General features: G+C 43.9%; 1 protein-coding gene across 1 annotated transcript; it reads right to left on the reverse strand.

Moving 5' to 3' along the window:
- Positions 1–1672: 1672 nt before the first annotated feature.
- DGL1 (dolichyl-diphosphooligosaccharide-protein glycosyltransferase 48kDa subunit family protein) lies at positions 1673–59283 on the reverse strand. Its single transcript, XM_086787931.1, has 14 exons — positions 59049–59283; positions 58851–58961; positions 58260–58396; positions 58035–58160; positions 45871–45924; positions 45665–45778; positions 45341–45396; positions 45193–45234; positions 44987–45062; positions 44796–44867; positions 37670–37795; positions 37475–37579; positions 2151–2234; positions 1673–2062 (listed from the first exon to the last, which is right to left on the reverse strand). The coding sequence occupies exons 1-14, from the start codon at positions 59206–59208 to the stop codon at positions 2015–2017; spliced, it is 1311 nt and encodes a 436-aa protein (XP_086644057.1). The 5' UTR covers positions 59209–59283; the 3' UTR covers positions 1673–2014.
- Between the last annotated feature and the right edge of the window lie 12806 nt (positions 59284–72089).

Genomic DNA, 72089 nt, shown 5'->3' on the forward strand with positions numbered 1-72089 from the left:
TGGTGATAAAGATTGTGTACGCTTCCATTCAATGATCAGTGTTTGTGTGGATATCTGCTCCCATGATTTGTAATCAACTACCCTTCAATCAAAACTCCCACATGAATTTGAAGGACCACCCGCTCAGCTTAAGTTGTGGCTTCCATCTTGATGTGCCCAATTCTCTCTCTTACAACTACCTTGAGCTTATTATCTCTGTCTCCGGACTTGGCTTGTTCATATATGGATAAGAGAAGGATTAACATGAGGGAGGGGTGTCGGTTGGCTACAAGGAGACTCAACATTAGCAATCCTATGTCAACTCTCCTCGTAGACAACCAACATATAAACTCCCATGTATGTGCATGTGTGCGTGCGCATGTGCATGCCACATGCATGCTTAGTGTGTGATGTGCATGATAAAGACGGACGACATGCCATCATCATGTGTCCCATCATACTATAAGGCTAAAGCAAGATTACATAATTGTAGAGCTATCTATGGCATAGTTTCAAAAGCAGATGCCCAATTACAGAGTTTAAAACGTTGTCTTCTCACTCAATTTACATTGCGGACTACCTAAACACATCGCATCGTGGGCCATCAGAACACATCCATTTTGTGCATCCATCGCATTTGATGGGGAAAGGGAATGTCAGATGTCTTCCAAGCTGGGTCTGTTGAGATTTTCCATGGGCCAAAGAAATGACAACATAAAAATGCCTTTGGTAATATTGATGTGATACTATGGTATGAGATCTCTACCAATCAGGATTTCAGATTTTGCAAAGGAAACCAATCCACGCATATAAGAACGAGAAAATCAATCACTTTTTAATTGCATTTTTTCACAAAATTATTTGAATATGTCACACTTACAAATCAGGCAACTGTTGCACCCATTTATGTTCATATACGAATTCGAATGACATCTTAAAAAATTCCCTTCCGACACAAAAATGAAACATGGATTCGTGAATTGTCTTCCTAATAACCAGATTAAGTAAAAATACAAACGACAAATCAGTACTGCTCAATCTTACAGCTATCCCAATACATGGACTAGAATTATCTAGTTAGAACCATGCAAAGGCTTGCAGCTACAGATATTACTCAACAAAACACAGGCCTCCATAAAACAAAAGATCTGTTTAGGAATGCAAGTATTGCTTACAATTGATGTTGCCTATTCTCGGACACAACAAACCGGAGCAAAGTTCTGTTTTATGATTTGTAGCATTAGCAATCAATCGTAAAAGATTACTTCGAGCAACCTAATATAACCAACTAGCAGCAGATGGCCATGTCATGGCATCAGATACGAAATGCTTACATAGGTCACACAAGCCACAGTCAACATTTGCATGCAAAGCATTCCCCAAAACACAACGTGCCTGTTGTTTGATCATAATATTTACTCTTACTTCCACACGTGCCACCCTTCTCGGTAAAGCTTTCCTCAAGCTCTTAACATGTAATGGCAAGGCATGTCTTCTTGTGATCCAAAGTTTCAGAGGTGAAGGGTAGACTCAACCGTTATAGATGGCTACCACTAGAAAGCATACACACAGAGGGTAGCTGGTATGCAATTATGGCAATTGCACCCTCTGAGTGTGTGCATTCTCTTAGTGCGAGTCTTCAAATGAAAGATAAAAACTACAGTTCACATCCACAAATTCTAGCAAGACGTGATCCATCAATTGTGTGTGTTCTGGTTGCAACCTTAAAACAGTTGTTGTACATCCAGTCAAAGCTTTTCATTAGGCAGACTACCTTTACATGGCAGCCTGCCAATTTCTGTTGCATCATAGAGCCCCAATAATTTTCTTGGGTGTAGTGATGTTACTAAACAACTATTTCACTCGAAAAATTTGACCTGATTTTTAAGGGAAAAAAACATTTAAGTTGCAGAATTGCTTTGACAGTCTCTTGTAAAGTGTTCCAGCAGTGGGGACATGACGGATTGGGCAGTTCCACTCTTGAGTGACTGTCGCCAAAGACACCTCAGCACAATTGACTAGACCGCAATGATGATCACTTGTGATAAAGAAACAGGACTCCAAAAACAAAGAAACCAAACATCTGCAAGCAAAAGACCAAGTAAGAAACACTCTGAATTGAAAAAAAACTGGCGTTCAACCATGTTGACAAAAAAGACGATGGACCATACCATTGAAAAGCATGCACTATAGTATGGGTATGCTGCCCGGATGAACCTCTCATATTCGTCGTGCCTGAAAGGTCGCACAGGAATCTGCAGTAAAGAAAACCGTTTCCCAATCAGCAAAGAGTTGGTGTAACATGAGTTTCCACAGTTCAACATGCAACTATGCTTTTTCAAGAGACACTCCCTATGCCTACGAACCTCATGCACATAAGCAGGCCACACATCTCTGGTCCTCATACACAATGACTCTCCGTAAAGAACCGAACCCCTTCCTAAACAAACAATGATAGCGCCCTTGAATCTCATGTTCTGCTGAATAATGGGGTGAAGCATGCTCGAACAATGGGGTAAAACATGCTCCTCTATGTCCACCTACTGTGTACTGATATCCCAAGCTCTCTTCAGAATCATTCCCTTGTGAGATCCACCTCTCAGCCTGTCTCTATGTAACTATTTGGCCCTCCTAGTTCTATTTCACATGATGGAACCCTTGCCCGGACAACAGACGGGTGGAAGAAGACATGGGGACAAGGACCATAAAGTTTGCTCAAGAAAAAGCATCAGTCTTGGTCAAAAAGCAAAGAAAGGCAAAAAGGCAAACTGCGTTGACTGCAAGCCAGGAACATTTCTGGCAAGAGGAGCCGAATGAAAAAGCAAAAAGCCGCAAAAGCGGGTCTAGGGCCAAAAAGCAAGGCCCGAAGTTAGAAAAGCAAAGCTAATCCCGCCCCGTATATGTGGTGAGTTTGTATCTAGCCCTTCGTGGTTGTATCTAGCCCTTTCTGGCTGTTTTTCATTGACTAATAGAAGGATATTTTTCCCGGGGAAAAAAAAAAGGGAAAGCTAAGGAACTGTGACAAAAGTTGAGTAATATTTTATTAAAAAACAAAAAAGGGAATGCAAAGAGTAAAAGGCAAAAGCAAAAGCATGGATAAGCTTTTGGCAAAAAGCAGGGCCCTCTTCAAGTAAAAAAAGGCTTGTACTTGTCTTGGAGCATCGGGAGCAAGATCATTGAGGAGCTCAAAGATCATCTACTTCATCATCATCATCAAGATCGTGGGAGAGTGCGAGAACATCATCATCATCAAGTATATTTTGAACGAGGAGTTTCTTCTACCACCGCCAGCCACTTATCATCTGTGCACTGCTTGTGAGCTGCTGCAGCCCCCTGTCACTATCATACCTGCTGTTGGAGTCCTGTACCGCTTACTGTTGGAGCTGTACGCAACAGCCTAGCTCCACCAAAACCTTAGCCACCTGATCCGCCAACTCATTGATGTATTGATCCTCACCAACATGCCCATGGATTGTTCCTGAATAAATTCCTAAAAAGGGGCAAGGCAAGTTCCATGCTCAATGTGGTGTACTGTGCAAAGTTCCCTAATCCCTTCTCTCTCTCCCTCCTCTCTATATCTTTATCTCTTGGATACGTGGTTGCGTCTGTCACAGCACGGCACGGCACGCCCCGCTGGGCTTACAGTGGTATCGAAACAAGATTTCTCTTGAAGAAATCTTTCTTGGGGTGACAGAGCCATGTCAAGAGCAAAGGGAGACCAAGGACCTAATGAAGTGAACAACTATGAGGCCGATCCATGACTTCAAGATGGGAACCTAGGCCATCGATCAATTACTCATGAAACCATGGCCATATCATCAAAAGAGTACTATGACTTTCAACAATTCAGAGGACTTCTTAGAGACAGAATTCCTTTTTTGGAGAAGGGAGGTTACAGGACCAAAGAAGGACTCAAATGTCTGAAGATTTCATCAAAGCTGGAGCCACCAAAGCCGAAGGAGATGAAGCTCATTTCTCGTGGAGGAAACCAGGGAGGCCATTCCTAGGCCTGCTATCTTAGTACAAGCCTCTTCAGGTCAAGCAAGAAGACAAGGAGACCAAAAGATCATCAGATTAACATGATGCCACAAAATTCATCAAGTTGTTTGCAATGGATGCTAGACCATTGCAAGTTTTGACAAAGAAAGTCGTGGGATCTTTGTGGATTAAAGTTGAAACAGAATTCTTTAAGGTATTGAAACTTTATGCTAGCAAAGGACCAATGTTGGTTATTCTAGATCTTTCTGTAGTTGAGCATGATGAAGATTGCATTAGAAGCAGTCTTGAACCAAGAAGGCCATACTGTGGCCTATGAACGTCAAAGACAAGAAGGTAGTAGATGCATTATCTTGGAGACCCCTGAGCCATTTCTATGGGTTACCATATGGATTTCACTTTGATGAGGAATCTTTATGCTACCAAAGAGGATTTCAAAGATGTTTTGGAACAGATTGCAAAATGAAGATTTGCCGACTTTTTATGTCATCAAAAAGGGGGTTATCTTATGATGCAAACCCGTCTATGTGAGACAGGATTTTGATGCCAAAAATGACTACAACTCAAGTTTGGGAGTATCTGCTGGCCTAGCAGAAAGGACATTAAGCTATATATTCTAGAATGTTAGGTCTGTCACAGAAGGTCAAGTTCGATCAGCAAAAGCTAACAAGATTATTGCACCCATTGACTGTTCTATGGGAGAGTATTGCTATGGATTTGATCTTTGGATTACCAAAGTCAGCGAATGATGATATATGGACCTTTTCAGGTTACCAAAAAGATCAACCATGTATATTATCGGTTGAACCTTTCAGATCAATAGAGGATACATAATGCCTTCCATGACAGTTTATTGAAACCATTTACAGGGTTACCCCAAGAGGAGCCTGTATTGGAGCATCCACCGGGGGTGGAAGAGCCAGAACAGCTTGAGTTTCATTCTATGAGAATTATTCGCTACGGGATGCGAAATGGATGTCAAAGGAGTACTTCAAGGACTATTCAGATATACTTCGAGCTTATGAGGAAGTGGTTGGTGCAGATATATTTCTAAGTATACAGGCATAGACGTCTTGTGACCTCTTCATTGTATAATTGGATTGGAATTGATCATTATTCTGCTTATAAAATGGTTACATGGACATGCTCTAGTTTGGGTGGCAACGATGTCCGACAGCCCAAGGAGCAAGACTTGTATTTGGGTAGCGACGATGCCATCCAATTGTACCTCTAGCCCTCTTCATTGTATAATTGGACTGGAATTGATCATTATTCTGCTTATAAAATGGTTACATGGACATGCTCTAGTTTGGGTGGCAACGATGTCCGATAGCCCAAGGAGCAAGATTTGTATTTGGGTAGCGACGATGCCACATGACTCATTGGATGGCAACGATGCCAAATATCTTGGACTTCACAGTCGGGTGGTCATTGTGACCAAATGGCCCAGATGACTGTATTGGATTTCTCATTCCGGCGGTAATTGCGACCAAATCGCCTAGATAATTGTATTGGATTTCACAGTTAAGCGATCATTGCGACCAGATGGCCCAGATGATTGTATTGGATTTCATAGTTGGGCGATCAATGCAACCAAATGGCCCAGATGACTATTGATGAACTCTCGCACGGTCCTAGTGACCAGATGGCCTTGAGAATAATCTAAGTGTAGGCATATGCTCACTTATGGTAGTGCTATGTGTGAACAGGGCTTAACCAAGGGCACTTTTTCCCATGTGGTTTTTCCCCTTGGACATCAAGTGTGAAAGGACACTCTTAACATATAATATTTTGTACTTCTATATTATATGGATGTGGCACACATGCAAGGGTTGACTTGCATTTTGTGGATACCACACTTTTGGCTCTCTCTCTCTCTCTCTCTCTCTCTCTCTCTCTCTCTCTCTCTCTCTCTCATTTCTGTGTGTGAGCTTCTCTACCCTGCACCTGACCCTAATGTGCAGGTTTGTGTGTGTGAGTGTGTGAGTCCAACACCCAACATTTGGTATCAGAGCTGGGAGCTGGCCCTAGAGTGGTGGCTGTGCAGAATCTGCAGAAAAAATTGCAAAATTCCGTCGACTGCGAATTTCCGTTCGACAGGTCTGTCGCTGCTCCACCGTCCGGCCGCCAGAAACGGGCGGCACTAGTGGGGAGCCCACCACCACCGCCCAGCTCGTGGGCGGCGCCGCCACCTACAGCCGCGGTTCTTCCGTCAACGCCCGCCGTTCTTCCGTCCGCGCCCCAGCCGGCTGCCCAGACCCGCCGACGCTTACCAACATTCCGTTCCAGCACACCACCGTCGACGTTCCGTTCCAGCCGTCTGCTCCGGCTCGACCCCGTCGACGTTCCGTTCCGGCCGACCACGTCCGGTGTCTCCGTTCAGGCCGTCGCCGTTCGCCGACTCGCTCGCCCGCCGTTCCGAAGTTCCGTTTGCTACGCCCGCCGTTTCGAAGTTCCGTTCGCTAGAGCCAGCGACCTGCCTGCAGCTCCAATGCTCTCTGGCTGGTCCGACACCAGCGACTTCGACTGCTCCACGCCCACGCTCTGCAGGCCTCCTCGACACCTGCAGCTACGCGTACCCTGTTCCACCTGGCTGCCAGCTACCCGGTTCACGCACTCGCCTGCAGCTAGTTGAGTCTCCATCTGCAACGACTCTCGACATTTGCAGCTTTGAGTCTTCCTCATCGTTGAGTCTCCAGCTCTGCTGGCTCCCCCTACTCAACTGTCTGCTCCAAGCCTGCTGCCCTTGTCTGAAGGTATTTCTCTGTCAAAATTTTTTATCAAACCCAAATACAAAATCTGCAGCCATTGCAGTGCAGGTCATATGCCGATTTTGCAGACAATGAATGCTGTGCAAGTCAGATTGAAAGGAAAATTGCAGATGAAATTTGGGGGTTTTTGAAATTGAGGTCAAAATCAGCAAATTGAACCTCTCTAATTTGCAAAAATTTGGGGGTTTTCAAAATTGAGGTCAAAATTGGCAAATTGAACCTCTTTCACTTGCAAAAATTTGGGGTTTTTGTGAAAATTGGCCAATTAGATGCACATTGAAGCGATTGGAGTGCATAAAAATTGGGGATATTCTGATTGGAGCATGTAATTGGGCATTACAGCTGCGATTTGTCACGTATGTATACACATTGGGTGTAATTGGACAATTTGGTGCAGGTTTACACTTGCTTTGGTTTGCAGGCATACATTTGCACAGGACATTTGGTTGCCTGGCAGTGCACATTGGTGCTTGGTTTGCTTGCAGATATATTTTGTTGACATGGCACAAAATGCTACAGATGTATTTGGTGTGCTCACCCAGGAGGACAAGCTGGATGGATCTAACTACTCCCTCTGGAGTTTTATGATCCGTAATTTGCTGGTAGCCAAAGGGCTTTGGGGCATCGTGTGTGGTGATGACACACGCCCACTTACCATACAGCCAGCCACGCCTCAAAGGGGAGGTGCTCAAAGAGCTCCTGATGTAGATCCTGCTCCCACACAAGAGCAGAAGAGATGGGACTCTAGAGATGCACAGGCCATGTCATTGATAGCCCTTTCAGTGAAAAGGACTATTATTCCGCACATTCGTTCGTGCAAGACATCGAAGCTTGCATGGGACACATTGGAAGCAATGTATCAGGTACGCAACGAGGCAAGAGTTACCTACTTGAAGAGGCAATTGGATCTTCTTTCTATGGATGAGGGTGACTCCATGGCAGATCATCTCACCAAAGTGAAAGATTTGCAGGAACAATTGCTCAACATTGATGAGGTTATCCCAGACAGACAGATGGTCACCAACACTCTTCATTCTTTACCGCCTTCCTACTTGGGCTTTCACCCCTCTCTCAACCTCTCGATCAGAGGAGGTGGTGATCCCGTCACTTTTGAAGAGCTCGTGGGTTTACTCTTGCAGGAAGAGCAAACAAGAGCAAACATATCGAGCAACCGTGGTGGAGAAAAGGCATTTACAGCCAAGGATAAGGGTAAAGCAAAGAGCTTTAAGCATGGGGGACAACAGTCTAGCAAGGCTGGTCATGGACAGCCCTCTTCTAGTGGTGAAACTTCGAGCCACATCACTTCATGCAAAGATGTATTTCAGCACTTGGTTTATGCTTCAAATGGCCGCACTATATCTGTACAGATCATACCACATATCCAATAAAGGGAATTGGTAATGTCATACTTATTGCAGCCAATGGTGCCAATATATGTATGAAAAATGTATTGTATGTTCCAGGGATAAAGAAAAATCTGCTCTCCGTCTCAGCCATAAACGACCAAGGTTTAAAGGTTGAATTTGAAGATGGGAAGTGTTTGGTAAAAGACCCATCAAAGGGTTATGAAATAGTCACTTCTGGAACACGATACAAAGGCTTGTATAAGCTGGACAGCTATGACAAGCGCACTTATGATGCAAATACAGTGGCTGTCCACACTCCTGCTATGCATGATGCAGAGCTATGGCATGCTCGTTTTGGGCATGTAAATTTTCAGAGTTTGATGCTTTTGCAGAAGCATCATATGGTTGATAATATGCCGCCTCTTGAGTCTCCGCCAAGACATGTATGTGAGGGGTGTATTTTGGGAAAGATGCAACGGAAACCATTCCCCAAAGATGGAGCTGTTAGAGCTGAAAGTAAATTATAGCTCATACATAGTGATGTATGTGGCCCAATGCGGACACCATCCATAGGGGGGCATCTTTACTTTGTCACATTCATTGATGACTACTCCAGGTTTGCTTCGGCTTACCCTTTGAAAGCAAAAGAAGATGTGTTTACATGCTTTCGACACTTTGTAGCAATGGCTGAAAATATGTGTGCATGTAAAGTCCAAACACTCCGCTCAGATAGAGGTGGAGAATACATGTCAAATGCATTCAAGGATTATATGCTACAAAAGGGCATCAAACACCAATGTACTGTGCCTTATACACCGCAGCAGAATGGTGTAGCTGAGAGGAAAAAAAGATCTCTCATGGAGATGGCAAGATGCATGGTGAAAGCACAAAAGTTGCCTCACAAATTTTGGATGGAAGCTATAATGTGTGCAACTCGTGTGTTGAACAGGTGTCCAACAAAAGCTTTGAAAACCATAACACCATTTGAGGCTTGGTATAGCCGAAAGCCTACAGTGGATTATATGCGTACATTTGGGTGTTTGGCATATGCACATGTGCCAGAACAACTCCGAACAAAGCTTGATGACAAAGCAATTAAATGCATTTTTGTGGGCTACAGCAATGAGAGCAAAGGATACCGTCTTTATAATCCAACTACACGAAGGATTTTTGTGAGTAGAGATGTGGTATTTGCTGAAAATTCAGAACAGCCCATGGTCAGCTTGTATAAAAGCAATGATACAAGCATACAGGACATGTTTGATGGACTTTTACCCATTGCAATTAGGAGGGATTCAGATCAGCCAGCCCCTACACAAGAGAATCCACGTGTAGAACATGTGGACCAGCCAGCCATTCAGCCCCCTTCTGTGGAAGAAGTGGAAGATCTTGTCAGGGAAGAGCAAACAGCCATACACACAGCCAAGTCAGTGCCAAGATGGTTGCTGAAAACTTTGCAAGAAAGCAAACTTGCAGCTCCACTCACAGGTAGAACAAGGGCTAGTTCCAGCCGTGCTTTGAATGTACATCGTGGGGAGTCTGCATTCGCAATGGGTGGTCTCTTTGATTCAGAAGAGCCTTCTTCTTATGAAGAAGCACATGAGAATGAGCATTGGTTGCAAGCTATGCAAGCTGAAATTTCTTCTATCATGAAGAATAATACATGGGATCTTGTGGAATTGCCTAAAGGCAAGCATGTAATTGGAACAAAGTGGGTGTACAAAGTCAAAAGAAAGTCTGATGGTACTATTGACAGGTACAAAGCAAGACTTGTGGGTAAAGGCTACTCCCAAAAAAAGGGAATAGATTATGAAGAGACTTTTGCTCCTACTTCGAGAATGACCACAATAAGATCTGTGATTGCATTGGCTGCCCATAAAGGATGGAAAGTGCATCAATTGGATATCAAAACTGCATTCTTAAATGGGGATTTACAGGAGGAAGTATATGTAAATCAGCCCATTGGTTTTGTAGTTCCTGGTGAGGAACATAAAGTATGCAGGTTGCACAAAGCATTGTATGGGTTAAAGCAAGCTCCAAGAGCTTGGTATGATAAGATACATGCTCATCTAACCAGCCAAGGTTATGAGAATAGTCCAGCTGAAAGCACATTGTATGTGAAGAAAACCGATGCCGATATTCTCATAGTCATCTTGTATGTAGATGACGTGCTCATTACAGGTACTAGCAAAGCACAAATTTCAGATTTCAAATCTGATTTGAAAGCTGAATTTGATATGTCAGATTTGGGGCCTTTACACTACTATCTCGGCATCCGGTTTATGCATACAGATGATGGCATTGTTATGCAGCAAACTAAGTACATAAAAAGTTTGCTAAAAAGGTTTCACATGGATGAATGTAATCCCATTTCTACTCCGGTAGAACCAGGTGTACGGCTTACTATGCATGATATTGGAGAGCCTTTTGAGGCCAGCATTTACAACCAGGCAATGGGATGCCTCATTTACTTGTGTAACACCAGGCCAGACATATCTTTTGGGTTGTCTTTGTTGAGCAAATTCATGCACAGCCCAGGCACAAAGCATTGGCAAGCAGTCAAACGCATTTTTCGTTATCTTAAGGGTACCTTGGATCTTGGTTTGTTCTATCCCAGGGGGGACAGCTTGCAGCTTTATGCATACAGTGATTCAGATTGGGCTGGTGATTATGATACCAGGCAATCCACCAGTGGGAATTGTTTTTTTCTTGGCAGCTCATGCATATCTTGGTTGAGTAAAAAGCAACCCACTGTTGCTACATCTACTTGTGAGGCTGAGTACAGGGCAGTCTTTACAGCTACAGTAGATTGTGTATGGTTGAGGAGACTATTGGCTGATCTTCGTCAGTGTCAGCAGACACCCACCACCATTCTCACTGATAGCCAGAGTGCTATGGCCGTGGCACGAAATCCAGTATTTCATGCACGTACCAAGCACATAGAGATTCATTATCACTATGTCAAAGAGAGGCTACATGCAGGGGAGATCAGTTTATCTTATTGCCCTACACAGGATAATGTTGCAGATCTATTCACAAAGGCTTTACCTCGAGAAAAGTTTGAAGCTTTTCGCAAAGCTTTGGGCTTACTCTCATACAGAGAGTGATCTGCTACCTTGTACAGGTTCACACTTCCACTACAGGGGGGATTTGTAGGCATATGCTCACTTATGGTAGTGCTATGTGTGAACTGGGCTTAACCAAGGGCACTTTTTCCCATGTGGTTTTTCCCCTTGGACATCAAGTGTGAAAGGACACTCTAACATATAATATTTTGTACTTCTATATTATATGGATGTGGCACACATGCAAGGGTTGACTTGCATTTTGTGGATACCACACTTTTGGCTCTCTCTCTCTCTCTCTCTCTCTCTCTCTCTCTCTCTCTCTCTCTCTCTCTCTCTCTCTCATTTCTGTGTGTGAGCTTCTCTACCCTGCACCTAACCCTAATGTGCAGGTTTGTGTGTGTGAGTGTGTTAGTCCAACACCCAACACTAAGTGGTTTCCCTCGGGAGCCAAATAGCTGAGCACGGTTTTCGATGAAACCAGACAAGACAATCCATGAACAGGAGGATAATTGCTTGTGCACTGCGTACTAATGTATGTTTGAATTTCTTTGAATTTGTGTTGTTTTTTATGCTTGGATTTATGGCATGTGATAGTCCACTGGGCTCCAAACTACCCAATAGACACGAATAATGCATACTTGTTTGTTGATTAGCTTGTGTCTAGTTTTTGCAACAGGTAAGTATTCATTTATTTTATCTAAAACATGTGACAGACCCTCGAGAAGTACCATCAAATACAAAGCTATTGGTTAAAGAAAAGGCATAGGCCAGATGAGCAGATGACACCACAAATATGGAGAAAGACCAAATGCACAAGCTCACTCCACATGGCTAGTACTGGAAGTTGGAACATATCACAACTTGGAACACTTGCAATCTGCAATTGAGGACAATTGTGATGTAAGAGGGAGGAAATGCAACTATTTGGCCCTCCTAGCTCTATTTCACATGATGAACCCTTGCTTGGACACCAGACATGTGAAAGAAGGCATGGAGATAGGGACCGTAAAGTTTGCTCAAGAAAAAGCATCAAGCTTGGTCAAAAAGCAAAGAAAAGCAAAGAAAAGCAAAAAGTCAAACTAGGTTGACTACGAGCTAGGCAAGAGGAGACTGAGCCAAACGAAAAAGCAAAAAGCCGCTTTTTCAAAAAGCAAGTCTAGGGCCAAAAAGCAAGGCCCTAGAGTTAGAAAAGCAAAGCTAAAGAACTATGACAAAAGTTGAGTAATATTTTATTAAAAAGCAAAAAAGGGAAAACCAAAGAGTAAAAGGAAAAAGCAAAAGCATGGATAAGCTTTTGGCAAAAAGCAGGGCCCCCTTTAAGTATTAAAAGGCCCTTGTACCTCTCTTGTAGCATTGGGAGCAAGATCATTGAAGGAGCTTGAAGATCATCATCTACTTCATTATCATCATCAAGATCGTGGGAGAGTGCGAAACATCATCATCATCACGTATATTTTGAACGAGGAGTTTCTTCTACCGCCGCCAGCCACTTATCATCAGTGCACCGCTTGTGAGATGCTGCAGCCCCCTGTCACTATCATATCTGCTGTTGGAGTCCTATGCCGCTTACTGTTGGAGCTGTGCGCAATAGCCTGCCTCCGCCAAAACCTCAGCAACTTGATCCACCTCTACCTACTGCTTAGCCAGAGCAGCCAGCGGCTTCAACCATCGCCTACACCAGGCTCCAGCTTCAGCCAGCGCTGCCAGCTTCGGCCGCCTTCTGCGTAGAACCTCCAGCACTCTGTACACCTACCTCCAGCGCCATTTTACAAGACTGAACTGCCGCCTAGGCTGCTGCTGCTGCCACCTGACTATTGCCAAACGCTGCCTCTGTGCTGTTTACGCCATCTGAAACAGAGAAGCAGCCGCTGACTGAACCACCTGCTGCCACCTAAAGCTCTGTTTGTACCTTCTGAACAGTATTGCCATCTGTTGCTGGATCACATGTGCGCCCGTATGCCACTTGCCACCTACCTGCTATATTGTTGAGGAATCTCCACTTGGCCGCTATCATTGGATATCTGTGCCATTCAACTACGTGGAAACAACCCTGGATAATACACCGTTGTTCAAGCCTACTTGTAGGATTGCCTCTATTCCAGTTTAGGCAACAGAATCCATAGTCGGTCAGCATATACTCCTCCATCTACACACATCTCCTGTGTACTTTGTGTACAAGCTTGGAGTTTCTTGGATCTGGTACTAGCCCGGGGAGAGATTCTTGTGGGTCATCCCCGTGGTGTGCTCGGCATCAGAGATCTTGTGCCTCGACATCGACTCCAACTTGGGTTTCTACATCAACATATTTGTTTGCTTTTGTACTCATTGATATATTTATCATGTCCAGCGTGCCCATGGATTGTTCCTGAATAAATTCGTGAAAGGGGCCAAGGCATGTTCCCCGCTCAGTGTGTTGTACTGTGCAAAGTTCCCTAATCCCTTCTCTCTCTCCCCCCTCTCTCTATATCTTTATCTCTTGGATACGTGGTTGAGTCTGTCACGGCACACCCCGTTGAACAAAATGACCACGGCTAGTGTGAAGACCATAACCTTGGTTTTGCCAAGGGTAACAGCCTCTATCATGGCAGAACTCATGTCAGGAGGGAAAGATCCAAGGGCGAGTATGGACTGATTGGGGTGGATTTAGCAGCCCAATAGCTGCCTAAAAGTGCCCAAGGAAATGCACCAATGGATGGGACACAAGTTGAACACGATACATTTTTCTCAATTTATACCTCGATCTATTACTCCCCAAGCAATTGGAGTCAGGTGTAAACTAGCATTTGCTGAGCCCGATCCTCTTCGATGCAAGCAGAGCATCAAGTACCTCCAGAAGGCTGTTTTCCTCAGCATTTCTCAGAGGACAGCAAAACCAGCACTTGGTCATGCATTGTGGCCTTCTGCACAACTTGCATGGTACAAATCTGCATTTGGATTGGTGATATCACTAAATATATTCTTGATTTGGAAATATTTAGTACTGTAGGTCTACATAGTCTTCTCTTTTGTGAGTTTGTCAAGTTTAATTGGCATAATTTTTCTAAGAATTACTCCATTCAGCTTCTGCAATCATGTTACATTTACCAAGGTTAACTGTAAGGTCTTTGTCACGGAAAAACTTATGTGAGGCATCTAAATGGTGTTGCAACCCCTCTTGAGAGAGTAACAAGAGTACCACATCATCTGCATAAAAAGGGTAGAGATCACTGTCTCTACTAATGTACATCCAACCCCTCCAAAATCAACAAAATCAGTCAATTCATCCATGTGAAGTCCAAAGAGTGTAGGGATCCCCGTTTCACTCAGATAGTGAAATGAAGCTTCTCTAAGAGCCCCTCCAGTGTGCAGACTTTACAAGTTAACTATTCAATCTCCTCTAAGAGCCCCTCAAGCATGCGGACATTACAAGTGACTTGCTCATATAGTGCCATAGTGACCCATATAACTAGCTCTTCCACATCTAGCTGCCTCGATCTCATGATCAATTGAGTTCATGGGACTATGTCAACAGCTTTATAAAAATCCACAATGCAACAACATAAAATCTTCCCTTCGTGCTTGGCTTCCTGACCTGTTTGCAAGCAAGCCTTCTCGGTGAGCCTAGAAAGATCACTGATATTCATCCCTTGGGGCGTAGATACTACCACGTAGAGTTTGATTCGCCTACAACATCAAAAAAAGTCATGTAGCTGAGTCCCCTCGCATTGCCTATGGCCTAAGCCTCATTTGCGAGGTGGCAACATGGCTAAAACCCAGCATCCGACCCTCTGTCTGGCGTCTCTGGCTTTCCCGTGACAATTTGCTTTCTTGGTCTCAAGAAGGAACACCTTCCTCTCCTCCCGGTGATAGGTGGTGTTATTGGGATAGTGATGGAATCCCTCCAATAGCCACTTCCATTGTGTCAAAGATAAGGCTTTTAAGCCTATATGTCACATGTGCCCTACACTACGGTGCTATGTGACACACTGGCTCAGCATTCAAAGTAAAATATTATACAGCATTAATACCCTTTTTAGAAATATTTGTCATATGCCATGGCCCCATTGTAAGCCCCAATCCCAGACATGTCAGGCACGAGCTATGTGGGTCAATCTCCCGGCCTTAGGTGTTATGGTCAATCCCTAAACCCACTTGGAGAACAATACAGTGCGATTGTTCAACATATAATCGTACAATCGCTAGGCCGCGGCACTAGGCGAGACATTATCACACAATACAGGCAATATTGGCACGACGTCGTGCGGCACAACCTCGGCGCTTCAACCTATCTATGAGGGATCGACCTATGCGAGACATTATGGGATGAGTCTATCTCAGCTGCTTCCCATAGCCTACCATTTTTACAGTTCCACACTTTTATCAGATATGCCTTTTTCTGGCAGTTGTATCAAGCCACTAGTTCCTCTTTGGCCACATGTTATAGCTAGTTGTTTTTCAGTTTATGCTGTTCGTTTTCTACTCGGGACATTTAGTTTCCTTGAGTTTTAGATGTACTGGTACTTTTGTCTCAAAGGCCACTTTGTCTTATAGACGTTAATATATCTTTCTCTCTCTTCTCTCTCTCTCTCTCTCTCTCTCTCTCAGAGCTCTTTTTGAGCAAGGACAACTCAGAAGCTTGGCACATTCTTGAAGAAAAAAGAGCACCTCCACCTATCACAGATCCTAGCCTTTGGTAAGCCTATGCACAACAGTTGTATGATGTGTCAAACCAACCTATACCACAAATGTCACGCATCCCTCGGCCTATATCATCTTATCTCTTTGATTCCCCCAATGTCACTAGGGCTCTTAAAAAGCTGCATAATGGGACAGCAAAAGATCATGAGGATCTACGCGCTGAATATTTTGCCCATAGGCACCACGTATTGGCTCCCATTCTTGCCAATCTTTTTAACAGAGCACTCTCTGAAGGCTTCCCACCCTCCTGGACTACCAACACCATTGTCCCCATCCACAAAGCAAGAGACCCCACGGACCCAAGTACTACAGGACTATCATGATTGGTCACACAATGGCCAAAATCTATGGACTAGTACTGGAGGACATGATGAGCTCTATGGCAGAGAGGATGGGAAACATAGCATCAAGCCAAGCAGGCTTCAGGAGAAACTTCTCAACGCTGGACCATATCTTTACTTTACGAGCAATCATAGAGGAGGCGAGGTCCTCAAAGAGACATGTGTATTGCTGCTTTGTGGATTTCCGCAAAGCCCTTGACTCCGTCTCTTGATCCCGTCTCATAGGACGCTTGCAGAAGCTCTAGTTCTCACATGAGATGATATGGGGTGTGATGGCACTATATGAGGCAGTACACGGCCGAGTACGTGCACCTGGTGGGACCTCGGGAGGGTTAAGCAAGGCTGCCCACTCTCACCTACATTCTTTGGCCTATACATTGATGAGATTGCAGTATTTGTGGATAGTTTCGGAGGTAGAGGTTCACCATTGGCTCAGACAGTAGTGCCCATATTGCTGTATGTTGACAACATTGTCTTGATCTCTGATTCAGCAGAGGGTTTATAGAAACATTTAAATGCATTGGACAGATTTTGCGGGGAGAGAGACCTTACGGTCAATTTGGGCAAAATCAAGGTTATGGTCTTCAACACATCTTCTGCAGTCGCCTCACAATTTTCTTTCATATACAGAGATGCCCCAGTGGAGATTGTGCAGAAGTATGTATACCTAGTAGTCACTGTTACGACCCTGTGTTTTTCTCTAGACAGAAAGCAGGTGGGCACGGGCACGGGATGGATAGTGTGAATGGCATCCGTTTGGATTTGAAACGGAAACCCATATGTGGCCAGCCCAAGTGTCAAAGGGACAAAAAGGGACTTTAAAGTTTGTAAGGTTTTAAAACCTTGGATGAGTAAAAAATAATAATAAGTTTTCTTTGGAGGATGTGCTTTTGCTATTGCTTTTAGTTTTTGTAGAAAAGCAAACTGAATCGCATCCTTGATACAAAGCGAAGGGTGGTAGAGTCGAGGTGGTGGTGTTTGGCACGCTTCTCCTTGGATAGCAGCTTGCCAGAGAGCACAAGCGACACCCAGGGCTGCAGCAAATATGTGTGGTCTTGGAGGGGCTGAACAACACATGGACTCTTGCTAGAGTCGAGCTGGAGTTACATGGTTCCCTTTTCTGGTCGGGCTACTTACGCTGGATTGCAGGCGGACTGTGGGAGAGGCAGAAGCGCACAGGTGGTGCACAGAGATGCAGGCAGAGTTTCGCTCTCTCTCCTCCTCGCTTGGCACACAAGCAGGTTGGCCTACAAGCGACACACAGAACTGCAGCGCAGGGTTTAACCTCTCTTTCTTGGTGAAAAGCCAGGCGGGCACAGGAGGGCTGAACTGCAGGCACACGAGGAAGCGCTGGAACATACACAGGCGCAGTAGATTATCTTGGACAGGCTTGCTTTTTGGGAGGGAAGGTGGTTGCAAGGCTGTATGCTGCGCATGTGCAAACTAGGTTGCAGGAGGCGTTTCTCACGCCCTCTCTCCCTTGGAAGGATGTGGGCTGCAGGAAGTGCACATGGGCTGAGAGCCGAGAAGTTTCTCTCTCTCCCTCTCTCTCTCTCTCTCTCTCTCTCTCTCTCTCTCTCTCTCTCATCGTGGATTGCAGGCCCTGGTGCGTGGATATTGTTCTCTCTCTCTCTCTCCCCCTCACTCAGCTCTTCTTCTTCTCGGTTCGTGGGCTGATCTACCTGGTCTCTTGTGAGAGAGAGACGTGACAGCCTTAGTATGGAAGAAAGAAAGCAGTATGACTCGACAGTTGGATTGTTCTTTGGGGCTGATCAAAGATCGTTCAACTTGGAAGTGCCATCACAGTTGAAGAGATTTGGATACAGAGACCCAGCTACATATACACGGGATGATGTTCATGGAAGAGATGTGTTCCTCTTCGATTTGAACTTATGTGTATTCAGGGGTTGCTTGACACGTCTTCTATCTCTCTCTCTGGGTTATGGAAAAGCACAGGGTATTGCTATGGAAATCAACCCTAGTTTTGGCACCATGATTAGATGGTGTATCTGTGGCTTTCTCATGGAAACAGGATATTGATTTTTCGAGAGGAAACAGGACTTTGGTATTGAGGAAAAAGGCCTACGGTTTATGGGATACAGGTCTTTGGTTTATCAGATACAGGTCTTTGGTTTCATGTGGAAAGCATGTCTTTGGATTCGTGTGAACAGGTTGTAGTCTTCTCGAGGTTACATGCAAGCTGTGACTATAGGGAAGGACATATGGTTTGGTACAGGCCTGCTGCTGTTTGGGAAAGGGTTTGAGGGATCCATGGTAGAGATGGAGAAGACCTTTTCAAGCAGGGAGGTGTTGTACAGGTGTGCCTTCTCCATGGTATGCTGCGCTGTAATAACGAGAGTGCTCTTTTGGAAGTCCTAGGTGAAACTATTGGAAGTCGTGGGTGAAACTATAAGGGATCCTATTGGTGGAGGATTCTACAAGTTGTACTTTGTACTCAAATTTGATCAAGTAAAGAAATATCGCAAGGGACGCCACTACGTTTTGGGGCCAATTGGTGTCCTTGTATTGTTTGCGGGAGCACTCTAGCTCCCCCTATTTGTTTTCTTTTTCCAGGTCCTCAAGGGTGTTGAGGTGTTTTGTGTGCGAGTGTTTGTTTCACCGCCCGTCAAATTTCTGAAGGCCGGTTTCATGGTTCCATTGCGGGGATATCGTCGACTTTCTCAAGGAGGCAAGCCCGTGGTTGTCACATCGAAAGCTTCAACATGTGGAAAGTGAAAAGAAAGTGCAAGAGGTAGTGCAAGATTGTGTCTTTGCCTATATGAGGTGAAGAGCAAAAGCTAAAGATGAAGCTCAAGAGAAAAGACAATGAAGCTCAAAAGAAAAGACAACAAGGACCAGAAGTAGTCAGCCAAGAACAAGAAGCAATTGAAGTGTTATGGTGCAAAAGATGGGTTGAAGGCTATGGCTTTCGACACTTTGTCACCGGTGGTATCTTCACAGAAGCTTCATGGGTCCGGAAAGCAGCTTCTTTCTATGTTTAGCAGTGGTGATCTACTATGCTTCATTGGGACTTGTGCTTACCACTTGGGTGGAGTGCAAGCAGGTTTTGGGTGCCTGAAGATGTATCAGATGAGGCTCAGTCGGAAGTGGAGGAACTTGATGAGGTTCTTATTCCCGAGCAGATACAGGCACACAAGGAAAGAAAGGTACAAGGTAAAGTTTCCCGTCGCTATCTTGTGAAGTTCAAGAACTATTCACTGATGGATATGAAGTGGATGGAGGAGGGTGACTTAGCAGATTCACCTAAGGTATTGCAGCTTTATCTTGATGCCTTTGAGTTGGAGCCGACTCTTGCTACGGCTCATTCAGGTTCAGCAGAGCAGGGGTCTGGAGCATTACCTGATGCTCAAGAGGGGGGTAGCACCTCCGCTCCCTTGTTACAAACACGCTCAGTTGTTATCTAGAAGTCGCTTGGTGACATCTTTGTATTCACCCAAAGGTACTGGAGGCTGACAGTACATCTGCTTATGGGACTTCTATGATATTGTGTACTAGTCACATGAGATGGTAAAGTTGGGTATGGTTCACAGCCGGCCGCACCATGAACTAGAATTGCAACTATGGATGGTTTTTGCCTTTGGAACTAAGGTATGACTGAGGAAGATTGGGACATTGATCTTTGTCGTATGGTTCTGGCTGTTCTTGACCAAGGTGTTGGTCAATTGGATATTGAGATGATGCTATTTGTGGAGTTGGTCTCCTTTGGAATGGCATGGTTTGGTTGAGCTCAAAGTCTGCAGCAACCTGAGCTAACACTTCGAGACTCTATGAAGGGCTAAGTCTTGCGAGCAGTCCTAGAGTTGGTTTGGTTCATGAATATATGGATCAAACTCTATTTGTGCATGTATGCATACACTTTTTGAGGTATTATTGTATTATGGTGCCATTGGATCCTGGTACCCTTGAGAATACATGGGTAATACTCTGGATTGAGTGGTGTGATGCATGTATATTGGTATGATACATCAAGTACTTTATCATGTTCATGGATGCACATGGATGCATCACTGAGTGTGACTCTTGCGGGATGGCCATGAGACATATGTGGGAAGTACTTTATCATGTTCATGGATGCATCACTGAGTGTGACTCTTGCGGGATGGCCATGAGACATATGTTCATGGATGCATCACTGAGTGTGACTCTTGTGGGATGGCTATGAGACATATGTGGGAAGTACTTAGTGGATGTATTGTTTGGATGCATTAAGTGCTTTCATATGCTCATGTTGTACCATCACTCGTGGGTCTTGCGGAATGCCCATGGGTGTAAGGCTTGCGAGCAGCCCTGAGACTGTTATTTTTGGAGTAGGTAGAGCATATTGTTTGCAAATGTATATATGTGTCATGCATATGTGTGTCATATATAGAATGATGCATGGTTTTATTTTTGGCTAACACAAGTTACGTGTTTCCACTTGGTTTTAGACTTTTGATGCACGTTCTGAAAGAACAAGCAAGAGTTGTTTGTCACTCTGATGTGACAGTGTGGCTATTTTGTCCAAGATGATTGTTTCATCACCCATATGCACTGGAGGGGCATTGCTTTTGTCATATGGGGAATCTTTGCTCTTACGATGCCTTACTGTGTTATAGAAGTGCAAACGAGGACGCTTGCTATTTTTCAAGAGGGGGGTATGTTACGACCCTGTGTTTTTCTCTGGACAGAAAGCAGGTGAGCACGGGCACGGGCACAGGATGGACAGTGTGAATGGCATCCGTTTGGATTTGAAAAGGAAACCCATATGTGGCCAGCCCAAGTGTGAAAGGGACAAAAAGGGATTTTAAAGTTTATAATGTTTTAAAACCTTGGATGATTAAAAAATAATAATAAGTTTTCTTTGGAGGATGTGCTTTTGCTATTGCTTTTAGTTTTTGGAGAAAAGCGAACTGAAATGCATCCTCGATATAAAGCGAAGGGTGGTGGAGTCGAGGTGGTGGTGTGTGGCGCGCTTCTCCTTGGATAGCAGCTTGCCAGAGAGCACAAGCGACACCCAGGGCTGCAGCAAATACGTGTGGTCTTGGAGGGGCTGAACAGCACATGGACTCTTGCTGTAAAGGCCGGTTTCAGTCACTTTTACAGGCCCTTTGTTCTGCATGACCACAACTGCCACCGACCAACTTGCGAGGGGGCATGCCTCCCTAGCCCATATGGAGAGACAATATTTCCAAGCACATTTCCAAGAACCTCACACTAAGTGCTAGCTCTTTGATACTAGTACGACCAGCGGCTATGTATGGTGCAGCCTTTTGGGGGCCAGGCCTACTACCTAGGGAAGGATCACTGGAGAAGCATATAGAGGCTACAAGTGATGATGATGTCACACATGATAAAGAGTAAAACATATGTACCACATGACATTCTACATGCAGAGTTTGAGGTGGCCCCACCAGTTACAGATGCCCTTTTTCAGACTATCACTTATATTCAACATATATACACGCTTGACAGAGATCGCATCTCACCACTAGCACTAGAGTCCTCTCTGCAATTATAAAGCAAGAGGGAGAGGGAGCGCTTGAGATGGGCTGGACTGCCCTCCTCCTCAGCGACACCGCTGCCACCATTACCAACACATGCATGGTACTCTAAGGGGTAGTTGAGTGGTTTCATGCACATGGCATACAGATAGACCGTCTTTCCCCGTTTCAGTATAGCCTGGATTCCCCCTACCTTGATCTCTCACAACAGGAGATCAACCGGATCATCCGGTTAGATCTACTCAGGCTCCACATACACCAAACATGGGTGTCTCCGTCAGAGACTGGTAAGAAGTGTGAGTACTACAGAGATCACTTCTTGAGACTCTCCGAGGATGGATTCTTTGAGATCCCGAGATACATACAGATACACATGTCACATGCTATGCATATCACGATCGGCCAACTCAAGGTATCCTCCCACCGCCTCAAAGTAGAGTCTCGCACATGAGGAGAGGACACTTCTCACACTACACAGGATCATCTGTTGATCACATGTACTGTCAGATGTTTTCATTTTACTTTTCCTTTCAGTTTTCCATGGCTCAGTATATCCATGGTACCATTGTATTACTTTTGGTCTCATAGGCCCTTGGGGTCTTCTGTAGACGTTAATATAACTTTCTCTCTCTCTCTCTCTCTCTCTCTCTCTCTCTCTCTCTCTCCATCCACACTCCATGGTTATCCATAGCTCATCCCTTTGTTGTGCAAACCCTAAATCTATAAATGGTATCAAAGCATCCTTAGGGTTCCCTGACTTTTAGGGTTTCAACATGTCACCCATTAGTGACCCCACCTTATGATTCTGCTCCGCCATGGAGGGTAAAAGCGGCAATAGTTATTTCGAGGTTTTTGCCTAAAACAGAAAGAATGTTGTTTTCTTTTTAAAGGAAACCTTCTATAATATGGTACTACACCACATCAACGCCCACTTATGCCAATTGTTCCTAGACGTCGGACGTCACCACTCACACCCGTTCACAGCTGCTTCCGCCACTCTGAGCCACCGTCTCCATCGCTACCCTCGCCTACCTGCCACCCGCCTCTCACACCTGTGCCCTGCCGTCGTCTGCCACCTGTCGCTTGCAAATCTGCCGATGCCTCTGCCCGACCGCCCGTCGTTATTAACGCACCGCCAACCTGCATCGCCTGCCGCTGGCCACAACGCCACCACTACAGCGGACTATACTTGCAAATATCCACGTCAACAAAAATTAGTATTTTGCAAAAATGAGGTGAAAATCGTCTAATTACAGTATTTTGTGGGTTTTCAAAAAATGAGGCAAAAATGGCCAAAAGAAGCTCTTGCACTCAACAAAATTTGGGGCTTTTTTGCAAAATCAGCCCTTTGCATCAACATGGATGCTCAACAAAGCATCAAAGCCATGGACAAATTCAATAGGACAAATGTCCCTACTTGGCAGACAAAGATGCGCTTTCTTTTGATGAGAGAAGGTATCTAGAATGTGGTTGACGGAACTGAAAAAATACCAGTAGCAGAATAGAGCATCGAAAACAATCGGAGGTGGGAAGATAAGAACGACAAAGCTATGCATCATTGGCTTAGGGCTTGCAGATTATCTCATCCATCATGTGGACTTCAACAAATCTGGAGATATGGGTAAGGTGGTAATTTTATTTGGAAATAAGATTAATAATTCTAAGGTATGTCTCAAGCAGAAATTCTTTAATGCGCAACTAATCGAGAACAATACCTTGGGGGAACATCCTAGCAACATAGGCTCCATCCTTCATCAACTTGCTAGCCTCAAAGCAAATGTTGATATGGAAGTAGTGCTTCTATCCAGCATAGAAGGGGTTTCAAAATACTCCAAAACCCTGATTGTATTGAGGCTGGCTCAAGAAATGTCATATAGCCGTCCTTATACATGAAGACCGCCACCTCACAGAACAAGAAAAAGATGTATTCTAGCCAGAGAATGCCATGTTCACAAATCGGAAAAGGCAAGGGAAAACATGGAGGTGCAACTTCTACAAGAAGCTCAGACACGTAGAGGACCGATGCTTCAGAAGGATGGCCAAAGAACAAAAAAAGGCTCATGCCAACCTTGTCCAAGAAGAAGAAAATGAAGACATGGCAGAAGCATCCACAGCAACAGAAGACAAAGCATTCACAACAATGGATAATCTCTCCCTCAATGAAGAAGATTATGATTGGGCCTTCTGAGATGTTCTATGTGTGTGAGTCAAGGATTCTCTGCCCAGATAGTCCCCTAAAATATGATAAATAATCCTTGTTTGTATGATGTAAGCCTTGTTTCTATAAAAAGCTCCATTTTTTCACAAATCCCTACTTAGAGCCAAGGGGGGCTCTGTCTTTGGGTAGATTGATGAAGGCATAGTCATGTGTGGTCAAGCTCTTCTATCAACCTAATGAGAGGGTTTTACGTGTTGGCACGCTGTGTTCTCTTGTGTCACTTGCTGCAGTTTAGAGCCCAAATCACCATGGCTATTGAAGGTCTTCTCAAGCATCTCCACCTTCGGTCCGAAGGAGGATTTGTTGGGATTTGGAGCCTCTTGTGTGTCTATGAGTGTGAACAATCCCTATCGGAGACCTAGTGCCAAGGGGACTCATTAACCGGTTTGACGCTTTGGTAACATTCAGCCAAGTTTTGCAAAAATGAGGTGAAAATCGTCTAATTACAGTATTTTGTGGGTTTTCAAAAAATGAGGCAAAAATGGCCAAAAGAAGCTCTTGCACTCAACAAAATTTGGGGCTTTTTTGCAAAATCAGCCCTTTGCATCAACATGGATGCTCAACAAAGCATCAAAGCCATGGACAAATTCAATAGGACAAATGTCCCTACTTGGCAGACAAAGATGCGCTTTCTTTTGATGAGAGAAGGTATCTAGAATGTGGTTGACGGAACTGAAAAAATACCAGTAGCAGAATAGAGCATCGAAAACAATCGGAGGTGGGAAGATAAGAACGACAAAGCTATGCATCATTGGCTTAGGGCTTGCAGATTATCTCATCCATCATGTGGACTTCAACAAATCTGGAGATATGGGTAAGGTGGTAATTTTATTTGGAAATAAGATTAATAATTCTAAGGTATGTCTCAAGCAGAAATTCTTTAATGCGCAACTAATTGAGAACAATACCTTGGGGGAACATCCTAGCAACATAGGCTCCATCCTTCATCAACTTGCTAGCCTCAAAGCAAATGTTGATATGGAAGTAGTGCTTCTATCCAGCATAGAAGGGGTTTCAAAATACTCCAAAACCCTGATTGTATTGAGGCTGGCTCAAGAAATGTCATATAGCCGTCCTTATACATGAAGACCGCCACCTCACAGAACAAGAAAAAGATGTATTCTAGCCAGAGAATGCCATGTTCACAAATCGGAAAAGGCAAGGGAAAACATGGAGGTGCAACTTCTACAAGAAGCTTAGACACGTAGAGGACCGATGCTTCAGAAGGATGGCCAAAGAACAAAAAAAGGCTCATGCCAACCTTGTCCAAGAAGAAGAAAATGAAGACATGGCAGAAGCATCCACAGCAACAGAAGACAAAGCATTCACAACAATGGATAATCTCTCCCTCAATGAAGAAGATTATGATTGGGCCTTCTGAGATGTTCTATGTGTGTGAGTCAAGGATTCTCTGCCCAGATAGTCCCCTAAAATATGATAAATAATCCTTGTTTGTATGATGTAAGCCTTGTTTCTATAAAAAGCTCCATTTTTTCACAAATCCCTACTTAGAGCCAAGGGGGGCTCTGTCTTTGGGTAGATTGATGAAGGCATAGTCATGTGTGGTCAAGCTCTTCTATCAACCTAATGAGAGGGTTTTACGTGTTGGCACGCTGTGTTCTCTTGTGTCACTTGCTGCAGTTTAGAGCCCAAATCACCATGGCTATTGAAGGTCTTCTCAAGCATCTCCACCTTCGCTCCGAAGGAGGATTTGTTGGGATTTGGAGCCTCTTGTGTGTCTATGAGTGTGAACAATCCCTATCGGAGACCTAGTGCCAAGGGGACTCATTAACCGGTTTGACGCTTTGGTAACATTCAGCCAAGTTTTGGAGCCCCCCCCCCCCCCCCCCCCCCCCCCCCGCGGCACGGAACTGCCGCGTTGGAGCCACGGCAATCGGGATCCCTTCCATCAGAGTTCGCATAGCCTCTCTGGAGGCTCTCCCACAGGTTATTGCACTTCCCAACCTATATGGGGCCCGGCTGCGACGAGTTGAGCATTCATGACTACCCATGACTACCCGGCTAGTGTATCATGTGCAGGCAGATGAGGCACTTTACTTGTGTCTGTGTGCGCCGCCAAGCCCATCGGGGACGCCCCCTCAGCCCCGCCTCCCGATGAGGGTGGAAGACACAAGAGCTCAAGCACCACCCCATGTCCCCTCCCAGAGAAAGCTTCCGGCAGACGCACGAGAGGATGATGGCCGATGCGTTGGCCTTGCAGACACCACCGGTAGCCCCAACAAGGGCGCCGCCAATGACAGCATCAAGCGAATGGGGCCCCCGACATAATGATAACTATAGGTTATCGTTATGAGCAGTTATCCCCACATTAGGAGGTGGGGGAGCGCCCAAGAGGTGTAAGTTGCAGGTTCTCAACCTTCGGCTCCCAATGTTCCAGTTCGAGTGCCACCCCCCCCCCCCCCCCCCCCCCCGGCGGCCCCACGGCTCCGCTATCTTTCTTCCCCTTGTCTTGTTGTGATCCCTCCCCCCTTGCCTCTTGCCCCTCCCCCACCGCGGTTCTCCCCATGTTCCTTTACCCCATCCCCCTCCTCCAATGCCTAACCCTCTCTCCACTTCCCCCCTTCATGCCCGCCGCCCCCCGGCTGCTCTTGATCCCTCTCAGCAACAGAAGCAATCAGTTTGGTTCATTGTTTGATTCACCAGTTCTTTGAGCTTAAGGAGATGACTATTACAGCATCCCTTGGCCGCCCTTCCTCCAAAGCCCCCCTGATCATGGGGGCCCCAATGGATTACAATCTCTTCAAGTGCCTCCCGATGGAGGCAAGTGAGTTCTTGGAAAAAAAACGCTCTCCTCCAAGTTTGCGTGATCTTCCATCACTCCCGTGCAGCCTCCCCAACCAGTAGCACGGTGATTTATTCGTTCTTGCCCGAGCAACACACTTCTGGACCTTGGCCTGCATGGAGCTAGGGCGTTCATGCCTCCAGAGGCAGGACGGAGCTCTAGACTTTTCGAGCCTAGAGGTGGTCCTGTTCGTGTTCTTACATGTACGAGTATCGGTCCGCCTGACGTTGGCATACCGCTATCTTCATTGCGAGGGATGGAGCCCAAAGTATGCCCACAGCAAGGCTGGCGCAAAGTGGTCCTTCATTGAAGGCAGGATCAATGACCACCTGGCCCGCATTCAGCCACACACAGATTGCAACTACTATACAGCCAAACGGACCTCCAAAACCCTCCATGGAGAGGGTGCATCGAGCAAGTCTCACTCCTCCCGCGCATAGTTATGCGGATTATCTCTTGGATGAGATGGACGGAGTCCACTTCCATGCTAGGAGAGGGGTTCTTCTCCAGGAGATTCAGAGAACCCGCGTCAAGGACTTAGTTGATGTTCCGCTACTACAAGAGCATCATTTGTCATCAGGATCATCGGGACATACTCGGAGGTGCAGGAAGATCTTGTCAAGTTGCAACCACACTTTTTAATCACCTGCTTTCAGGCCAGAGGGGAACCAAGGGGGTGTTTGCATCTCAATCAGTGAGCAGTTGCTTCCTTCAGTTTTGGACTCAGGCACCATGGTTCAAGGGAGAGCTCACTAGGTGATCATCTGGATTTAGAAGGACCAGGTAGGCCTCCTCAATATTTATGCCCCAACAGGGCATTGGATCAGACAGATCTCTGGATTCAAGGAGCTCCCTCAAGCAGATTTTTGGTGCATGGGAGGAGACCTCAACATGCTAGAGGACCATGCAAACAAACAGAGAGGAGGGTCAGACACTACCTCAGGGGCTTGAAGGCACAAGGGGTGTTAGGGTTAGGGTTTGGAGAAGCTACAAACAGGCGTGGAGGCCAACAGAGAGAGAACACGACTTCAGTGTATTATGCTTGATAAAAAAGTGTAGTACAATAGCCACATAATAGTGACCTAAAAAGATGTGTTCACATGTCCGGCCATAAAATGTGCCGGGTGGACCAAAACACCTATAAACTGAATATAAATGAAACTAAGCTAAACTGGGGGAAAAAACCTCCACTAACTGAAGTAAAAAGTGCCCCAGTAATCTACTGATGATCACTAGCACTCCTCTGGGTGCATACACAGCATAAAACCCAACAAATCCTCCTGGAGTGATATGTGATCACTGTACATCATCCACCAAAAGGAAACAAATTCAAAGCACTGCGGAATGCTTCAAATTTCAGACGTGGTAATGCCTTGGTGAAGATATCTGCCACATTCTGATCTGTAGGACAGTAGATCAGACTGATATCTCCTGCCTGGAGTCTCTCCCGAACAAAATGATAGTGAATCTCAATGTGTTTCGTGCGAGCATGAAACACAGGATTCTTGATAGACTGTTCACAAATCCCTGAGTGAGTAGGAAAGCATCTATTTTTGCATACCAAGCTCGTGGAGCTTGTTTCAAACCATACAAGGCCTTTTTCAGCCTGCATACTTTCCCTTCATGACCATGTTCTGCAAAACCCATGGGCTGAAATACATAAACTTCCTCCTCGAGGTCCCCATGTAGGAATGCAGTCTTTATGTCCAACTGGTGAACAACCCAACCACGATGTGCAGCCAATGCAATGACACACCTAAGTGTCGACATACGGGATGTAGGAGCAAATGTCTCCTCATAATCAATGCCCTTCTTCTGTGCATAGCCCTTTGCAACTAGACGGGCTTTGTACCTATCAATGGATCCATCTGCATGTCTTTTCAACTTATAGACCCATTTAGTACCAATTGCTTTCTTGCCTTTGGGCAGATCAACCAAATCCCATGTTTGATTCCTTTTAATAGAATCAAGCTCATCCTGCATGGCAACCAGATTCAAATCCATGATGTGTGCATGCTCATTGGTCCGTGTCTCCCTACGAGTACGACCAGCAAGAGGACCCTCTAAATGGCTATCCTGTAATGTCCTTAAATACCATCTAGGTATGTGTCTGACCTGTGGTGCCTGCTGCCCCATATTTGGTTCAGCTTCTGGCTCAATTTGCTGCTGAATTTCTGCACCACCTACATCATTTGCTGGCTGTCCTGTACCCTCATGAGTTGGATCACCAACTGTGGAATGAAACTCCATAGGTAGTAGACCTTCAAACACATCATTTTCAGCCTGATTTGCCTCATAACCAGCCATGGATATTTCTGATTTTTCATCAAAAATCACATCCCGACTAGTGAATATCTTCCTGGATAGTGGGTCATATAACCGGTAGCCCTTGCTCTCACGGCTATATCCAACAAAAATGCATTTCGTGGCTTTATCATCCAGCTTCCTCCTCAACTCTTTGGGTATGTGTGCATATGCAAGACACCCAAAGATACGAAAATGCGATACAGAAGGCTTGCGGCCATGCCAAGCCTCAAAGGAGTATGGAAACCAATGCCTTTGTGGGACATCGATTCAAAATATGACAAGCACACATAACAGCTTCCACCCAAAAGATATGTGGTAGCCTCTTTGCCTTTAGCATACATCTGGCCATCTCCATGAGTGACCGATTCTTCCTTTCTGCAACCCCATTCTGCTGTGGAGTGTAAGGAGTAGTATACTGATGTTTTTATACCTCTACTCCCAAGAAAGGAATTCAGCATATGTGACATATATTCCCCCCCTCGGTCAGAACGGAGAGTCTTGACCTTGCATCCTGACTATGTCTCAGCAAGTGCTACAAAGGCCAAAAATGCATTATAAGCAGACTGATCCACTGGCTGAAATGCATCCAACTGATAAAGTCCATGACATAATGTACCAGTAAGCATCAAGGTCAAGGCATTAGCTTTGTCTCTGACCATGCATTTATCATCATCAAAGTGGACTTGCATACCACAATGTGCTAAAGAAGAAATGGACAACAAATTCTTCTTTATCCCTGGTACATATAAGGCATCTGTAAGGCGGAGAATGGAGCCATCAATGGCTGTGAGCTGAATCTCCCCAATGCCACGAATTGGATATGAAGCATTGTTGGCACACTGAACAGTTTTGCCAACAGGGGAGGGCCAACATGACTAAACAAATCCCTGCGAGATGTGATATGCTTTGAGGCACCACTATCAAAATACCAAGTACATGCATGCTCTGTCATACTGAGTGCCTGTGAAGACCAAGAGGCATCATAGCTGCATGTATAAAAACAGTAATCCCTGTCCTCAACAAAAGAAGCAGTCTCTGGAGGAGCTTTAGAAGCATCATTAACAGACATCCCAGCTTCCTTTGCCTTCTCTTTGGCAATCCTCTTCCTACATTCAGTGATGTAGTGACCTGGCTTCTTACAGTAATGACATTTGCCCTTCTTCTTGGGCTGTCCATCACCTTTCTTGGTATCCTGTGAAGAACCACCATCACCTGAATTTTGATTTGAACTCTTTGGCTGAGTTTTTCCTTTCCCTTTTTGACCTGTAGTAAATGCTTGTTCAGCATTTGTGTTCATATTCATATTCTTCCTCATTTGCTCCTCTTGTAGCAAGAGAGCAACAAGTTCCTGATACTTAAGGGGTTCAACAGCATTCCTCATGCTGAGGTTCAAAGAGGTATGAAAAGCCAAGTAAGATCTTGGCAAAGAGTGCAAGATAGTGGACACAAGCTGTGTCTCAGGAATAATCTCATCCACATTGATGAGTTGCTCTCTCAAATCCTGCAGCTTGTTTAAGTGGCTAGACATATCATCTCCTTCATTCATTTTCTGATTTTCCAGCTCTCTTTTCAAAAATGAGATCCTAGCCTCATTACGAGCAGCATACATCTGCTCCAAAGTCACCCATGCATTCTGTGAAGAGCCAGCTGAACGAATATGAGGTATAATATACCTCTGTACTGACAATGCAATGAGTGACAAAGCTTGTGCATCCCTGGCATCCCATGTCTTTTGAGCATTTGTTCTTTGAACAGGCAATGGCTGCCCTGGAGCCTTGTACCTGTTGTCCTCGTCCACGAGCACCCCCTTGGGGAGGAGTCTCTGGAGCCAATGGACCTGGACGTGGTTCATCACCACTAACAAAATCCCAAAGACCTTTTGCCACAAGCACATTTTTCAGCATAGAACTCCACAAGGAGTAGTTCGTGCCGTCCAATTTGTCTTCCTTAGACAAATACGTGAATACATCACTCTGCTGTTGATTTGCCATTATGCCTACGCACAATGTTGTACCTGTGCATCAAAAAACCCAATAGCAAGAACCCTGAAAACAACTGTACTCCACTGAATACAGTTCACCCAAGTATGCCTGCACTCTCAATCCTCTGAATGTGCAGCTCAATGCACCAATGACTGAGCAGAGCAGCAAATGGCGTACACAATGCCAAAATGCCCCAAAAATGCCCAAATTTACTGCACCCCAACTGTGCAAAAAACCTGTATAGTTCTTTGCTAGAAAATCTGCCTGGTGTGCCTGTAGTTTTTCACAGAGAAAATAGTATTGCCCAAAAACAGAATATTTAATGCTTACCACAGATTGACTGAGCAGGTTGTGGTACAAATGCAGGTACAGTCCACCAAAAAGAACACGTACTGTTGACTGTACTGTGCAGGTACAGTCGACTTGTACTTTACAGGACTGAAGGCGACTGCAGGCTAATACTTTTCAGGTACTGTGAAGGTACTGATGAGGCGGCACTGCTGTGCAGGTACTGACAAGGCGGCGCTGACATGTGCTGACTGGTACGGAAGGAAGGCGACGCCTGACAGGTACTGAAGTTGCACAGTGTAGAGCAAGGCGACCAGGTACAGTACGGTGCTGCAGCAGTCGACTGAATACAGTCGACAGTCGACCAGCGCTGACAAGTACAGTCGACGCTGACTGTACGGAGCCGGTACCGAATGCACGACTCCTGCTGACGGCGGCGAACAAGTACGGCAGCTTTACAATTACTGCAGGCGGCACACAGATGTACGGGCAGTTTATGAAAGCGACTGTGTACAGCAATGGCAAGCCTTCAACGCTCTGATACCAAATGAAGGCAAAAGGGGTGTTAGGGTTAGGGTTTGGAGAAGCTGCAAACAGGCGTGGAGGCCAACAGAGAGAGAACACGACTTCAGTGTATTATGCTTGATAAAAAAGTGTAGTACAATAGCCACATAATAGTGACCTAAAAAGATGTGTTCACATGTCCGGCCATAAAATGTGCCGGGTGGACCAAAACACCTATAAACTGAATATAAGTGAAACTAAGCTAAACTGGGGGAAAAAAACCTCCACTAACTGAAGTAAAAAGTGCCCCAGTAATCTACCGATGATCACTAGCACTCCTCTGGGTGCATACACAGCATAAAACCCAACAGGGCTGAGTACTCCACCTGCTGGGAGCAGTTTACTCTCATTATGAGAGGACATGATCCCTCGCACCTACCAGAGTTTGGGCGCCCCCGAGGGAGCCTTTGTTTTTCCAAGTTAGATGTCCGTGCATCCCGCACTTGGATGCCAGGTAGACATTTCTGTACATAAGGTGCAGGACCTGGGATGGTCAACTGGTCCCATGTGAGCCCAGTCCGGGACGAGTCAGCCAAGGATCCATCTCAGTTGTCTGAGGTCAAGTGTGCATTGTCCTGCACAGGAGTCTAAGGTCAGGTGTGCACTGTCCTGCACATGAAACAGTGCCAGTCCGTGCTATGAGTCTCCCTCTAGAATGATGTCAATGATTCTGTGTATCTAATGTGGTACCGGATGCCAGATCATCGAGTAGTTAGTGTTTAGGACAAGGGGTCAGCACTCCACTCACATCGACAAGTTTTCTGACCTCTCGGCAGATCTCACCGATCTGCTAAAGGGAGTGAAGACAAGAAGGCAAAAGATTCGAATGACTCCACGAGCGTTGGAGGCATTCCAAAACCTCAAGGTGGCTTTGTCAGAAGCGCCTTGTTTAGCACTTGCCTCGTGGGACGACCCATTTCAGGTGATCACCGATGCGAGTAACATCGTAATTGGAGGTGTATTGCAACATAATGGTCATCTAGTAACTTACATGTCTCGTAAGTTACTGCCCACCGAGAAGAACTACTCAGTCTATGATCGTGAACTCCTAGCAGTTATACAGGCCTTGAAACATTGGAAACATTTTCCGTATGGCCGTGACTTCGAGGTTCGCACTGACCATCAGGCATTACGCTGGATTCAGACAATGCCAAGTGCACAGTGGAGTGATCGACAACACCGCTGGAGTCAGATATTCCAACAATTCGGTGGTATGATTGAGTACCTTCCAAGAAAGGCCAATCCAGTGGCCGACGCTTTGAGCAGGAAGGGACAAGTGTCTACGATTCAGACCACTAGACTTGACCTTGTTGGCACAGGACTAGAGGACATGAAGCACACGTACGCAAATTCCGAGGAATTCGGTACTTAGTGGGAACAGGCATTGTATGCCACAGGACCATGCCATTTTTTGATACGCAATGGTTGGCTTTTCTACAAAGGCCGACTATGTGTCATGAAGTCGTTCAAGGTAGCTCTTCTCCATGATGCCCATGACGCCATTACAGGTGGTCATAGGGGCATAAATTCGACTCTGGAGAAATTGGAACGGCAATACTATTGGCCAAAGATGAGGCGTGATGTGTTTACATATGTACAACGCTGTGACGTTTGTCAAAAGGTGAAAGCTCCTCGTGGAAAGAAGATAGGGTTGTTACAGCCCTTGCCAATTCCTAAGGGTCCTTTCCAAGACATTTCGATGGACTGTGTCACAAATTTGCCTCCCAGTCCGAGTAAGCGTAATACGCAGTGCTTAACCATTGTTGATAGGTTTAGCAAATTTGTTATGCTTATTCCTTGCAGGGCCAATGTGACCGCCGAGGATGTTGCCCAATTATTCATTCGGCATTGGTACCCGATTGGCGGAATTCCTAGAACCATAGTGTCAGACCGAGATACCAAGTTTACCAGTCATTTTTGGAGGGCATTGTTTGATAATTTTGGTACTAAGTTGAATTTTTCTAGTGCATTCCACCACAGACGGATGGCCAGACAGAGATATACAACCAGTTGGCCTTTGATGGGCTGAAGTGTTATGTCCACGATCAGCAAGGTAAGTGGGAATCGTATTTGCCTTTAGTTCAAGCTGTTTTGAATGACTCTTTTTCTTCAGCTATTAGCAGGACTCCATATGAGGCAGCGTTTGGCAGACCTTTCCAATCGTTGTTAACCAGGACTTCGTCTTCAGCACCGGAGGCGAACAGAGTGACGGAGTCTTACCAAGAGATTTTAGAGTTAGTAAAGGACAGATTGGCTAAAGCGCAAGAGGCCTACACTCGACAGGCCAATAACGACCGAAGGGATTTGAAGTTTTCAGAAGGGGATTGGGTTTATCTTTGGATTATGAAGCAAAGATTGAAGCAGGTGGGCAAGCGATGCCCAAAGTTGTCTTTCAGGAGCTTCGAACCTTTTCCCATCAGGAAAAAGATTAATGAGGTGTCTATGCAGTTAAAGCTGCCTCCGAGTTGGACTATGCACGATGTATTTCATGTCAATTGATTAAAGCCAATATTTCTGCACCGTTTCAAGCATGGCTCAGGCTGAAGACTACAACACTTCCTCACGAAGTTTCAGGACCGAGGAACTCATGAAGCGGTATGGCTCGACAAAGAGTTTTTCGAAGACTATCCAGCATTATTGACGGATTATTTGGAGGCTATGCAGCTTCCGTCAAGTTAAGCAGAAGGGGATGTCACGTGCATCCCGCACTTGGATGCCACGTAGACATTTCTGTACAGAAGGTGCAGGACCTGGGATGGTGAACTGGTCCCATGTGAGCCCAGTCCGGGACGAGTCAGCCAAGGATCCATCTCAATTGTCCGAGGTCAGGTGTGCATTGTCCTACACAAGAGTCTAAGTTCAGGTGTGCACTGTCCTGCACATGAAACAGTGCCAGTCCGCGTTGTGAGTCTCCCTCTAGAATGATGTCAGTGATTCTGTGTATCTGGTATGGTACCGAATGCCAGATCACTGAGTAGTTAGTGTTTGGAACAAGGGGTCAGCCCATAGGGCTACCCCGGATCTTAGTGTGGGCATGGGAATGGTGTAGAACCACCCCCATGAGGGCCAAGAAGGCCCAAGCTGAACCCACCAGCCATGGAGGGGCTGTAGGACAGTCCTAGGGCAAACAAAAGGCAGATTCCAAGAGTTTACAGCCTTTGCATGGCTATAGGGCAAGTATGGGGCAGCCCATACAGGCTGCCCAGCCCTAGGAATGATTGCGAAAGCCTTGCCCAGCCCTTTAAAATCAGGTGCATCACTTTCAGCCTGTTAAGAAAAAAACGCAGCATTAAATGTGAATTAATTCAGCATTTTATGCTGAATTTCTGGTCGTGGGAGCATTTAGTGCTGGCCGACTGCTGTAGTGCTGGCTGACTGCTCATGATTGGGTGGTATAAAAGGGAGAGCCCACAATCCCATTCATTCATCTCAATATTCACCAAGAGCTCAAGTAAATCAAGGGCTAGACAAGCCAAGGGAGTTGCTAAGCAAAGGGGTGGAGAACTGAAGGTCAAGGGCAGGGATTTTCCCAGCCAAGAAAGGTCAAGAATTCTGTATTTTCTTTTCAGATTCACATCATTCTAATAAAGCAAATACACCATCCGTGGTGGGGGGCCCCACAGAGGGTAATTAGGACCCAATACTGTGTCCTCTCCATCTCTCCCTCTCTCTCTATTTTCTGCACATCTCCCTTCAGTTTGTGCGTTAATTTCCGTCGCGAAAAGAGTGCTGAATTCTGAGTATTGAAGTTACTGATTCTTCTCCAAAGCTTCCGCATATTACATTAGATAGGAGGATGCACATAACGAACCTCGCGCGCATTGACAGATTTTATGTGGATGATTGGGCTTGCAGCAAGGGATGTATGGTAGACTCATTGCAGGCATCACATTATCTGACCATGCCCCAGTTCTCCTTCACCTTGTGGTGGCCTAAGCCACAGCAGAGTACCTGCATCCCCACCGAGTGTTTGGTTCAAGCCATCAGGATTGGCACATAGATAGAGGAGATATGGGACACTTTCGCCTTCAAACAGGGATCAGCTGCGTGAACCTAGATGTGGGGCTTAGAGAGGTTGGATCGCGCTTACAAAGAAAGACTTGTCGCTTTCCGAGACCCAGAGAGAAGCCTGCACTCTTGCCTCCCTCCAGAGGCTACAGAAGCATACCCCAACAGCCCGTGGCTGGAGTCATAGATGGAGACAGCCTACAAGGAGATACCCTTGATAGAGGGCAGGAGGATGGGCTTCAGATGCCACGCCCGTGAATGCTCTTGGACACATCATGCGGGATTTCTTTGAGACCATATGCAAGACGGGGTCCGCAGGCTAAGGAGTCCAGATGGCACCATTAAGTCAAATCCCCCAGAGGTGAGGACCATTGCCACACAGATTTCTACAGAGCTCCTCTCAGCAGTCCCCTCACCCCCCAAATAGAGGCAGCGGCAGAGATTTTGGAGCTCTCCCTTCTCAAGAGAAACTTGCCCAAGAGGGCCCTGCTTTGAATAGCTGGATCAATGAAGCCCAACCCACCCCACAGAATCAACAGCACCAGCTTTGGGACTGCCCCAAAGTGCAACAGGTCTGGCAGGGGATCCTTCGCCTTTACACATAGGTGCAGTCCGCGCCATGTACCATCACTTGGGGGGGGGGGGGGGGGGGGGGAGTAGCTTGGGTGACTTAGGCAGCCCCGCTCTTTTCTATGAGGAGGCAGCTGGTAGGCGGCCCTCCAACTCTCCCAGGTCTCCAGGCACTACCCAAGATGGGAGATCATCTGCAGCATAGTTGCATGGCATATTTGGCGGGCCCGTTGCAACAAGGCTGTAGAGGGTACTCTCACCCCTCCAACGGAATCCACCCGCTTCATTTGGACCTACATCAGTCATACCCTCCTCCACAGACATGGGGAAAGCTTCAGGGTGGGTCAGATTGCATGTGTAGACAGTGAGAGGCCTTCCTGCACACATGGCGCACAGGCCCCTTTCTCACCGATCTAATAGGGCTGACAAGATTACTTGGCATTAAAGGCTGCCAGTTTGGCTATTTCCTCGCCCCCCTTGTATGAGGTAGTTTCAATCCAAGAGTGGCAAGCCATGGAGGGAAACACCCCTCCCGAGTTTGTATTTTGCCTCCATTGAGGGTTCTGAGCATGTACATTTAGCCCTCGGCCTGCCCAGGGGAAAAAAAAAAAGGAAATTTGTTGAGACTCCATGTGTACTTGTGAGTAAAGGATAGAGAGGACACCACAGGCACAGGTGTTCAAAGGCAAGGACAGCGACTCACATAGGTGGATGTGGGACACTTACAAACAAAAGGGGGTTAAATACTCTGCCCACCTACCCGCAGACAAACCTCTAACCTGACCGACCAGCAAACAGCCAACCAGCTTTACTGCATACAAAAGGACTCCAAATTCAGCACTTCCAGCATGCACCTTTGACTAATAATTCCATATCCATCATCAGCAATATCAGCAACCCCCCAAGTGCTTCTGCACTTTGATCTTTATCCAGCCTTATATACAGCCATATGGGTACTTAGTTTACAGACTTCTGCGCAAGTGTGTATGTTAACCACGTAGCAATATGTATTCTTAGTATGTGCACTTATATGCATGCGTGAAGTTATAATTTACCTGTTTGCTAAGAGAAAGGCTTGTGTAACCAAGCCTATTGTACTCCACCTTAAATTGGAAGACTCCATATACATCAGGAACTTGAAATGAAGTAGAGTATAAACCCTGAATCATAATGTCCATGGATCAGCAAGTGCAGTTTAATAACACATTAGAGATCACATCTAAAAGCACAAGGTTCTCTCATAGGTTCACCTGCCCATCATGCTCCAATGTTTTCAAAACATATGGACTCATCATGTAAAATTGCACTTGAACGTCATTTGCAATATATGGTTTCCAATCCTTCCCCGTCCATTCATAAATCTCCAAAGAATATTCCTAACAAAGAAGCATGCATGTACAACAGCTTGAAACATGAATAAGAAGCTCTACACTAGCATCTGTAGATGCAAATTCAGCTTATGATATAAGTTTGAAAATAAAACACAGTGCAGAATTTAAAAAAGGCTTGAGTTTATTTTAAAATCTTCTTATTATTCATATATTCTAAATGATGTATATCGAAAATCTATTTTTTACTATACAAATTGTATTACATTACTATAGTACGTATAGAACTAGTTAGACTCACATATATCAATACATTAAACTAATAGAAACATGATGTGATATATCTCATTCACTGTATCATATAGTGTGTGTGTGTGTGTGTGTGTGTGTGTGTGTGTGTGTGGGAGAGGTGAATGTCGAGTTGAGTTTGCGCTCTCGAACGCCTCTGCAGAACTGCCTTTTGCCTGCTGCCGCTTTTGCAGTGCCCGTCTTCGCCACTATCGTCTCTGTGCACCTGCTGTATGTGCCTTTGCGCACGCGCGTGTGTGCACGTGCGCGTGTGTGTGTGGTGTGCCTGTGTACAGACGTACACAGTGGTGTTGGTTCTCGACGTGACCTGCAACCCCTCTGACACGACCTCACGCATCCTTGTGTTTTGACGCACCCTTGCTTGCGACCTACTCTCTTCCTTTGCTCTGTTTTTCCTCTCTGTTCAGCACCTGCTCGCTTTTTCTTCTCTGTACAACCTTGTGTGTGTGTGTGTGTGTGTGTGTGAACGTACAGAGCTTTTTTTTTTATTCGCATCAGCAGAAGTCAGTTTCAGCATTCCAACAAATAGAGCTTCTTTTTGATTCGCATCAGCAGGAATTTTTTAGGCTACTGTATACAGCATACAGCTTTCATAAAATTTAAAAAAAAAGTTGTTTGGCAGTGTTGTACAGACTTTACTCTTGCAATTATGTCTGAGACTGTTGTGACCTATGCTCACCGGGATAATGCTGCGGACAGTAACAAGAGGCAGCATACTGCAATTGAATCTGTCACCATGATTAAGCAAGATTCGTCGGATGCACAGTTTGTATATGAGGCTTTATGTGAGGACTTTGTAGACAGTCGTGTCAAATGGAAGGACCCGCCTCCTTTCAGTTATAAGATTAAATTGCCGACGATTGTGTCTCCTCTGCGTAGATACTCAGAGAAAGGGATTATCCTCTTCTTTCCGGGCAAAATGCCTTCTGCGCAAGAAGTAGCTCAATGGATTCAGTCCATTCTAGGTGGACCCTTTGTAGATGGAGTTCACTTTGCAGCAAGGGGTTTTTATGATGTATTACGATCTGATGGTCAATATAAGCAGCAGATGCTTGAAACTTCTCCCCTTATGTTTGGTATACAGTTGGTACATGTGTTACCTTGGTCCCCGACCAAGGACTATCAGTCCTTGATTAGGCATCGTTGTCCTGTTTGGGTCGAGGTGGTGGATTTTCTGGAATATTTGAGGGAACATTTGCCAGGTATAGCAGCCACTCTGGGCAAAGTGGTTTGTGCACCTCGTCCTACAGGAAACAAAAACAGATTTTGCATCTTGTGGGATACGGACCATGAGCAACCACCTTCAATTGCTGTTGAAGTAGAAAATGTGCGTGGCATGGGTGCACGTTATTTCAAATTAAATTGGGGAGTCTTTGCAGGTGCTTGTTTCACTTGTCATAAGTTTGGGCATATGGCTTCTGAATGTCCTTCTCTGCTGCATCTTCCGCCGTTATCTGCTGTACCTCCCATTTCAGCGAATGTGCAGCCTACTCAAGTTAAGGAGATACCAACAAATCAAGCCACTCGAAATACTCAAAAGGAGAAAGAGAAAGGAAAAGCTAAAGTTATTCCACAAGTTGTTTCTTTTTTGGCCGTGCCTAATCAATCCAAGGATAAAGGAAAAGATAAAATATCTTCGGCTGAATGGAAAACTCCGAAAAAAGCTACTATGGTTCGTCGTGCTCCCATTCCTTCACATAATTGGATTGCATCTGCCACTATTGCACAGTCTTCCACTTTTTCGACTATGCTTTCTAGAATATGGTCGGATGTAGTTCGAGGTGCTTCCTCGAGTATGGATGCCGATGTAAATGCTTTGGATATGTGTGTTGATACGAATATGCATGAGTCTCTCTTGATTCAGGGCGAGGGCTCTCTCCCTGATTCAGTTGTTGTTATGCAGCATTGATTTTTGCTAGCTGTTCACTGTATATACCTTTGTACAGATTTGATGTTTGATGCTCCAATAAAATGTCTTTCGTACAATATTAGAGGACTTTGTGATCCTGGTAAATTTAGGTTGTTTTGGCACTATGTACATAAAATGCAACCTCATCTGGTGTGTGTGCAAGAACACAATCAGCATACCTTAGTGGGTCAATCAGGTCACTTTGCTGGTTATGATATATTTTATGCGGGCACTCAGCATTACTCGGGAGTTTTTATGCTCGTTAAGCATGATCTGCAACCAATATTGGCCTACAATGATTCTGCTGGCAGATGGATGGTCATTCAATGTTCATTGTATGGACAAATTTATGAATTTGCAGCAGTTTATGCGCCACAAAGCTCAGCTGACAGGGCAACTATATGGTCGCAAATGTTGGCTTATCCCTGGCTCCATAATGCATTCCTTTGTGGAGATTTTAATAATGCTCCATCTCCTGAATTTAATTCCACTGGAAGAACTCATATGCTTGGAGCTGAACGCAAAACATGGAATGATTTGCTCTCTTCTTGCAATATTTTGGACCTATGGCAGCATGTATTCCCTCGTCTGCAAGGGTTTACCTTTAATCACAATGCTTTTCCACATATCTGGACACGTCTGGATCGCTGGTACTTGTTACATGCAGACCAATACGATGATTTTGTTTGCAAGCTATGGATTGATCGCTCCATGTTACTCTGATCATTCTCCTTTATGGTTAGGCCTTTATTTTGATATGCCACAGGATGTTTCTATTCTTCAGAAACATAGGCTGTTGCTTTTAAACAACAGTTATCTTGTGCGTGCTGATTTCAAGGAAATGGTTTTGCAAGCCATTGAGCCTTTGCCCCTTCAAATGCATGAGGATATTGACATTGCTTGGTTTCAATTTGTTCAGCGCATGCAAGCTGTGATCTGTGATTATGGTCGTTATTACATGGCCGACTTGCGGAATCGGATCTTGCAAGCTAAAGAAACATGTCAATCTATGGCTGATCTTGCTCAGTTTCGGGTTTTAAATACCAATGAACAAGAATCTTTAATGCAGGCTAAGCACTTCCTCATGCTAAATGATCAGAGAAAATTGCAAAAATGGTTGACACGTTCGCGACATCGAGCTATCATAGATAAGGGTTGCTCTTCCAAAGATTTTTTCAAAAATCTACATGCTTCAAGACAAAAGGAATGTATCAGAAGGGTGAAAAAATCTGATGGTCAATGGACTCATTCTTTGTTGGAGCTCTCGTATATTGCTAGTCAGCATTTTGCAGCTCTTTTTGCTAAACTGCCAACTACTTCACCTAACATACTTAATGCTCGTTATGCTTTATTGCATCATGTTCGGCCCATTATTTCTCCACAGGATGCTTTGGAATTAGAATCTCCGTTCACTGATATTGAACTTAAAGATGCCTTACGTTCAATGGATCGATGGAAATCTCCCGAATGGGATGGATTGACAGTGGAATTTTTCCATGCGTTTTGGCCTCAGCTGGAACAATCATTGCTGTATATGATCAATGAAGCTTGGGAAAATGATGTACTACCATCTTCTTGGAAAGAAGGATTGATTAAGCTTTTCCCTAAACGGGATCTTTGTGAAGCTTTTTCTGATTGGAGGCCCATTACTCTTATGCCTGTCATCTATAAGCTTCTGACTAAGATGTTGGCAAATCGTATTAAAGAATTTTTACATGATGGTTTACATCCTGCGCAATATGGTTTTGTGCCTCACAGGCAAATCAATGATAATTTGGCTAATGCTTATATTACCATTGAATATGCCAAATACACTAAGCAGGATGTACTCATTTTGCAGGTTGATATTGAGAAAGCTTTTGATTCTGTGCATTGGGACTATATAGCTATGACTATGAGTTATCTTGGTTTCGGTGCAAAGTGGCAAAATATTGTGTATTGGCTCTATGATGACAGTGATGCTTCTTTGATTTTGAGCTCTTCTCTATCAGATTCTTGGAAATTGGGACATTCAGTTCGCCAAGGTTGTCCGCTTAGTTCCTTGTTGTTTGCTATTGCCACACATCCTTTTCTTTGCTACTTGGATTTTTTGCAAGCTACTGATGAATTGCATGGCTTACAGCTTCCTGCTGGGCATACTTTCCTGGCTCAGGCTTATGCTGATGATTCTTTTTTTATGCCCAAGAATACGCAACAAGATCTTCAGAGATTAATAGAGGCTTTGGAACTTCTTGGTCTGGCTGCTGGTTTGAAAGTAAACTTCCGTAAGTCTACCTTGCTTGCGCTTAATGTACAGCAATGGCATCATGTATTGTGGCCCGGTGGAATACCTCCTAGTGGACATATCGTTCGTCATTTGGGTTACCCTTTGGGTTGGCAGCTGTCATCTTCACAAATGATTCAATGGGTTATGCTAAAATTGAATCGCAAAATTGATTATTGGCAGCTTTCCACTTGGCCTCTTCATGTACGTCTCAGGATAGTGCAAGCTATTGTAATGGCTTACATACAGTTCTTTCTTCCATTGATTATGTGGAGGAAAGCTGATATAGATCGGTTTATGTCTCTAGCAATGGCAATTGTGTGGAAAACTCAACATTATAAAAAGGGTCTTCGTCTTTTGTCAATGCCAAAGATGTGTTCTCCAAAGATACATGGTGGCTTGAACATATTGAATATTCATTTTCATGTGCTTGCTCGTAAATCCACTTTGCTGTTGGAATTTGTACAACAGCGCCAGCCATGGGCTATTATGTTGGGTCATATGTGTATGTCTATGTCTTCACCTGCTTTTGGAAAGTGGACTGTTACGTATTGGGATGCAATTTTCAGCCATTTCGATGGAAAGATTGTCGGCTGCCCTCTTTCATCTAAGTTAATTTTTGCCTGGAAACAGATTACGCAATATCTTTTTTGGAATCCCAGGCTTAATGCACAATCTTCTTCGCTTCGCCTTGAGAGTAGTCATTGGTCGAAGGCTTTTGATGTACCCTTGGCTCTACGTGAGCCTAGGAAGGCATATTTCCTTTCAAAGAAAGGAGTTTATCTTATTGATGATGTTTTGGATGCTGGTGGCCATGTGCTTTCTTTTGTGGTTGCCGCCAGGAAATTTGGTCTGGGAATGCATTATAGATCAATCTGGCAGCTTATTCGAGAGCTTCTTGCTCCTTTTGAACCAATTGCAGATTTGGATCGTTATGATCGTTTGGTTGATTGGAGCCTTAAAAGAGAACAACCTGCACGAGGCCCTTTATCAATGGCTAAACTTTCGGTTCATTCGATATATCATTTCTTGTTGCCTGCCTCTTGGGTTCAAGAACATGCGAATCAGATTTAGCATCTTCATAAAAGTCAGGCTTGGTGGAAACAGCAGCTTCATTCTCTTTGGAAATGCAGTCTTCCTTTGAAAAGTAGACTTTTTTTATGGAGATGCTTGATTGGAGTCTTGCCAGTCGGCCTTTTCTTGGCTAGGCGACTTTTGGCACCTTCAACTTGTCATAGTTGTGGTGCTTCTCAAGAGACAGTCTTTCATCTTTTGTGGAGTTGTCCTCTCACCAGGACTTTATTGGATCGGATTACTGCACGTTTGAGAGCCCGCTTCCGACAGGCACCCTTTGGGAAATACTTTTGGATCTTCGGTCTTCTCCCTTCACCCCTTAGATCCTATAAAGCCTTCTTTGATTGGGTTCGCTATTGGGCTTTAAGGCCTACCTGGGAGTCTCGCAACAGGATAGTTTTTGTTGGGTCTCATTTGGATGCTTACTCATTCTTCCGTTCCTCTCTTCAGCAATCTTTATATGACTGTCTCTCTCTTCATGAGATTGACTCATCTCTGTATGCTCTTTTTACAGATTGTTTTTAGATGTTTAACTATGTTCACACTGAACATAGTGAACACTCTAGTAGTCTCCCTTGTATATGGTCTTTTTGGTGGGTTTTCCTCGTTTTGAGGTTTCCCACCTGTAATTAATGACATGAAGCTTTACAAAAAAAAAAGTGTGTGGGAGAGGGAGAGAGAGAGAGAGAGAGAGAGAGAGAGAAATTAATCTTGAATGATGATATAATGACATACATGTATGCATGTCTATATACACTTTAATTTTTTTCCAAAAATACAAAAATTCACCAAGAATTTATGTGGGCATCCACGTGTGTGTGTGTGTGTTTTGAGTGTGGGCACGCACAAAATTACAAAAATACGCATGTGTGTTTTGAGTGTGTGGGCACGCACGTATGTGCATGCATGAGAAAGGAAGAAAGAGAGAAAGTTGTATTAAACGTCTATAAAAGCCCCAAGGGTCTATGAGACCCAAATGAGTTACAATGGTTCCATGAGGTAACTAGATCATGAAAAAGAAAAGAGAGAGAAGAAGAAGAACAAGAAGATATATTAACGTCCCGCAAAGACCCCCCAAGGGTCTATGAGACCCAAATGAGTTACAATGGTTCCATGAGGTAACTAGATCATGAAAAAGAAAAGAGAGAAGAAGAAGAATAGGAAGATATATTAACGTCTTGCAAAGACCCAACAGGTCTATGAGACAAAAGGTGTACTCCATAACCCGAGATAATGGCCCAAACCCCTCTCTAAATAGGCAGTGGAATCTGCCCCTGATCTCATAATACACTGGGCACTGACAAATATAATGCTCCTCAGACTCCACTCCTCCATGGCACAATCTAGAGAGAGAGAGATGGAATCGTTTCTTTTTTATTGCTAAGGAAATAAAACAATTTGCTTAGTCTTGCCATTTGCAAAAGGCAAGCCAAAAAAAACAATGGCGAAAATTATACTTTCTAACTACAGTCAAAATACACGATCAGACTTACAAGATGGTCAGTGATGCGGTACATCGCTGGTTCTTGAACCTCTCCGACTTTGTGATGGCGAACATTAACAGCCTGCCAATCTTTTGAGTAAGCTCAATTTTCATAAAGCAACTAAGTGTTGCCAAGTCCAATCTAGGATACTGCAGATAATAAACAACACAGATTTTTTTTTAAAAAAAATGGGTCTGTACTTTCAAATGCCCCCTTTCATGGAAGATCCATTTGCTGAGCTCAACTGCAAATTGCTCGTTGCCAGACTTCTCATAACTAGAAAAACCCAGAGAAATGGATATTAAACCATTGTATTGACAGAAAACCACCACACCCAAGTCAGACATGAATAACACGAGTTCAATTGATTAAAAGCTTAACAAATAACTCTTTAGAGAAAGCACACCTCGTTGAGCTTCCAAATTTTTTCACAGGTGACGTGATAAATCTGACAAAGAATGGCATAAATCAATATGGATTAGCATGCCAAGGAAAATAAACCCACTTAATTTTTTAGAGATGGACATGCAGATGTTGAAAGTCAATAGACGTACTTGTTGCTGAACAGAGACAATGAGCCAGAGATCAAAATGCGTGCATTATTCCTTGCCTGTAGACCAAACCAGCTGCAAATTAAATTCACCGGAATTGCCATGCAGCAAGCTAGCAATCCTTTAAGCACTCTGAGGTATACATGCATACATACATGCATGTGTACATGTCGCAAGCATGTGTCACATCAATATACTTCACTTGTACAATGTCTGACATATCTTGTTGCTATTTTATGGTATCCTCTTACTTCACTCCATTGTGTTTCAGATTAAAAAGCCATTCCACCATTAAAAAATAAATAATTGGAACTCCCGCAAGGTTACCTGTACTACTGAGACCAAGCCAATAGATGATCCAGTTAATGCGGGTGGATCGCTTAGCTGTGATTTGGGATTAGCAGAGTAAGCTGAAGATGAAGCTGTCAACACCTTGATGACCTACACATATCCATCCATGGAAATTTTAGCAGAAGTGAATACTGTGCATATCTGGTATCTGACGTGAGAGATGTCTGTAAGGAAACTTTTACCAGGCTGTTTGCAGGGGCCACAGAATGAGCAACACCACGGAAAAGAACAGGGGCCTGTACAATAATAAATACTTTAGAATAAGCTTGTGCTGACAAATCTTTGATGTAGATAGCATGAACACACAAACTAGACGTGCATGTGTACATGCAAGAGAGAATGCCTCCATGACTCCTGTAACTTTGTAAACCAGATCTGTGCATGCCTGTGAATGTACAAGCAAGAGAGAACGTCCCCATGACTCATGCATAACCTTTGTCTTCCCAAGGTTAACTTTGAGATTCTTCTCTTCGCAATAGGTCCTTAAAGCATCCAAGTGTCATTCCAAGCTGTGTACTACGTTGAATATCAGCAAAAAGTCATATGCATAGTGTAGGATGGAGAACACTACTGCTAGTAGTGTAGATCGTTCCCTTTCCACGTACGACTCATAAGTCATGCATATTCATCAATGTAGTGTCGAAAAAATGGGTGAGAACAGGCATGCCTGTTTGAGTGTCACATACATCAATTCTCAAATGTATGTGCCAAGACAAGCGAGGACCTGTACAGGGTAGTCTAGAGAATTAGGATTTAGCAAACCTTTTAAGCCCTCCCAAAGGGACAGTAACTGTGAGAGAAAGTTGAGATGTGCACGCCATTGACAGGGAGGCACATGAACATATGGAGATGGACAAGCCAAGCCAGGAACTCTAGAAAATATTATTAAGCCAGAATTCTGATGTTCTATGCTCTATAAAGGAATGTTTGACGCTTATGAACAAAAAGTTTGGAATGATTTGCAAGAAAGATCAAATAAAGACCAAAGGCCACAAACAAACATGAAGACCAAGAGATAGGCACAAGCCGGAAATTTTTAAAAAAAACGCTAGTGCCACACACATCGAGCAAATGCCCTGCATCAGCAAGGACTTTCGGAGAACGTGGAGGAGCCCCAAGGTGCCCATGGAAGCCTGAGTGGCCAGGGTAAGGGCCCATGGGTGAACACCCCTTAATCACAGGCAGGGATATCTTCCCTCATTTATGCCCACGACCAACAGATCGACAAGGTGACTAGCACGCTAGGAGGCATTCATCCTATAAAAAGGCAATTCAGCCCCCCATTCTTCATATCTCATTCTCGCCTCCCCTATTCATGAGCAAATGCAACAGAAGTGCATTAAGCCGAACTCTGACATGGATAGACCCAACAAAAGTAGCTCCTGTCACCAGCCTGGACATTTCCTAGTCTGAAAGGGGTCTGGTGGACTCCAGGATGTTTAAATATTTGGAAAGTACAAGCTTTGGGAATGGGGGATTATCCTAGAATACAAAGGACCACACTCCTAAAATTTAGGAGAGTTGCTATTTTTGGCCCGACTCCAATGGAAATTCTGTTCGCGTCATTACATCTGGAATTGAGGAGATACCAAGAGTTAGCAAAGTGCCTATGACAGAATGTCTACCAGTTGGGATATTTTTAGAGATAAAGTTTATGGAAGGACCCATCTCTTAGATTGGGACATGTGGCAAGAAAGTGGACCAAAGTGAGACAAGTGGCCTGACACTTGTTAAAAAGTGGATCAAAGTGAGACAAGTGGCCTCACACTTGTCACTTCAGCTATTGTGTGGCTCTCCACTTGTCATTGTAGCCTTCTATTGCCATTTTAGCTCATGGGAGGCCCAAATCTATAAATTGGAGCCCTCTCTCTTCATTAATAGAGGCTCTCTTGCTACACACTAGCCTCTACCACCGTTACAAGCTGCCCTAATGATGGCTACTCTCTTTCTCTCTCTCTTGAAGGCTGCCCATGAAGAATACCGACTGTTGGGGACTGTTTTGGAGGTTTCCATCGCGAAGAAATACTGAAGGCAAGGGTATTTAATCATTTATTATGATTTCTAGCCATTGTACTTGTTGCACCAGCATTTGTACTTGCTGTACCTGCTATACCAGCCACCGTACCTACTATACCAACCATCATACCGGTTGTACCAGCCCTTGTACCTGCTATACTAGTCATTGTACTTGCTGTACCAGCATTTATACTTGTTGTACCTGTTGTACCAGCCGCCGTACCGACTGTGCCAACCATTGTACCTTCTGTACCAACCACTGTACTTGCTGTACCAACTATTGTACTTGCTGTACCAGCTGAATGGAGAGTTGTACTTGCTATACCAGCTCTATTGCATGAAGACCCGTGGTTTTTGGGGAAGAATCAATACCCACACGGAGGTATATGGATTATATTGTTGACTCGACATTTCTACAGCCAATGTTCCGGCTTGGTAGCCTTGTGTTGGGCTGTAATATGGCATTTGTATAGGGATAATCCGGCATCTCCCGTGGGGAGAGTAAGGCCCTCAAAGCTTGTACATGATATTATTCTCCTTGGGTAATAAAATACTCCAAGGGGGGAGGGGGGTCGGCCCATTCCGACCTCTATGCGGTGTCACACGTGCACGCTCCATTTTCAGCATTTGTGGATGTTTTGTCCAGCTTTATGTTTTATGCAAAGTGATGATGGATATGTGTTAAGGTTGTGGCCATGTTTAAATGTTTTAATATGCATTGATGGTATCAACAAGTGTGTCAAAGGCCCTAGTCCCCCGGGCACCCGCCGCGAGTTTCAGCTCCTGTAACCAAACGAGACATTGACTAACAGATAAAGCCACAAAATTTTTTCCCCCATTTTGGGGACGATTCAAATAGCTAATCAAACTCCAAGACAACGGTTGATAACATGCATCTTTCACTAACATTATTAAAGCTCCTGATTCAGTATGCAAAGCCACAAATACAATGGATGATTGAGGCCCAAATGTAACATGCGGAAACTTCGTGGTCAAATCGGTAACTTCAATGCTCGGAATTCAACAATCTTTCACGATGAGTATTACGCACAAAACTGAAGTAGATGTGCAGAAAATAGAGAGAGAGAGAGAGAGAGAGAGAGAGAGAGGACACAATATTGGTCCCAAATATCCTCTATAGGGCCCCCACCACGAATGGTGTATTTGCTTTATTAGAATGATGCAAATCAAAAAATAAAGACTTAATCTTGAACTACAATGTTCACCTTGGTTGGAGCACTCCCCTTGGTTGTCCTAGCCCTTGGAACGTGTCAACCCTTTGTGAAGACTGAGATAGCAAACCTGAATTCTGGTTGGGCTTTTTATACCCTCTCATGCTTCAAGTCGGCCAGCACAAAGAAGTCGGCCTGCTGAAGAAATGCTCACAACCTATTTAATCCCATCGTTTCACACCATGAAAGGGCTGGCCACCCAAGCACACATACTGGCTGTGTGGGCTGCCCCACACCTGGCCGACAGGCTGTCCAGGGTCTGGGCCTTGTCGGTTGCCTGTCCAGAGGCCCTAGGGCTGGCCAACAGCCCTTCAAGCCCAAGCCAAGGCTGGTGGGCACAGCCTGGGGTCCTCCTGGCCCCTTGGGGGTGGTTCTACACCTCCCCCATGCCCACGGCAAGAGCCTTAGGCTGTGCTCTGGGATAGCCCTATGGGTTGGCCCCTTCTCTACATGCAAACCTACATGTTTCTACAGATTTCCGGCACCCGGTCTCGCAGACCAGATACTCAGATCACCTGACATCATTCCAGAGGGAGACTCACAGTACAGACTAGCACTGCTTCATGTGCAGGACAATGCACACATGACCTCGGACGCATAGAGCTGACTCATTCCAGATTGGGCTCACATGGGAACAGTTTCCACACCAGGTCCTGCACCTTCTTGTTCAGATATGTCTATGTGGCATCAAAGTGCGGGATGCACGTGACATCCCCTTCTGCTTAACTTGACGGAAGCTACATAGCCTCCAAATAGTCCGTCAATAAAGCCGGATAGTTATCAAATAACTTTTTGTCAAGCCATACTACTTCATGGGTCCCTCGGTCCTGAAACTTTGAGGGGAACTATCTTTGTCTTCGGCCTGAACCATGCTTGAAGCAATGCAAAAGGATCTGTTCTAGAACCATCACTTCAGCTTCATCAACTATATATAGTTCCGCCTTGTCTTTCACTTCTGAAAGGATTGGACCTACATATGGTTTTAGCCAACTAACATGGAACACATCATTGAAACTTCAACTTCATTGAAACCTCGTTAAACTTTCTCTGGATGAGAAAAGGTTCAAAGCTCCTGAATGATAACTTTGGACATCACTTGCCCACCTGTTTCAATCTTTGCCTCGTGATCCGAAGATAAATCCGATCTCCTTTCGAGAACTTCACATCCCTTCGGCCTTTGTTGACCTGTCGATTGTAGGCCTCCGGCGCTTTAGCCAACCTGTCTTTCACTGACTCCAAAATTTCCTGGTAAGACTCTGCCATTCTGTTCGCTTCAAGTACTAAAGGCGAGGTTCTGGTCAATAGTGACTGGAATGGTCTTCCAAACGCTGCTTCATATGGTCAATAGCGACTGGAATGGTCTTCCAAACACTGCTTCATATGGAGTCCTGCCAATAACCGAAGAAAAGGAATCATTCAAAACAACTTGAACTAAAGGCAAATACGATTTCCACTTACCTTGTTGATCCTAGACATAACACTTCAACACATCAAAGGCCAACTGGTTGTAGATTTCTGTCTGGCCATCAATCTATGGGTGAAATGCAATGAAAAAATTCAATTTAGTACCAAAGTTATCAAACAATGCCCTCCAAAAATGAGGGGTGAACTTGGCATCTCGGTCTAGACTCTAACACTATGGTCCTAGGGAACCCGCCAATCGGGTACCAATGCCGAATGAACAAATGGGCAACATCTTCGGCGGTCACATTGGCCCTACATAGGATAAGTAGAACAAATTTGCTAAATCTATCAACAAGAGTCGAGCCCTGAGTATAACGCTTACCCGGACTTGGAGGCAAGTTCATGACAAAGTCCATCGATATATCCTAGAAAGGTCCTTCGAGAATTGGTAAAGGCTGTAGCAACCTTATCTTCTTCCCACGACGAGCTTTCACTTTCCGACAAGCGTCACACAGTTGCACATGTGCAAACACATCTCGCCTCATTCTTGGCCAATAATATTGCCTTTCTAACTTCTCCAGAGTCAAGTTCATGTATCGATGACCACTAATGATGGCGTCATGAGCATCATGGAGAAGAGATGCCCTAAACGACTTCATAACACAGAGTCGGCCTTTGTAGAAAAGCCAACCATCGCGTATCAAAAAGTGACATGGTCTTGTGGCATCCAATGCCCATTCCCACTGTGTACCAAATTCCTCGGAATCCGCGTACGTGTGCTTCATGTCATCTAGTCCTATACCAACAAGGTCGAGTCTAGTGGTCTAAATCAAAGTCACTTGTCCCTTCCTACTCAAAGCATCCGTCATTGGGTTGGTCTTTCCTGGAAGGTACTCGATCATAGCACCAAATTGCTGGAAGATCTAGCTCCAGTGGTGCTAATGGTCACACCATTGTGCGCTTGGCATTGTCTGAATCTAGCGTAATGCCTAATGGTCACTGCGAACCTCAAATTCACGACCATAGAGAAAATGTTTCCAATGTTTTAGGGATTGAATAACTGCGAGGAGTTCCCGATCATAGACCAAGTAATTCTTTCTGCGGGCAATAACTTACGAGACATGTAAGCTACTGGATGGCCATTATGTTGTAATACACCTCCAATTGCGATGTTACTTGTATCCGTGATCACTTGGAACGGCTCATCCCACAAGGCAAGCGCTAGACAAGGCACTTGTGATAAAGCCACCTTGAGGTTCTTGAATGCCTCCACCGCCTGTGGAGTCATTCGAATCCGCTGCCTTCTAGTCTTAACACCCTTTGTCACGTGCACACCCATCAGGTGTACAAGTGGCATGGCATCATCAAGCATTAATTAGGACAGTTAAGCATTATTCAGGCATTTTCAACATATACAAACATATGTTTAGCCATCTTCAGCACATAAAGGCATTTAGAGCATTATGGCATGTAGTCGGGGCTGTTATGATCAGCCGACAACACCTCTACAGCAGCCAACAGCATTTATGGCATTTCTTGTAGGTCGTGAGCATCAAGGAGCTGGCCGACTAGCATCATTCACACATATATTTAAGCGCATCATTTCAGGTCATTTATCACATATCAGTATCTCATAGATCATCATCTCCTCAGCGTTTCCTTCTTAGGAAACAAGGAGAGCATCAGTTCGTCATCTTCCATCAGCGTATTCAGCATACAAACAGCATCAAATCTCAGCTTCTCTTCAGCGTTTCCTCCCCAAGAGACAAGGGAAGTCAACGGGACAGCAGTTCACTCAGCATATAGTCATCATAGGCAGCATATTCAGTCCATGATCTCATCTCTCCTCAGCATTTCTCATCCACGGAACAAGGGGGAAGCAGATCAGCAGTTTAGACAGCATATTCAGCACATAGTTCATCATTCCTACCTAGAGGGAAGCCGGCATCAAAGGGTGGACCTCAGCATTGGAGCAGGGAACAATCCTCATCATTAGCATTCACCATATCCTTCTCATTCCGAGAAGGATCTTCATCTAGGACAGCATCATAGATCTATTTAGATCTCATTGTAACCCATTCATCTAATATAGCTGCATTGCATTGCATTGACACTATTTGTCTATCTCTTAAGCAACATTAAGTGAAGTTTAGTTAGCCTAAGGTTGTGATTACTACGATCAATCCCTCACATGTCACACCCTTTAGCAGATCGGTGAGATCCACCTTCATTGGTGTACCTATGGCATCATTGGCAACCTCAACGCTCACCAGCTGTCCACTCAGGGGCCTTTTCAATAGTTCCTGGGAGGAGTATGCCTGGCATATACCCACAAAGAATCTCATGTCAAAAGCAGTCTGTGGTACTTCCCAATTGACAATCTCGACCACCTTGGCCGGATCAAGTCGGATGTCCTCGACACTGATAATGTATCCAAGGTAATGAGCCTCGAACAAATAAAATTCCGACTTCTTCTCATCGACGTAGAGCTCGTTGCTTTCCAACAACTTCAGAACTTTCTCCACATCAATGTCATGCTGCTCAACAATAGCTAAAAATACTAGTATGTCATCTAGAAAAATGAACACACACTTTCCTATTAAGTCCCTAAACACACGCATCATCATGCGGTTGAATGTGGCTGGGGCGTTCATCAAGCCAAAAGACATGACCACAAATTCATAGTGAGGTCTTTCCGTACGGAAGGCTGTCTTGGGGATGTCCCCCTCAACAATCCTCACTTGGTGGTTCCCACTCTTCAAGTCCAATTTCGAGAACACCTTGGCCCCATGCAGCCTCTCGAGAATATAGTCTATTCGCTGAAACGTTTCACTGTCGAAACGATCTATTTTGGAATGAAACGTTTCAAATGTGGATAGGTGCACAATGAAACGGTAGATCGAAACGATATATGCATGACAATATGAAAATATATTGCTATAATGTCACCATTGAAGAAAGAAGAGCAAAAGAGAGATAAAAGAAGGGAAGTGAAAGGCTTAAAAATATAGAGCTAAACCGTAGAAAAAATCACAACTTTTTGTTCCACATGAAACGAAATGGTTTCAGTGATGCACATGCGGCGTTTCAACAGCACATCAAAAGTTTCAACACCGAAACGTGAACGAGTTTCAAGGCCACCGAAACGAGTTTCATGGTGGCCATGATTCGAGGCATCGGAAACTTACTCTTGATAGTCAGCTTATTGAGTGCACGATAATCAACACACAATCAAGAAGTCCCATCCTTCTTCTTGACAAACAGGATAGGTGCAACAAATGGCGACACACTGGGACGTATGAAGCCAGATTGCAACAGTTCTTGGAGTTGACGGTCCAACTCCGATTCCATTGCCTTGGAAATGGTGGTATGGAAACTTGATCAAGCCTAGGAGGAGATCTATTCTATGGTCCTCCGGTCTAGACGAGGGGAGCTGGGGAGGGAGATTGTCTCGAAGAAAAATCTTCTAGAACTTGTCATGGAGAGCCTGGTACTTCTCTGAAGCACTAGTCACCGTCTGGGCAGTCTAGATGTAAATCATCGCACACTGTGCGCCTTTCCTGATTTCTCGTTTAGCCTGTAAATGGCTTATGAGCGGAAAGTTCGAGATTCCTGGCTCACGCGTAATGGTACTAGGACTTTGGACACATTTCGACTAATCTGGAAAGTGTGCTTGTCCCAATCAATGTCTGGCTGAAACTTGTGAAACCACTGAATTCCCAAAATTATGTCTGCTCCTACAAGAGGGACAACCATAAAATTGCGCACAAACTCTATGCCCTGAATGACTAACTTAGCACTCTAAGCTTCAAACTTGATGCTTGTCGTCATGTCTGTGCTAAGACCCTTAAGTTCTTGTCCACCAAAGTCAAGACAAAACGGGCTCGCCAAGCAACTTGTTCCATGGCCACATCCTCCATGCTGCCGCTGTCAAACAAGACGACGGCTCTCTGGCACCCTATGTAGCCAAAGGTCTTGAGCAATTCGTTGCACTCATACTCCTTGTCATGGACGCAACAAATTGCATCCTTCATGTAGCCGCTGTCAAATAAGACAACGACTCTCTGGCCACCTATGTAGCCAAAGGTCTTGAGCGATTCGTTGCGCTCATACTCCTGGTCATGGACCCTTCTACTTATCTTCGAGCTCTCGGCTGACGATTACACCAATCGAATCATTGGGATCCACAGAACTAGGGACAGCCACTCGGGTCTGTGTGGGAGCTGGACTCACCACGAAAGCTGTGGAGGCTGGGGTGGTAGTCCTCTTAGGGCACTCTCTATAAGTGTGTTCTTTTCCATGACAAAATAAGCACCTACCCTCCTCCTTGTACTGAGTTGTCATTAGCAATGGGATGCCCATCTTGTATAAGAATAGCACCAAAGCCTTTCCCACTTACATGAGTAACTACAAAAAAGAATAGTCGTTGAAAATCTAGTAGTGTAAGAATTGGTGCATGGGTCAATGTTTTCTTAAGTTCAACCGAAGAAATGATCATGTCTACTAGTCCAATCAAAATGTCTAGCTTTCTTAAGAAGTTCAATCAAAGGATGTGCAATGTATGCAAAATTTCTAACGAGCTTCTTAATGTAACTACATAATCCAAGAAAAGATCAGAGTTCGTGAATATCACGTAGTCTAGGCCAATTAGCAATGCTTTCGATCTTTCTGGGTTCTACTCGAATACCATTAGTAGAGACAATGTGTCCTAGATATTCGATTTCATCTTGGAAAGAATTTTCTCTTTTCAGAATTGACATAGAGCTAATTCTCTTGAAGAAGGAGAACACTTTTTCTAAATGCTATTCATGCTCTTGACGATTCTTATTGAAAACTAAGATATCATCGAAAAACACTACAATAAAATTTTGATATTTCAAGAATATTCTATTCATCATTCTATTGAAAGTAACCAGAACATTAGTCAAATCCCGAATGGCATAACTAAAAACTCATAATGACCAGTTTGAGTTCTGAAGACAGTCTTAAAGATATCTCCTTCATCCATTCGAATCTAATGAATTATGATAACCAGACTTTAGGTCAATCTTGCTAAAGACTTGGGCTCCCTTAAGCTTATCTAGCAAGTCATCCACTTGAGGTATCGGATGTGGATTCTTAACAATAATCTTGTTTAGTGCATGATAATTGATACACAATCGATATGTTCCATTATTCTTTTTAACGAGAAGAACTTGAGCACCAAGCGGAGAACTACTAGGTCTAATCAATTCTTTTTCTAATAGTTCTTTGACTTGCCTTTGGATCTCCTTTTACTCGAGTATGTTGACTCTATAAGGAGCTTTACATGGCGGTGTGCTACCATGAATTATCTCAATTCTATGGTCTTCGGGACAAGGCTTGGGTAAACTAGGTGGTAAATCTTCTATGAAGCAATTAGAGAACTTAGAGATAAAAGGGTTATGAGACACATTTGATTTGGAATCATCCCGAGAAGTAATCTCGGTTGACAAAAATAAAAAATGTCCTCTCCTTTTTCCGTACAGCTCTTTTTGCTTGAGTATGAGTCAAGAATGGACCTAATTCACCTTTGGTCTCACATTGAAGACAAATTTCTTGGTCGCCTTTTATTAACCACATGGTATGGGTTTCATAGTCAATCTGAGGATTATGCTCATGTCTCCGTGGCATACCTTAGATAACATCCATGCCTTACAAAGGTGCCACTAGGAATGTTCGCTTTTCTTTTAGTGAACCCATTTGTAATTGTAAATCCTTAACCTCTTTTGTGCAGTTGTACTTAGTACCTTGAAATGCAACTTTTAATTGACCGATACAAAAGCGAAGCAAAGGTGCATAATGCCCTAGTGCTCCAAGTTCAGTAGAAGGGGATGTCCCATGCATGACCCACGTGAGTGCTACATGGACATGCTTCGTACTTGCAACCGCCTTCTAGGCAAAGTATGGCCTGATTTTGGAAGTTTTGGCAGCCCAATACGCACCCAAATTTGCCCACGACAAGGACCAATAGTTGGGACACAAGACACAAGTTGGGCACAATATGAACACAAGAAAAGACCTTTTGGACAACTTATTGGAGTCATTAAATCCCTAGCCAACTTGAACCAGACTTGCTATCACTTCCCTATGTAAAGGCAGGTCAAGGGTGATTCTTGAGCCTCCAAGATATAGACGTTCCCAAGGGCTAGAGAACCACCACCAAGGGCAGCAACAACCAAGTCATCCGGATCACCAGCTATGAAGCAACAAGACCAAGTAACCCTCATGTGCATTAAAGCATGAGGAAGTGGAGGCCAAATGGTAACCTTTTGTATACATTGGTGGATAGGTATGCATGCGTAGCAACTAAGTCAAGATCCAAGATCGTTGTAAATATAGCATGTTATGCAATATAAAACAGATTATGTCTATCTCTCCTTCTCTATTGTCTTGCTCAGTTTTGACTAGCATTAATCTTTCATGTGCTTGGCATTAATCTATGTTTAAGTCTTCCGATGCGTCACTCGACAATTGGCATGGTTTTCCTATAAAAAGGGGGTTTTATTCAGCTCAGAGAATCGTGGAATCCATCAAACAGAGCAATTCTGCACCCAGCTGTATTTGTTGTAACCGACTGTACCTGCTGTACCACATCTATTGTACCAACTGTACCTACCTGTTACACTGCTCAACTTGCTGTTTTATACTGTACCGACTGCTCTATTGTCTGCATTGGACCATACCTGCTGTACGGCTGCCCCACCAGTTCCTGTCCATACACTTTTGTGCAAGGGCTGACCCTGCTGATTAGGCTGTACCACCATCTGTACCCTCTCTTCTGTACAGAGCTGCCATTTCTGCTTATTAGCTGTACCATCATCTGTACCCAATTCTACCTGGCTGTACCATCTTTTGTACAGAGTGCAATTTCTGCTGTTTCTGCTGTGTACATGCTGCATGTGCTGAATCTGTTGTTGGATCGCACATCCACCTTCTGAACTTATTTTGGGGCTGAGACATGGTGGTGGAATGGAAGGCTGTAATGAACACTTTAGACTAAGGGCCCGCTTATGTGGCACCCCATAGCAGGATATACCTATGAAAAGTTCCCAAACTTAACAAAAACCATGGCAGCTTAACAAAAACCAAAGTGTGATCTTGACTTCACGAGAGTCTACTCACAATGCTACATGCATAGCATACGGTACGTGCTATGACATCCCCATTCACATCACCGCCCAAGAGTAGGAGCACGTTTGTGCATATGTCACCACATAGAGAGACATGAAGAAACTCTCAGCTTGTGAGTTAAGTCAAAAGCCAGCAACATGTGGCCGCCCTAACCAAGTGAGACCGAGGAGTAGGTGATCGTAAAGCTTTCAACCAATAGTTGGGTTTTGAGCCAGCACTTCCCCCTAAGTCAAACCTTGATAAACTCGGTATTCCAATGGGTATAAGATCAACATAGAAGGCAAACTTCAAAAGAAAACTCGATGGTTGTTAGAACAAATTACAAGCTATGACACCCCAATATAGGTAAGTCACCACAAGCCCAAAAGCTGCAGTATGTAAATACCATTCCCCAAAAGAGTGTTCAAACATGCATATTCATACACTAGACAGAACACACAAATGTAAACATGTGTACTTATATGTTCATGTCAATGACACCCTACAAGTAAAGGCAAAGACTTGGTGGCAACAGCATTCATTAGAACAGCATTTGCTCTCACCTGAATGCCCTTTTCACCCAAGATCACACTTGATAAAACAAAAGAATCTGCAGCTATCAGAGAGTGCTCAATCTCGCTTTTGGTAGCAGCAAAATTTAAGTGATCTATTACAACTGCTTCTGGGTCCTGCAGGAGTACTAAAGCATGAGAATGTATTCCAACACGGCAGATTTTTAAAATATTGACACTCATCAGAACATATTGCAGACTGAGATTGCAAATCACCTCGTCAAACTCAACTCCACATTCATTAGCAATATCCCGTACAGCATCCGACATGCCAATATCAGCCGCCAGAATCAAATCCCTGCCTGAATCTACAAAATCTAAGATGCCAGTAGCATCCACAGATCCTCCAAAATCTGCATAAGTCACAGAAAAAGTTACCAGGGTTACCCTTTTGATGCAACGCCTGCATGATTGGGTTTAGCACTACTGGCATTAGGCCGGGTTACTCTTTTGATGCAATGCCCACATAAACAAACAGTTGCCAGCACATTATGATTTCTGTTTCCATGCAGCGCTATAAAATTTATGGTGTCCTAGGGTGAGTTTCAAGAAGGAATTTTGATACAATGCCTACATAAATAGGGCTTTATGCAAGGTGAGGGTTGCCATTACAATTCAATGTTTGCACAGTTAGGGTTTTATGCAAGGTTAGACTTACGGTTACAATCATATATAGGATTAGGGCTATAGTGCAGAGTCTGTATAATTAGGCTTCTAATCAGGGTTAGGGTTACTGCAAATTTGGGTAAAATGCCTGCCGAATTAGGGTAACAGAACACGCAGTATTTAATTTTTTGTTGTACTCACTTTCAACAGAGGGAGCAAACAGGATGAGTCCATCAAACAAGTACTCCCCGTATTTCTTCAATGCGAGGGACGGATCGGTGGCAAGCTTGAAATCCAGCTCGTAGCCGCGATCTGCAGATCGGGAAAAGCATATTAGGTCAGAAAAAAAGCAGACTACGTGAAGAAAGAAAGCAGATCATAGGCATGGGCGTGATTTACCAGAGAGGGACTTGAAGAAGATGGAATGCGAGGATTTGAGCGCGAGATCTTCCAGCAGGACAAGCACACGCGGGTGCAGAGATCGGTCGGGCGAGAGGGAGAGACATAAAGGGGCCAGGAGGAGAGGAAATAGACAGATATAGAGAAGGCGAGCTGCCATCGCCGTAGTCGGACCTGTTTCTAACAACGCAAAACGAGCTACAAACCAGACTAAAACCCCAAAATGTGTATTGATATGTAGACGTTGTAATAATAATTAGTAATGGTTGGGAAAAGATATGTTAGCTTACCCTAGAACTTGTTCAATCTTTAAAAAAACTTTTTAAATAGATGAAAAAAAATATCTTATAAATAGATTAAAGTGTGATTAAAATCTTGCAAACTCCTTTTCAATAAGCTACCAAAATGTTTTTTATATTTATTAATTAACCAAGATGTAACTTAGTGAAGTAGGGATTCTAAAGGTGAGAAATATAATTGAATCTTTCTTTTTTGGCAACTATGACGTGTGGCTCTCCGTGCTTTCAGAAAATTGAAACTGTGCTTTGCATTTACATGCTTCTTCCCCCACATTTTGCTCTTCAAGGCGAGCAGGGGAGGGGAGGGGAGGGCAGGCGGGTGAGATGAGGTGAGGCAAGCATGCAAGGTCGAGGAGGGGAGGCGTGCAGGCGATGGGAGGGAAGGGCATGTTACATCACCATAATCGCCTCCAAGCACAAGAGGGCAAGGAGCTCTAGTCACCACCTAGCCATAGAGGAATGTGGATAAGTATCCACATTGCCAGTTTATATAGTGGCTTGCTTGCCCACACTAGCCCGCCCCAGCGGCGGTTGCCCAACGGTCCTCCAACCCGAGCACCTCAACCCTAAACCCCAGACACATTCGCCACACGTGCTCCGGCTTGTGGACTCCATGTCCGATCGAGCTTTGTCGCTGCTACGGGCGACTCATGCATGCCGTTATTACAGGCTACGTAACATTACCCCCCCCTCTAAAGAGTTTTTGTCCGCAAACAAACTGGGGAAAGTCGTTGGTAAGCATATATAGTTGTTCTCACTTGAGACCTTTTCTAACCTATCCTTCCACTGAACAATTTCATTGGTTACAAAGTACACCTTGTGTTCCAATCTTTGAACTTAAGAATTCTCCTTGGTTCATGTGGAAGTGCGGTAACTCCAAGGACTCCACTATAACTTTAAGACAAACTATGTTGCCTTGGTGATACATTGTTTTCACATGCCACTAACATGAAAAACTAGGTGTACTCGAGAGCTCTCCAACAACTCAAGTTTGTAGACTACACTACCATGCTATGCTATCAACTTGTTGACTCTTCTCCTTGCATAGCTCTGCGGCCATAGGAGATCTAGATTAGAGTCCATAAAACAACATAAATGGAGCAAATCTAGTCATGAACAACAACAAAAAATAGATTCCAAAGGTGAGAGGTACTCCTCTCCACTAGATTATTCATCTATGCATAAGCATATGCTCTAGAATCTCATTGGGTTTATAGTTTGACCACCATCAATCTACATATGGTTAGCCTCACTCTTACTTAGGCCCTTTGAAGATTTTCCTTCAAAGATGACTACCAAACTTTCTATCTCTACCCAACACTATATCTATGGGCAGCAGGCCATATAGTTTATAGGAGATGTTTAATAAAGAGCCTTTCAAACTTAGATGTTTTCACATCTTATTAGTTGGTCAAATGTTAACCTTTTTACTTTTCCCTTCAAGAAGAGTTTTCGTCTACGAAAATGGTTCCAAAAGTTGTAAACAAATGTCTGTGTGTAGACCATATGGTCATCTACACCTGTAACTTCCCTATGTATTGAGAAGGAAAGCAAGACACACAGCACATATTTTCCTTAAGTACTACGACCAAGGAAATATGCAACACTCGTGTTTCATTTGGAACACCAAACCATAGTTGCCACTTGCAACAAGTATGAAAGATGTCAATAAAACGCAAATTGCTACTAAGGCATAGAATAACATCATGCCTTTAGTATCTGCTAGAAGTTCTCAAATCCTCAAGAACTTCCTAATGAATCTACTCCGACATTCATTCAAGGAATTCCTTTGCATGTTTTATGACATCAAAGATGTTTTCCTGGTTAGAAACCACATGGAATTTAAGTCAACAAATTTGCGCAACTGTTTACAAGTCTTTAGCAAATTGTTCTATAATGTGGTAAAGTTCAATTAACCTTACACATGGTTTAAGGAAAGCTACACTTTCCTCTCTCCAAAAGTTCTTGCGTTCTTCTGAGAATAGTTTACACATCTTGCAACGAAGATGATTTCCATATAGACAGCATCTATGTGATGTATAGTGTCTACACACTACTAGAAAATCAAGAATAACATGCACCAATGAGAGTACCACTCTTAGTTCACAAGTACATACATGCCTATCCACATGTTTACTCCTACAACCACTTTGGTTGCTTGCCAATACACATGTTTTAAGGAAAGCAACACTTTCCTCTCTCCAAAAGTTCTTGCGTTCTTCCGAGAATAGTTTACACATCTTGCAACAAAGATGATTTCCATATAAACAGCATCTATGTGATGTATAGTGTCTACGCACTACTAGAAAATCAAGAGTAACGTGCACCAATGAGAGTACCACTCTTAGTTCACAAGTAGATACATGCCTATCCACATGTTTACTCCTACAACCACTTTGGTTGCTTGGCAATACATATCTATGTCTCTACGGCCAAGCATGTCTCTACGAACATGTTTATGGGCTATCTATGGTCACATCCAAAGTATGTGGCATTTTAGCACTACAGCACAAAGTATGGGGCATTTTAGCATCCAATTGTTGTTGATTCAAAGACATTCACTCAACAACTATGTCAATCTCTAAACTCTATGGTTAGCATCTAGCCATGAGTCCTACTAGGCCATAATAGTAGCCTTAGACTTCAACTTTCAGTGTGAATATAAACAGCAAAGTCCCTAAAGAAGTTGCTCAAAACTTTGTGGTACCAACTCATGGCCATTTACCATACTTGAGCATAGCGTGAAAACAATTTCACGCATACTCAACTACACACTGAACACTCTTACCAATTTGGTTTAACACCAAAATGACAAGGTCAGGTCTTTATCTAGAATAATAAGCACCTAAGGTTTGTGACTTTCCATAAAATTTGAGCTCGTTGGAAGTCAACACCTATATCGGTTAAATGAATCTATCACTTCCTTCCAATAAATTTATCACCCCCATTTGATACAAGGTCAAGCGAGCATGAAGGGTCCACCCCTGAGCCCTCTGTCTCAATACATAACCCAAGAGATTCGTCTAATCTCTCTGGATCAGTGCTCACTCTTCTTCTCATAGAAACCTTGACTAATCACTCCGGATTAGCACACCTTTCTAATGAGAAAGGCGATGATTGTTGGAAAGTACACGCACATTTAAGCAAAGTATAAAAAAATGATCAAGATAACTGCTAGGCATTCCGTACTAGCATCAAGATTAAGATTTCTGCAATCACTCTGGATTGATGCCAAATCTATTGTGGTTTGCCTCTAATCTCTTCAAATTAGAGGCAAACCTTGAGTTTACTTCTGCACCATCATGTTCAATCATAAACTCGCTAAACATGTTAGAATACTCCGCTAAGCTCTCCGGCTTGGAATTCTTTCTAACAAACACAGTCATGGTTTATAAAACTATGTTGGATCCAATGACAATAAATAACCATGCTCATCTGGAGTGAAGTACTTCTCACTTTAACTAGGTAGTAACCCCATCACATACTGGTAATGATCCACTCATTTTCCAGTGCCTTAAAACTGGTAGATTCTTCAGGGATATGAACTTTGCAACACTACATAGCCCAAGTAAAATAAAAATTTACTTTGCTTTCATGAAAGTCATTCCATACTTCCATGATTTGTAGTGTAGCAGCCAAACATGCATTAAAAAATGAACACGAGTGTTGGATATAGGCAAGTCTACACTCCTTGAATATTGTAGGGCATCCCCAACATATCACAACCATCCACAATACTTGTCTTCTTGCTCACACCAATGAACACGAGTGTGGATATAGGCAAGTCTACACTCCTTGAATATTGTAGGGCATCCCCCACATATCACAACCATCCAACAATACTAGTCTTCTTGCTCACACCAATGGTTCTATAGCATTCTCAAACTCTAAACCACACTATTTCAGCACTAGTATATTTAATCATGGTTATGCTACATAGAGCTTCTCCAAACTCTGTTGTTGGATTTCTTACCAACAAAATGCTATAAGTGAGTCTCAATCTCAATCTTGTCCAAACACTTGATCACTACGGAACAAGCGTACAAGCAATCAAAGGGTCAACCTATGCGTATAAACCTTGGTTTAGCTTAATTTGTTGTTTTTGTTATTATTAATGTGTTTTTCATGTTCTTAGGACTTGCACATAGATTATATTAGGTTTATTTTGCATCCATTGCATCAAACAATGTAACAGAATGCATTTTTTAGTGAAAGTTAGCTCTCTATAATAGTGTTAAAAGCATAGAACTAAAATCATTGATTTTGAAAAGATGCAGGGGGGAAGAGAGCTTGAGCTCTTGCAAGCACACACACACACTCACAAAACCCTAATAGAGAACACACAAGGTGAGAAGCTGAAAATCTTCTTCTTCTTCACTCAACACTCAACACACCATATACAAGAATAAGAGTACACACAATATGAAAGGTACTCAACCAAATACATACACGGGTTCTCTATAGTGTGAACTCGACTAAATGAGCTGGCGCTATAACTATGCCAGTCTCTAGAATGGCTGTCACACAGCCTGTCATCCCACTGGCCGCATATCACCCAAGATCTCACCAACCATGCCAGTGGTGTAAGTGTGGGGTCTATCCCCCAGGCGGGTCATCAGTGTCCACCGCCTCACTAGACGAGCTCGATATCTCACTCCATCTCATGTACACCAAGCGAAGCCCTAAATCTGTGGAGCTTCTCTGTACCCAATGCTTTGGTGAAAATGTCAGCTACCTGATCCTCTGTGCTGACATAAACAAGGTCAAGATCTCCTACCAAGACCTTCTCTCTGACGAAGTGGTAGTGGACCTCTATGTGCTTCGTACGAGCATGAAAGACTGGGTTCTTGGCCAACTGTATACTGCTAATGTTGTCACAGAAAATGATAACTTGTCTATCCACTGATAGACCCAAATCTGCAAGTAGCTTTCAACCAAGCTACCTCACATGCTGCCATAGCAACTCCTCTGTACTCGGCCTCTGTACTAGATAGAGCAACCGTAGGCTGCTTCTTGCTGCTCCAAGTCACAGCAGCACTCCCCAAAGAAAACATGAATCCACTGGTAGATCTTCTATCTGAGATACTACCAGCCCAATCAGCATCTGTGTACCCATGTACACATATCTCTGTCCCAGTCTCATAGAATAGTCCACAATGCAAAGTAGACTTCACATACCTCAGTATGCGTCTCACTGCATCCAAATGCGGTTTTCGTGGAACCTGCATAAACTGACTCACCAACCCAACATCATAGATCAAATCTGGTCTGGTGATCGTCATGTAGATCAAACTTCCTACTATGCGCCTGTACATAGTAGGATCCTCCAAGATCTCTCCTGAATCTGCACTCAACTTGCCATTCTGATCCAATGGCACAGAAATAGGCTTACAGCCTGTCATACCATACTTGGACAACATGTCCAAGCCATACTGTCTCTGCAGTAATCCAATACCATGTGGTGACCTAATCACCTCAATGCCCAAGAAATATCTGAGCTCCCCCAGATCCTTCATCTCGAACTTCTGTCTAAGCAAGATCTTTACATCAAAGATCTCTGCATCATGGTCCCCCATAATGATCAAGTCATCTACATAGATGACAACAAGCACAACTCCTCTATCACCATGTCTCACATACAGCGAGAAATCTGCATTGGCTACATGAAAGCCAATAGTGACAAGATATTCAGAAATCTTGTCAGACCATGCTCTTGGTGCTTGCTTTAAGCCATACAAGGCTTTCTTCAACCTGCAAACATGCTCGGGGTGACCCACATCCTCATAACCAGGTGGCTGCAACATATACACCTCTTCTTGCAAATCCCCATGCAAGAATGCATTCTTTACATCCATCTGATGTAAAGACCATTGCTTTGATGCAGCCACTGCTATCACAACTCTCACCGTTGCCATCTTGGCAACTGGGCTGCAACATATACACCTCTTCTTGCAAATCCCCATGCAAGAATGCATTCTTTACATCCATCTGATGTAAAGACCATTGCTTTGATGCAGCCACTGCTATCACAACTCTCACCGTTGCCATCTTGGCAACTGGGCTGAAAGTTTCCTCATAATCAATCCCATATGTCTGCGCATATCCTTTGGCTACCAATCTAGCCTTGTACCTGTTTATGCTTCCATCATTGTTATGTTTAACTTTGTACACCCACTTGCATCCAATGGCTTTCTTGCCTTCAGGCAATTGCACTAAATCCCAAGTTTCATTTCCATATAGTGCATCCATCTCCTCATCCATAGCTTTCTCCCAACACACATTTCCAACAGTCTCATCAATGCATGTGGGCTCTACAACCTGCACAACCTTTGCCATATATGCATAGTGATGTGCCACATAACCATCATATGTAAATCTCTGCACAGGGTTCTTCACTCTCCCTGATCTTCGCAGCTTTTCATTCATGGCTTCCATAGCCTTCTTTACACCAGGTGTTCTCATAGCTGGGATCCCAAGCTCCTCATCAAGGCTCATATCTGAGCCACTAGACTCTCCATCAACATGAGAATGCCCTGCAGAAATGTCAGGCATACCAAGGGGCTCAACCACTTTCTCTTTTCCTTTACGTGATGTACTAATCACATTTGCAGGACTGGTATTATGACGCAGCCTGCCACTCCATGGTCTATCAATAGACCCACTAGATGAGGACTCTCATGGTCCACTCAAAGACTGTGATTGCTGACCTGCATTCTGTGCAACCACACTTCCACTCACATCAGCCCCAACAGCTTCTTTTTCAGTAGCATACCAGCTGCTCATCTCATCAAAGACAACATCCCTGCTTACCCTCAACTCACGTGTAACAGGGTTATAACACCTGTATCCCTTTTGCTCAAGGGAGTATCCAATAAACACATATTTTTCAGCTTTTGGATCCAGCTTAGTTCTCAGCTCATATGGCACATGCACATACGCAATGCATCCAAAGACTTTCAGATGAGACAAATCTGGTTTTCTACCAGTAAACCTCTCCTCTGGAGTTACATCATGTATGGCTACAGTTGGAGTCCTGTTCATGATGTATCCTGCTGTAGAAACAGCCTCAGCCCAATAGCAATGCGGCATATTCTTCTCTTCCATCAATGCTCGCGCAATCTCAGCAATGTGCCTGTTTTTCCGCTCAGCAACTCCATTTTGATGCGGAGTGTATCTGCATGTAAACTGTCTCCGAATACCATTCTTCTTCAAAAATTCAGAGAACTCATTGGAGAAGTACTCTCCCCCTCCATCTGACCTTAGGCACTTTACATATTTCCCTGTTTGCTTTTCAACCAAAACTCTGAAATTCTGAAAGTGAGTGAACACCTCACTCTTCTCCTTCATGAAATATACCCACACTTTCCTTGTGTGGTCATCAATGAAAGTGACATAATACCTGCAGCCTCCCATAGATATGGTCTTCGTAAGCCCCATACATCTGAATGCACAACATCTAGTGCATTTTTGCTCACATATCTGTTACGTGGAAACACATGCTTTGTTTGCTTCCCAAATTGGTATGCTTCACATATTTTCTGCATACCTTCCACTTTAAATTTTGGCAGCCCTGTCACAATTCCTTTTGTCTGCATAGACTTCAATCTCTGCACATTTACATGTCCAATCCTTTTATGCCAAATGTCTGTGTGCAACAATCCCTGAACCATTTGCAAACATCGCAGCACTCATTTCAGGCATGTCTACATTCAATGTAAACATTCTGCCCACTCTGTTGCCTTTTGCAACCAACCTGCACTTGTCTTTAAAGTCTTCAACATAACAACCATCAGGGTTAAACCGAACCTGCAAACCCTGCTCAATCATCTGGCCAACTGAAACCAGATTCTTTGTTATGTTCGGTACATGAAGTACATCTGCAAGGTTCTTCACTTTGCCATCCTGCATAGACAATGGCACATCTCCAACATGCGCAATTGGATGAGCAGTGTCATCCCCTGTTTCCACAAAACCTGGTCTTTCCGGGTTTTTCATCTCCTTGAACCACTCCCCATGACTTGTCATGTGGTTCAAAGCACTTGAATCCACATACCATACATTATCTTTTTGTGCTGCATCAACATTTTCAGACATGGCATTCACGACATGCTGCATAACAAACAACCTTTCATTATCCTCATTATTTCTGCTTGAGGATGCATAGTTGTTTTGCTGCACTTTCCCATTTTGCATGTCAGCCTGCTTCTTATAACATTCTGCTTGCACATGTCCAGGCTTACCACAATAATAGCATTCACGTGCATCATTATACTGCCTTTGCTAATTTCCACGGCCTCTTTGACTCCCCCTACCTCTGAATTTGCCTCTTCCACCTGCGTGTTGTTGTTGTTGTTGTTGATTCTAGGACTGTTGTTGTTGTTGCTGCTGCTGGCCATAATTCTAATTACCTATTTGGCCACCACCTTGACTGCGTCCACGGCCTCCTCTACCTCGTCCTCTTCCTGAACTCGTGTAGAAGGCCTGTTGCTCTGAAATGTTTTTGCTTTGTGAAGACTGTTGGTCTTCACCCAAGCTCTTCTCTTCGATAATCAGCATAGACACCAAATCTGTAAAGTTGGGAATGTTTTCCCGAGTCTGAATGGACGTCTTGAACGCCTTGTATTGTGGCCCGAGACCACGTAGACAGACTTCCACCTTGTCATCATCATCTACTGACACACCACTAGATGCAAGGGATTCCACAATACCCTTTATCTTCAGCGCATAGTCATTCACAGACATGCTCTTTTTCTCCACAGTATGAAGTTCATTCTTCAACTGTATCTTACGTGCCTTGGTATTTGTTTCATAGAGCTTTACCAAGGTGTCCCATGCCTCCTTGGGGGACTTGGCATCCTGAATGTGCCCAATCATGGTGTCCTGTATACTAATGGGAGAGCCAATACATAACCTTCCTGGCTCCTTGGTTCCAGTCTTTAAACTCTTTCACATCTGCAGCAGTCTCACCGGTATCTCCGGTGCCTCTTCATGCTCACCTTCTATGTAGTCCCAATAGCCTTTTCCCATCAGGAAATTCGTCAACCTGAACCTCCAAGCATGGAAGTTATTCTTATCAAGCTTCTCAGCCACAATCTGGGTTATCCCATCATTTGACATCTTGCCAAACACACAGTTTTACCAGAAATAGCACTCTGGTTTTTCTGCACAAACTGCTGTATTTTCTGCAGCGGTACTGTAGTACTCTCAAATGTCACAACCAGTGACTTCAATGTGCATACATACACCCAATGGCAACTGTAGACCTCTTTGCAGCACCCACAGTGTCTGCACAGTCAATTTGTCTTCCTGTAGTTCTTAAAACAGAGTTCTGCAGAGAATCGATGACTTACTCGCAGTGCTCGAAATCGCCTGCTTTCTGAAAAACGGAGGTCCAGACGCGCTCGAAACGCATTTTCGGACAAAATTTGTTGCCCTACAGCTTTACTACCGTGAAGAAAGCTCCTCAATCAGAGATCGTTTGCCGGTGCCTCCCGTAGAGCTCTCGACGACAAGGGTGTAGTCACCAACACAAATAGGGAAGAGTAGTTGAAGCTCTTACCCTCGTACTGCTTCCATTTGGTTCTCTTGCTTGCAGCTTAGCCTTTAGCACGAACCAGGCTCTGATACCATGAAAAGATGCAGGGGGGAAGAGAGCTTGAGCTCTTGCAAGCACACACACACACTCACAAAACCCTAATAGAGAACACACAAGGTGAGAGGCTGAAAATCTTCTTCTTCTTCACTCAACACTCAACACACCATATACAAGAATAAGAGTACACATAATATGAAAGGTACTCAACCAAATACATACACGGGTTCTCTATAGTGTGAACCCGACTAAATGAGCTGGCACTATAACTATGCCAGTCTCTAGAATGGCTGTCACATAGCCTGTCATCCCACTGGCCGCAGATCTCACCAACCATGCCAGTGGTGTAAGTGTGGGGTCTATCCCCCAGGCGGGTCATCAGTGTCCACCGCCTCACTAGACGAGCTCGATATCTCAACAGATTTTAGCTTAATTTGTGTGTTCTTTTGTTGGAATTGTATGCATTAGAGTGTTAGCAACCATTAGGAGTAGCTTATTTCTTTTAAAATTTTATCAAAAATATCGAAAAACTCTTGAAAATGATTAATTTCTCTTAATTGACTAGTTTTTATCATTAAGGGTGATTAATCCACTTTAAGCTCTCTATTATTTGGAGTCCAAATTGATCACGTAAGTAGTCAAAATTAGTGTTTTTGAGTGTTTTGAGAGCATCTACATGCTTCAAAACACCTAATTACAATCAATTAGAGGAATTTGACTCTTTTTTGGCTTAATTTTACCTTAAAAGAAGAGACTAAAATTAAGAGTCTGATTAATGTCTAATTATGCATTAATTTACACATTAGATGATGCACATAGCTTAGCAATTCCTTGCTCTATCCAATGATGTGCTCAATTGTGTGAATTAATTAGGGATTAGTGGTCAATTAGAGTCCTTGATTAGTGTAAAGGAGGAAAAGATTAATCCTTGATTAATTCTTAATCACTTTTTTACATAACTCAGAGCTAATGAGCATTCAATGAGTTGTCAAATTATCCATTTTGGGGGTCATTTATGAAGGGTGTAAAGGGGTATCATAAAAAGGTTGACTTTTTTTATTCTCACTTACTTTTTTGGAAAAATGCTCATATTTCCTTAATTTAAAATTTAAAAATATCCCCCCAAAGAAATTCAAATTTTCCACTAGCCTCAATTTTTTTTTCATTTTTTACACTTACGCCTTAAGGGTTCACACCCTAGGGATACGCGCCCAAATTATTATTTTTTTCAAAAAATGGTTTACACATGAACCATTTTTTGCACTCTCATGCCTTAAAGGTTCATGTCCTAGGGATCAACGCCCTTTTTTTTTTGCTTGAAAAATGGTTCACACGTGAACCATTTTTTTACACTCTTACGCCTTAAAGAATTCACGCCCTAAGGATCTGTGCCCAAAAATATATATATAAAATCAAAAGTTGGTTCACGTCCTAGCGATTCACGGTGTTTCACGATGTGAAACAGTCCCTACACAAAAAAAATCAAGTTTTATTTTTTCATGAAGTCCAATTCACGGTGTGAAACACTAACCATTTCACAGTGCGAAACCCTAACCATTTCACGACGTGAAACCCTAACCATTTCACGGCATGAAACACTAAGTATCTCATGACGTGAAACAGTCCCAAAATTTTTTGGCAGTTCATGGCGTGAAGCCTACTTCACGCCATGAACTGCACCCTGCTAGTTCACAACGTTGAAGGGGTCCATCGGCGAAAAAAAGGGTTTACGCGTGAACCATTTTCTACTCACGCCTTAAAGGTTCACGCCCTAGGGGTTCGTGCCCAAAAAAATGGTTCACGCATGAACTATTTTCTACTCACGCGTGAAGGGTTCACGCCCTAGGGGTCGTGCCAAAAAAATAAAATAATATATATATATATATATATATATATATATATATATATATATATATATATATATATATAATCGATAGCGGTTCATGACGTGAACCCTTAGGTGTTTCATGGTGTGAAACAGTCCCTGCACAAAAAAATCAAATTTAATTTTTTCGTGGTCTAGTTCATGGCATGAAACCCTAAGCATTTCACGACGTGAAATAGTTCAAAATTATTATTATTTGGATAAAATCCATGAAGCCCACTTCATGCCGTGCATTACACCTTGCTAATTCACGATGTGAAAGGGGGTCCATTGGCCAAAAGAAGAAAAGAAAAGAGAGACTCTGAAAAACACCCCTGTTGAGAGACTCGTATCTCCTAAATCGTGAATCCGATGAAGGCGCTTTAGTGTTCATTGAAAAACTGATATTGAGCTCTTCAAATTTAGTCTTGATCGTCCGAAATCAAAATCGATCGTTTTGGCCTCCGACCAGCAACCTCAAAATTCAACCCGTAATCAAGGCAAAAAACGGTCCTTAAAGCACTAAAAATCGTAAAAAACAATGCGAAAACGATTGCAAACCATATTCGGGCTACTTTTTGAGAGTCCAACGATAAAATCGTGAACAACTCAGAGAGACAAAGTTGTAGTACTTCAAAAATATGACAACTCTCTCATATAGAGTATTTCAAAATTCTTTTTGCAACACCCTAAAAAACGTGTTGTAAAACAAGGAAAAATTTTCATCTTGAGACCGTGATGGAAAATAGGTTTTAGGACCTCCACTTCCATCTAGGAAGTTACTAGCATGTACTTTTTCTGGAAAAATATCCCTAAGAGATTGTTCATGTGCGTGTAGCGTCTAAGCTAATTAGGGCAAACGGACACTTGTTTGACCCAACGAAGAATACGCAAGGCCTCTTGAGGCTGTAATAGGCTGTGAGAAAATATAAAAAGCAAAAAACAAAACACGTGTGCTTGCTCATTAATAAGGAGCAATTGACAGCGTTAGACATGGCAACAATAGAGAGACTATGTGGGCTGACAGTTTTATTGAACCCAATGGTTGACATCTTCGAGGCATCGATGACCCAAATGCACCTCCCATTACCATTGGCCATGCCTACAACATGTGTGTCATCGGGTTTTACACCCCTCTGTCACTTCAATTCCATCGGACTTTGGTCCTTTACCTAACATTCGCACCAATCTTATAGGTACCAACTCTTTTCAACCCCTGGATGCCCACACCTTAGATATACTAACTAGTCTAGGAAGGGGGGCTGCCCAAGGACTAAGTGAGTCCC

The sequence above is a fragment of the Cibotium barometz genome, chromosome 51 (genome assembly GCF_041138505.1).
Source record: "Cibotium barometz isolate CiBa-2024 chromosome 51, ASM4113850v1, whole genome shotgun sequence".
In the NCBI taxonomy this organism is placed as follows: domain Eukaryota; kingdom Viridiplantae; phylum Streptophyta; class Polypodiopsida; order Cyatheales; family Cibotiaceae; genus Cibotium; species Cibotium barometz.

Coding starts and splice junctions, on each gene's coding strand:
- DGL1 (XM_086787931.1), bottom strand. CDS start 59,208: ATGGCAGCTCGCCTTCTCTATATCTGTCTATTTCCTCTCCTCCTGGCC. Junction 45,779..45,870: donor TGGCCCCTGCAAACAGCCTG/GTAAAAGTTTCC, acceptor GGATATGTGTAG/GTCATCAAGGTGTTGACAGC. Junction 2,063..2,150: donor ATAGTGCATGCTTTTCAATG/GTATGGTCCATC, acceptor TTTTGCTTGCAG/ATGTTTGGTTTCTTTGTTTT.